We start from the raw sequence: 72,089 nt of genomic DNA on the forward strand, positions 1-72,089 counted from the left end.
GTGGTGATATTCGTACAACCCAACTTTTATGTTGTTTTTGAAAATTTTATGATTTTATTAATTTTAAATTTTAATTAAACAATAACAATATTTAATTTGTTTTCTTGTTTTGCATTTTTGTTAATTTTTTATTTATTTAATTAGTGTTTTTTTGTCACCACAACATTAAAACTGGTTCAATTTAATCAATAATTGTTAATAAATACAATAATTTATTTTAAGAATTATGAACGTCTCTTTTTTTATTATTATTTTTTTTTTTGTCTTTTAGCAAATTTTATTGTATATTAAATTGAAAAGTACACAAATTAGAGTTAAAATTTGTTTGTATTTTTGTTATTTGTTTTTGAAATTTTTAAAGATGATGCAACATTACATTAGGATTTCGCCAAAAGATTTCATTTCATTTTATGGCCAATAAATGTCATAATTTTGAAATTGTTGTTTTCTCAAAATCATGTTTTTCAAATTGTTTTCGAAAATATTCAAATAATATCGGAAGACATTCAACGTGGAAGTGTAATTTTACATACGAAAACAAACATTTCTCAATACAAAACAATTTGACAATATATTGTAATTAAATAAATTCTATCACTGCGCATTTTTATTGGGGATTTACAAGTTTAATCTTAAAATAACTTTTAGAAATTGCTGTGTTTATTAAAATGATTGTAACTCTTGATAAAAGTTTCTAATAAAAATAATCATTTAATATGTCAATCTAATTTATTTGAAAAATATCAAAAGTTCAGACTAAAGACAGTTAAAGCTCACTGCTTTACTTTTTTGAATTTTGAATATTTATAATACATGTTTTTCCTTTCTAAATTATTTATCTTCTAATTTTAGATTTATTTTGAAATTATTTTTTTTTAGCTCTAAACTTTTTCTTTTTTATTACATCTGCCTAAATGATGTTTTCCAAAATTTAAGATCATGTTAGCTTTCAAAAGTTTTTCCAACTCATACATTCGAATAATTTGTTAATATACAGTGGTGGCCAGGAATTTAAGACAAAAATTGCTAAATTCCACTTGATTGTCAATTATTTTTTCAAATATTTCCACAAAGGACTGTTTTAACACACAAGTTTGTTTTATTCGACTGTGTCAATTCATACATATTCACCACGAACACATACAATTTTTCTACAACTTGACCCAAACAATTTTTTTTTAAATAAACATATTTTCTCATATTTATATCATTATATTTTTATTATTATAAAATATTCGGACCAAATTTCGTATTTTTAGTTCCATTAGTTTCGGTCATATCATGTTATTAACAGCGGATGTTCGCTGAGGTGGGTCAACGTATTTCCGTATATCTTTGTCCATATATGTTTTACCGATTTTTCCAAACATTTTTGAGAAACTAGAAACATTAATAATAAATTTCATACCCTTAGAGGTCCTTTTATTTTGGCTATATCGCACTTAAAATTCAGTTGATGAAAAAAATTCAAGTATTTGTCTTAAATTGGTGGCCACCACTGTATTTGTTATCGTCCGACAGATGCTATAAAATAATCTTGGGAAGAGTTTCTGAAATGATCGATGTAATTTGTCACTGATCATTAAATTCCATTTTATTGTTGTTATTAATGTTAATATAGATTATATGTAAACTAAACATTTTTAAATCTTTTTTATAGTGCACTATGAACTGAGGTTATCATTCACCGGTATCCAGGGAATTCCCTCACAGATAAGAATTATTAAAAATTATATATTACAAATTACGTTTGATTTTGTTAATTTCCATACAAAATTTGTTTTATAAATCTTTGATAAATTTAAATATTGATTATGAATTAATTCATAGAGAATTATACATAGAGACGAGACACTACGATTTGTCAAACAAAAATACAACAAAAAATATGTTTAATACAACAACAAAATACATTGACTAGCATGTATTTTGTTGTTGCGAGAGATAGGTTTTTGACAACAGACTTAGGTTTTTGACAATTACGTCTCGTCTCTATCATAATAGAACAATAAAATGTAGAATCACTACAAAATATGTTCTCAATTCTACATTCCTTGAATTGTCAGACTAATATAAAATAAAAAATAAAAGTACAATTGAAAAAAAACATCAAAAATTAACTAAATTGAAAAATATTTTAAATTCAATTTAAATGTTCATTTGAACAAAATGTCGTAAGATTTATAAAATGTCCTGAAAATAAAAATAAAGAATGGAGTGCAGCCTGCGGTGTTGAGCTGAAGAAACACTCATGGATTTGCATGCATCATTTCAATGACTCCGATTATATTGAACTGTATTTCAAATATAAACAAAATATTTCTCAATTTTCATTTGTTATTATTCGTATTTTTGGATTTCTGTTTTTTATTTTTCTATCATTTGATGTAACAAGGCATAGCATTTTAAACTCTCTCCCTAGTGATTCTTATTGTTGTATCATGAGTTTTACTATATTTATTTGGCAACGATTTGTATATCAAAACAAAAGTCAAGTTGTCAAAAATCCTGAAAGTGTTTTCATTCAGAAATAAATGTTGTTTTTACTTTTTTGATGAAACCAAAAAAAAAAATGGAATTGTTTCAAATTTCGAATGGAATTTTATGATGTGGGGAGGTTGTTTTTTAACACATAAATCACAATTTAAAACCGTAAAGTCTGTGCAAAGTACAGTGGTACATTATTTTTAAAAATGTATCTTGTCTAATGACAATGACAAAATTATAAAAAAAAATACAAATTTTCTATTAAAATTGTTAAAACTATTAGAATATATTTAATTAAATTTGTATTGAATAATAATGGAGAAAGAAATTTAAAAATATATATCCAAAACTATATGTGGCAAATTTAAAAAGTCTGCTAAATTAGCTTTGAATGATCAAAAGGGCTAAAAAGATTCTTTGAAAACTTTGATCCCTAGAACAAGTGAGGTTTCAAAATCAAAAATGTACCCTAAAAATTATTAAATAAACCTATTTTACAGTAAATTGTCCAACGATTTCAAATATGGTACACTTCTGACAATCAGATTTTTGGTTCAGAAGATATAGCCCTTTAAAGTTAACTGATTTTCAGTTTTAAAAAAACACCATTTTCAGGTTTATTTTCCATCAAAGTTGAGAAATATTGAAAAAATGGATAGTTGGTAAGTATCGATTTACCTGGACAAATACAAAGCAAACAGTACAATTTTGTTTTATTCTTTTCCTAATAAATAGATCTATCAATAGAATCTAAAATAATAGTTTTCGATATATTGTATCAGATACAATATATCGAAAACTATTATTTTAGATTCTATTGATAGATCTATTTATTAGGAAAAGAATAAAACAAAATTGTACTGTTTGCTTTGTATTTGTCCAGGTAAATCGATACTTACCAACTATCCATTTTTTCAATATTTCTCAACTTTGATGGAAAATAAAAAAAAAACTATCAATTTCTATATTTGCCATATTTTCAAAATAAATTCTTTGATTATTCCTTTAATGCAAAAATTTCCAGCTGCCCGTTCTTGCCCCATTTTAAGCTAGAGGTAAAATTTTGAAAAAAAAAATGGTTTCAAAAATGACTTATAACCGCGAAAAACCAACCAAAAAAAATGTTTTCAAAAAAAATTTAGTTTAATAAACATAAAAAATCAAAATTTTAAAAAAATATTTTATTTTACTTCCCATAAAATTTATTTTTCCACAAATTTCAACTTTGCTAACCCATAAGTATGCACATGAAAGGCTTAGAACTATTTTCAAACACTCATTTCATAGGCTGATCAATTATGTATTATATGCCTTTTAAATTTTTTTATTATCACATTTGGTTCAAAAGTTATGATTTTTGCAACGAAAAAACTCAAATGGCGCCACTGCGACGTCACCAGCATCTAAACCGCACCAAACGATGAAATTTTTTGGATGTAATGAAGTCGTTGTGGATTGGTCTCACTTCAAACTCGATAAGCTTGTCAGATAGAAGATTATGTTAGCCATAAAGATCTCGAAGTTGTCTATAAGTTGCGCAAATCAAGTAAATTTGGATAATTTGATAGCGTTGTTCAAGAGCCAGTCTATTCTGATCTTAAATCAATGATGTTCATTTCATTGTGCTTTCGCGCTGAGTAACAACACACATATTCTTATTCTCTTTAAAAGAGCATAACAAATGTCACATTTTTTTCAGAAATTCATTAAGCATTGTTGTTGGTTGGTTTTTGGACGAAGCATAGCAAACACACGCGTTTCAATTACAATTGAACACAAAACAATAAATAAAAAATTTGAGAAAATTGAAAGAATATATGGCCGATTCTTTTATTTCCTTAAAATTTAAATTATATTCATTTAATAAATTGTTTATATCTGGCAAAAATTCTAAATCTAAACATTCTTTATTTTGTTCTTATTTTAAGTGTTTGACATTATGTTTGCTGGGTAGCTCTCTCAACAATACATCTTCATTTTTATTTTTGAATATCACTGTCTTAAATGTCATAAAGTGAGCGCCGTATGAGAGTTCGTTTGACAGTTGAACTTTTCATAAATAAAAAGACCCTTTAAAACTTCTTTTGATTTAATCGATTTTATGTGAAATTTTATTTATCTAGATGCTAAAACGATATATCGTTAAAAATGACTACCGACGCTGATACATCGATTTTTTTTAAAGTAACATTTTTTCATTTGTTCAAACCGATTTTGCAAATTTTCACTTGCACAAAATAGATTACATGCAGAACACGGTTTTAACCTATGAACATATATTTATCCAAAATTGTTAAACGGTTCAGCTGTATATTGTTCTGTTATGGCTACATTATTTGCGTATTACTAAAAAAAATATTTGTGCTAAAGTTCAACGGAAAATATGTTTGTAAAATTTCATCCCTTAGGTCCCTTCCTAAAGGCCCCTGTTGAACTTTTATCAGACAGATGGACGGAAAGCCATAGTTTAAGGCTCCAAAAAAAATGCTAGGTCTACGACCGATATTTCTATGTGCAACATACGATTTTGTTCCGCTATTAGCTAAAAACTGGGCCAGGATACAAAAAACGTATTAAATTTAAAATGACTAATGACTAAAATAAACCATATCTGTAAAAATGGACTAATTTGGGACATTGAAGAGTCGCCCATGCTAAAAATTAAACCAAAAAATTCAAATCGTTTATATCAAAAACCAGTCAAGCTACAAAAAATCAAAAATTGAGTTATTGTACAATTAATGTTTTGTAAAGGTAAATGCATCGTTTAATGCAAAAAACAATTAAATATTAAGGTGAAGCAAAGCCGAGAAATCCGTGTTTAGTGCAGAAAAAAGTCAAGTGACAGAGCTTAACTCTTTGTAGACCGACGGTACTTATAAGTACCATAACAATAATAAGCTTAAAAATGAAAACAAAACAGTACACTATCATCTTTGGAATAATATATTTTTTTGCAAACTCGCTTACCCAGAATAAGAGTGAAGTATTTCATGTTCTCATTGTGGTGTTTATTGAAGTTGTAATGACAAAAAGTACTGTTTCGTAAAATACCATGAAATAGACTTGTAATAGAAAATGTTACAAAAGTTACAAAACTAATCAATAAATTAGTGAAGTGAACACGCCTACTTCCTAAAGGCCCCTATAAAGTGAACTTTAGTTTTTTTGCAAAAAAAATTTAAAATCAAAAGTTTTTATTTGTTATTTGTTGTCTACAGGCAGTTTTGACTCTCATTAGTATTTTTATACCACTGAAACTAAGTTTAATTATTTTTTTATACACTATTTTTATTGCTATATAAACCCAAAAAAATCTTTCTATAAAAGTTTATCAAGAAATAATTAAAGATATGGGCAATGGAGTGGGAGTTACAGTTCTAACAAATAAAGTTGGTGTAGCAAAATCCACAATATGTGGCATTAATAAAATACAAAGTGGAATTATATGCCACAATAAAAGTGCTATAAATAAATAAAAAAACTTTGCAAAAAGCGGAATGTCCCAGCGTCGAAAAAATACTCCATAATTGACTTTTAAAGCAGCGATGTAAAAATTAGCTTGTCAGTGGAGAAATGCTTAAGGCAAAATCAAAAAAAATACATGAGCAGTTACACGATCAGGAGGTTTCAATACAAGCGCAGGCTGGCTTCAAGGGTATAAATAAGCAAGTCTAGCTGTTAAAATTTTGGAAAAAGCCATTGACTGGGCTGAGAACAATACTAAAGATTATGAAAATATCTTAGTTTTACAAATTTCTTGATTTAGCAGTACAAAAAGCCAAAAGTACATGTACAAAACAAGCAACCATTAATGATTTATTTGTTCCTTTATAAAAATATAATAAAATGTACATTTTTTATATAAAATTTTATGATTTTTTCAGTCTCGATAAAGTGAATTTATTGGATAATGTGAACAGGCCTTGCATTAATTAGTTCACTCTATCCCGAATCCACTGTATGTTAATATAGATAAACAAAGTTTTGTGATTTATCAAACAGTTACACAAATGGATAACTTTCATAGAAACAAATTTCCTATTTTTCTTTGATTTACTTAAAATCAATAATTTGTTGCTTAACTGATTATTGCAATAAACGATTCAATTCTGCTATAACGAATCGGATTAGAATTTGGAAAATTATTTCCATTTTCCACAAACTGTATAAAAACATGAGTAATTTCAAGTAAAATTATTGTATTAAAAACCTTTCTATCCGAAAAATCTTCTTTGTTAAAATACCCACCCGACTTTTCGTTTAAAACGTTAATTTACCGCCGGCAATTAAATTGAATAAAAAGATGTTTGATTAAAATTTTTTTAATAATATTTATTTTGTTTTTTTTTTGTTTTGTTTTTGTATTTTTTTTTTGTTTTTGTTGTTTTTGTATAGAATGGTGGTGGTAAGAACCGATGACTTGTTTTGTTTCTTATTTATCATTTATTCCATTTAATTATTTTAAAGTTTTTTTTTTAATTTATTTTGTTGGTTTAAATATTATACAATTCTATTGAAGGAATGTTTTTTTTTTTGTTTTCAATTTTATAATAATTATAATAATTGTTTGTTTGTTTGTTTTTTTTATTATTTTAGCCATAATAATTTTACCATTAATAATAATAATATTTATTACATAATTTTCTTGTTTAAATTTCTTACAAATGTTCAACACTTAAAAATTTTCACAATTATAGATAAAATTTAGTTTAGGAATTTGTTTTTTGTTTGTTTGTTTATTTTTTTTAAAGAGAAATATTTATAAAATAATAAAAAATAAAACTAAACAGAAAATATATTATAAATTTAAAATGTTTTTACAGCGAGAGGAAATAAAAATGATTTATATTAGAAAATATTACACTCACAGAAATAAAAGGAATATGCAGTATTTATGTATATTTTCTTGATTTTTTATTTATTTATTTTTGTTCTTCTTTGTATGAAATAAACTAAAATTAAGTATAAAGTTTAAAACAAAAAAGGTTTGAGAGGGGCTTGGGGGGGAGTTTCTTTTATACAAAATTAAATTAAGTTTAACTTTTATTTATTTTAAATTTTTATATAAATTTCTATACACAACTTACAGACTAAAGAAAAATTTTGTTAAATTTTAACTAAGTTTTTTGTTTGTGGATTTTTTTTCATTCTTTCTTTCTTGTTATTTTAAGAGGCGTATAAATCTTGTTGATGTTGTGGTTTTTTGTTTAAATAACTATTATTATTTTATTTATTTATTAATTAATTATGATTTTAACCTACAACTTTTATTTGTTTTTCTTGTGTTTTTTGACTAAAATAACTAAAGAATTCTTAGTGATTTCTCTGGTTGTCTTTTCATTCAATTCAATTCATTCATCCATCCATCCATCGTTTTATTTATTTTTTTAAGTGTTTAAATATTATTTTTGTTGTTGTTGTTGTTTCTTGTAATATATTTAAAAATTATTAAGATAAAAATTCCTACCGACTAATGACTTAACTATTTACACAAGAGGAGTGGAGTGGAGAGGATTGGATTTATAGATTTACATTAAGATTTCATTTTGAAAAAAATAAACAAAAAACAAAAAAATTAAATAAAATTTTTAAAAAAAATTTTGAAATATATTTGTTAAAATTTTCAATGAATAAAAAAAGAAAGTGTTTTTGTTGTTTTAAGGGAGAAAAAGTGTTAAAAAGTGTTTGATTGTTTGGTTTTTGCCATAAAATTAATGAAATACCTTTTGGAAACATTTACCTGGTGGTTTTAACGCCGGCAGGTTAACAAGTCCTTACAAATTTGTTTACTTTTCAACACATTTTTCAACTTTTTCAATAGTTACACTTTTTTTCTTTGAATTTCCATTGATTTTGTTTCAACATTTTTTTTATAAATTTCATTTAATTTGTTTGCTTTTTGTTTATCTGGCTTAAAATTTAATTGTATTTTTTTAACAGAAAAAAAATAATAAAAATTATAATAAAATTATTAAAAAAAAAAGTATTTAATTTATAATTGTTTATAAAACATCACTTTGTAACTCGTTTGATTTGAATTGCCTTTTTTTCATTATTAAATTTATAAAAGTTTTTTAAAAACTTTGTTGTTTTATTTAAAAAAAAAATTGAGTTTCTTTAAGAATTCCATAAAATTCACTTAATTTTAACACAGACTAATGCACTGGTTTAGCTCGCTCCTTCCTGTCTTGGACGTTCTGTACGTACTTAGTCCCTTTATCCTGCTAAAAGCAGCTCAATTGGAGTAACGTCTTCTTTCGTTTAGAAAAAATAAATGTAGAATACTAACAACAGTCTAAAGAACTGAAAACTTTGCTTCCCTGAATATTTAGAAATTTCCTAAACGCTCTTCTAATTTTGTTTTCCTGACCTTCAAAGAAGTTTTAACATTGTGCAAATTCCAAAAATGTCTTGAGCATTTCTCATGATTGACTTATTTCACCACTTGTTCTAGCCCCAATTTTCTTGGAATATCAGCGAAAACATAAAAAAGAAGTTTCTCTTTTAGCGGCCTAATTTTCAAAAAAGACTTCATATCCGTTCTATTTCTAATCTTGCGAAAGTCTATTTATTTTAAGACGATTCATAACCAAACCATGCGGCTGAGGCTGCTGCTGCGGCAGCAGCTGACGTATGCTATTCACCGGAACCGCCAAACGTATTAAAATGTCTTACTGCTCCGGGAGCGGCGGCAGCGCCGAATTGCAAACTCCACTCGAAGAGACGACGGGCATGCAATTGCTGTTGCTGCTGCTGGTGGTGATGATGATGCTGCTGCTGGTGATGGTGCTGGTGCAACGAATGTGGATTCAAATTCAAGTGATGCATGCTGCTGGCTCCGCTCACGCCCAGGGCCGAAGACACCGAGGAAGGTGAGGCAGCCGATGAGGAGGCCTGCAGAACACCGCTCGTACTGTTGCCGCCCGGTGATGCTTGGGGCTGTTGGAGGTGATGGTGCTGGGTGGAGGAGTGTTGCAAGGCCTGATCGCTGGTGTGGAACAGATGCGGATGATGGGCGGGATTTAAGTGAGGATGCTGGTGGTGATGATGGTGAGCAGCGGCGGCATTGTGGTAACGCATGGGATCTATGTACATGGCAGCTGCTGCAGCGGCTGCTATGGAGGAGGCTTGTTGTTGCTGCTGTTGTTGTTGCTTAACCTGTGATAAATGCTCGTTATCATTGTTGTTGTTGTTGCTATTATTATTGTTGTTGTTGTTATTGTTAGCATTTGTTGATCCCAGCGGACTTTGAGGTGACATAACATTCGTGGTCATGGTGGCCGACGACCCTGCTGACGAGGAGGGTGTATTGGGGCCATGCTGCTGTTGTTGTTGCTGTTGGTGTTGGTTATGTTGATGTTGCTGCTGTTGTTGTTGCTGATGTAGGGAGGCAGGAGTGGACGCAGCTGCAGCTGAGTTCGACTCCTGGATTTCTGATTGCTAGTGAGCCGTCAACTGATGGCCCGCGGCCGATTGCATGTTTTGTGGACTCAGCATTGGCGGACTGTGGCTGTGACTGTGTGTGCCCATGGGACTGCCGTGCATGTCGTGGTGGGGATGATAGCCGCCATGGCCATGCATATGGCCGGGAGGCATACCGTCCATCATGTCTCCACCCATGGTATTGGGCGGCGTCATGCGCTTCTCTTTCTGTCTACGATTGCAGAACCACACTCGCACCACTTCCTTTTCCAGCTGCAGACTGTCGGCCAACGAGGAGATTTCTTGGGCAGAAGGCTTTGGCTGTTTGTGGAAATGTTGTTCAAGGGCTCCCTTAACACTGACCTCTATGCTGGTGCGCTTCTTGCGCTTTCTACCCTGAGCAGCGATCTTATCAATGCTGGTGGGTGAGCCTGTTGTGGAGTCGGCTTCTTCCAGCCATTTCTGCAGCAAAGGTTTCAGTTTGCACATGTTCTTAAAGCTCAGCTGCAAAGCCTCGAAACGACAGATGGTGGTTTGGGAGAAAACATTGCCATAGAGAGTGCCTAACGCCAGACCTACATCGGCCTGTGTGAATCCCAGCTTTATGCGGCGCTGTTTGAATTGTTTTGCGAAAGCCTCCAGATCGTCGGAGGTGGGTGTATCTTCCTCGCCGCCACTGACATCCCGGTCACCGTGCATGTGATGGGGATGTATGGGTAGCGAAGGCGATTCACCTCTTAAGGCATGATGTAGGGGAGCCACACTTTGGTGATGGGCTGGATGTGCGGGATGTAACATTCCGTTCATGGCATGATGGTATTGCAGCGGCGAACCACCAGTGGGAGCATAGTGAGCAGCTGCATGAACGGGTGCATGCCAGGCATGGGGCGAGGCCATGCCCTGTTGTACTCTGTGTTGTTGTGAGAGATGTGACATTTCTTGTTTAACGGCATCGGCGGGATGATGATGAGAGTGATGGGACTGCAGGGCCCAGGGGTCTGTGGGAGGTAATGAAGTCCAGGGATTTGAGCTTAAGCCACCAGTGGGTGTAACGGAGCTAAGGCTGGCTGAGACGCCGGAGCCGGAACCACCGCCTCCGCCACCGCCAGCGCCTATGGTGCTGGGACTGGGCGATGATGGTAGCTGGTGGTGAGCGGCTGCTGCAGCGGCGGCGGCATGATGGTGATGGTGGTGTTGCATGTATTTCATTTCGCCGGCATCGGTGGCCGAGCGAGGCGATGATGTGTGGTAACCGCCTCCTAAAGCCATATCGAGATCACCGCTGGACGGTGTCATGTATGAGGTGGCGGCCATCCCCACCGCTCTAGGGCTGTTCAAGCCCTCCACGCTGGCGGGGTAGGGCTCCAAGTTGGGGCTCAGTTTAACGACTTTGAAAACCGATCTATCAAAAGAAAGACCAGGGTCCCTATGCTCATTCCACTCAAACCGTGAGGCAACCGTCTTGAAGTCTTGCGTCGTAACGAAAACAAACGAGAATTTTATCCAGCAAAAGGTTGAGCGGCTTTTTCGAAAAAAAGCAGAGCTCAACTATATTGAGGGGGACGTGTTAAAAAATGATTTTCTCGCCCAAAGCAACAAGTTGTAAGTGCTTTTGGGGACTGCTATTAAATGTTGAGAGTTCAGAAAAAACCGACGGCTTTTGGCAATTTTTTATTTTGTTCAACAAATTTTATTTATTAGGCAGCTTTTTTTTGTGACTGGGTGGCAGGTGTTGAAGCGTTTTTAATTTTATTTTAATTAGCTTGTTTGTTTCTTAAACACTGAATGAACATGATTTACACTTTTCTCATTTATTTAAAACTTCTTTGCATTTAAATTTAATTTCAAACAAAACTTTGAATATTGGTGTTATTTTTTGCTTTAATTGTTTTAACAATTTATTGATTTTATTTATTTTTTGGTAGGTTTGTTAAACAATTTGTAATTTTTTAACCGTTTAATTTAAACAATTATTTTTTTTTTGTTTATATGGTGGTGAATTAAGCAACACTCGCGGTATTTTTTTTTAAAAAAACCCGATTTTTCTTTTACGTCTTGAATTAAAAAATCGTAGGAGTTTTATGCTCAAGATCTAGTTTGGAAATGTTTGTTTAAATTAACTTTTTTGTGTTTTTACGAAACAACTTTGAATTTTGATGCAATTCGTATGTGTGTGTGTTTTTATAATTTCTTTCTAATTTATTTGAATTTCTTTCTTATTTTTTAACTTGAAAGAATATTTCAATTTTTTTTTATTTTTTGGTTTAATCTTGTGTGAGTTGTTTTTCTGCGGAGTCTTTAATAAATTCACGTGTAAACTCGTAGAGCTATCGAAGTGAACTAACGTCATGCATCGTCAAACGAAGGTACAGAGAGCAAGCACAAGGCAAGAAACTAATACAACTCTACACACAAACTCAACCAACAAACGCACACAGCCAACGACTTGGCCCATAGAAACAACAACGCAACACATATTTACAATAGGAAACACTCACATACAGACACACACACACCACCAACAATTCTCTACACGCATTGCGATGTTTAACGCGCTTACACGGGGCAATAACAACAACTCAGACTCAGCTACACACACACACGAACGTACGAGCAACAACGACAACCTCAACGAAGATGATAGCAAAGAGGAAGAAGAACAAGCAAAACATTCCAGTCCAACACGACAAAAAGAGCAAGTCAGAAGGGGAGAGCATTACTTAGAAATAACTGTATTTCAAGGCGAGAGTCAGACAAAGCCAGAAATATTTACTTGAAACTAACCACGAGAGCAAAAGAGACAGCATAGTTAGCTAAAAGCATTTGGTTAAACAAAGCCAGAGATAGATGGAAGAAAATTCATATTGGATTTTTATTTACCGTATTTTTTGGTGACTGGAAAGTGTAATGAGAGCTGTGACAAAGAGAGCGTGCAAAAAAATAAGCCAAGCAAGAGTATTCCATTACAAGAGTTCGTCTGTGGACTATGTATTTGTAATAGAAACGGAATGCTTCAAGTTGTATGAGTATCGGAGGTACTCGAGTGTAGAGTAATGCGGAAATATTGTTTTATCAACCATAGTTAAAAAATATAAATGTTTTAAGAGCGATACAATGTACTACACACAATATTTATGAGGGAGAGAGATAAAGAGTAAAGAAGATGTTGGCCAAAGACTGGCTATTCCAATGTTACGCCTATTTATTACATTTAAACAATTGTTAGAGTGTTGTTTTTTTTTTTTTTTTGCTATTGTGTGGTTGTACGTAGTGACATTTTTAATTACTGTTTACCTTTGAGTGCTAGAAAGAGAACAAAATTTTGTTGTTGTGTTTCCTTTTTTGTGCTGTCTTCTTAATGTGAAAACCACAAACATACAATATAACACCCTCTCTCTATCATTATCTAGCTATCCAAAGGTCTGTATATAACTATCCCCAACAGCCAGTTGTCCATTAATCCAGCGAATACAACTAAAACTGTAATTTTAGCGATATTTTGGTTGTTATTATAATAAACTATTTTAAATAAAATATTGTCTAAATTTTCCTAAGAAAATAATTAAAAGTTGGTTTCATTCTAATCTTGGCTCTCTTTTTATTGCTTAAAATATTCATAAAACAGCAGCAGCAACACAACCACTATAATAAACATGCTCATTTTATGCCGCCAACTCTTCTTTGGAAAGGAAGTGTTTGCTTTTTTCAGTTGCTTCCACATTTTATTGCTCATACGCACATACATCCATCCATTTTATTGTACATATTTTGGGCTTTGTTACTCTATTTAGCCAAGCATTAGCTGCAGTTGGACTCTGTCTGTTGTTCCTTAAATAGTCGCGTGAAAATCTAAATACCAACAAAAGCAAAATTTGTTTAAAATTTCCCGCAAAAAAACAAGAAGAAAATTCATCATCTTTAAGAGTCAAACAGGCAACTTTTGCTTTCGTTTTAGTTCATTAAGTTATGGTGGGGTTTGCTGCTGTTGTTTTCTTTCTATTTCCATTTCTGTCATTTGCCACCAGAGTGGGTGGTGTCACTTACGCTTGACTTGGGTTGCTGTCATTAAACATTTTATTTTGTTAAAATGTTATTTATTTCTTGTACTCAGAGAGTGTGTTAAAGTGTTGTGTCTCCGTGTGTCATGGTAATGACAGAAAACAACAACAACAAAAATATAATGAAAAAATCATCAGTGTTGTACATAATTATAAATTACTAAATTATATTAACTAAAATCAATAGTTTGTTTTGTTTTTTTGCTTTAAATATGGTTATATATTTGTTTTAATTTGATAAACAAATTATAATCATATTAGTTGTAGTGATTTTGGTCGAAAGTAGCTTTGTTCCAGTACTTGCAGAAAATCGTTCCAATACTCATGCCCGTAATTTCAACAAATGGATATCTACGGTGTAAAATACTCAGCAGTTAAGTTTGCCTAAAAGGCAACTTCATATCAATTTCAAATCAATATTTGTTGAAATTACTAGCATCAGTTCAAATATTATTGTTGCTGTAGTGTAGAATAAAAATATTTATAAAATAAATAAGAGATTCCTGATTATTGTTAACAAAACAGTTTCTACATGTGGACATTTTTTTAGTGATTATTTCAATTTAATAGCAAACGTAGGATTGCTACAGTGAAATTAATTTTCTTAAGAATTTAAATATGTATATTGTTTCTTCCGGTATTTTTTTTGGAAATTATTTTAACAGTTATTAACAGTTATTTTTGTGACCAAATCTGTTGCAGGTTTCAGGCAAACAATTTTTTAATACAAAATGTAATTTATTTAACTGTTACAGGAATAATTCTAAATACAAATATTTGTTTAAAAAACATAATAATTAGAAATATAGCGTCGGAATTTAAAATATATGTAGCTCATTTGCTGCAGCAACGTCATAACTAGGGTATTCAAATAATCGGGTTCCTGGTTTAATCGGTTAATCGAGCAAATAATTAATCGGGGTTTAGATTTAATCGGTTAATTTTAAATTATTCGATTAACCGAATAATTTGTATTTTAATTTTATATTGAAAGGAAAAACACGAATTTTGTGTACTTTTATAAGCATTTTGTTAATAAAAAAACAAAAACATAAAAACCAAACAATTCAATAAAACAATAAATAGGAAATATTCTGAAAAAAACTTTTAAAAAAAGAATATAATTCAAATGCTTTCCTTTGAAACGATTTTTTTTACTTTTTAATAAAACTTGACTTGACAAAACTCTCTCACTGATTGTATAAATCGAAAGTAAGGCATGATAAAGAATATCCAATTTCTCAGTTATGTTTTAAGTTTTCTCTAAGCATATAAAATCCTCCATCATTCCATTGGAGTTCTTTTTGGATTTTTTTAGATTTTGAATACTTTATTAGTTACGTCAAGTTCTGATAAAAGACTCGTTTCAGTAATGTCTTCAGTTTCGTCTAATACCATGTCGCCCTCGGACTCATTAGGACAAAGTTCATCATAGAAACATTCTAGAAAAAAGGTCATTTCCAAATTCCTTAGTTTCAGTTTTCGTACAATACTTCAAAAAAAACTATTGCTAGAAGGAAATGTTCGAGTTCAGAAATAAAATGTGTGTGTTTTAAACTATATTTCTATATAAAGTGACAAAAAAAATAAATTTCGGTTAATCGGTTAATCGACACAAATTAATCGGTTTATTTGTTATTTGAAAATCGTCAATTTTAAATTATTCGAACAGTTAACCGACCAAAATTAATCGGTTAACCGATTAACGGTTAATCGATTGAATACCCTAGTCATCAACTCAAAATCCGGGTGTTTTGAACTGAGTAATACAAAATATGCGCCGTTCTTTAGTCTTTCATATAGTTTTATCAGTTTTAAAAAAAGTCAATTATTTTTTGTAGGAGAGTGATTTTTCGTTGTGAACGTCAAAATTATGATTCATGTTTTCTCGTATATTTGACAAGTAAACATTTGGGTTAAATACAGTTTAGAAAGATATTAATATCTACTATTTAAATCAGATTTTATTTCTGAAATCGCATGATTTGTTGAACATTTATTTAAGAAATATTAAAATGTCATAAAACATTCAAAGCCGTGTTTCTCGAAACGACTTTATTTGAATTATGACGTTGTTGCAGCAAATGAGCAATATGTATGTCGTTAGCTTAGGGTCTAAAGGTGTTAAGTCCATTTCGATCGACTTTTTTTATGTGGTTCTTATGCAGAGGCATGCTATGCTTGCACGTTTTAATTTAATTTTTTAATTTAATAAAAAATTTCAAATTTATATTTTGAATCAAATATCAATATAATATCGCGCAAAGGGCGATATTATCGTATGTTACATTTTTACATAGTAAAATATTATACCGATATTGGCTATTTTTATGGAAATATTACAAAGTTAATTTTATCGAATGTGAAATTTATTTTATTAAATCGGTTATTGTATCGAATTTAAAATTTGGTATTGATGATACCAGCCAATGCAAAGAAATTTATTAATAATAAAGCTCTCCTGTAAAATTTGGTTTTTGTAACATACGATAATTTCGAGCAAAGGGGTCGATATGTTCTTGGAAGTCATATTAGAAAATTTATCCGAAAATTTAAAATGTAAGTCAACATTCTAAATCCAATATAAAAAAATCGGATGAATTTTTTAATATGAAAATATTATGATAGATAGATTTCTAACAATTCATTGGTTTTTTTTGTCACAATTGGACATGTTAAGTAAAATGTAGTATTTTTATAAGTCACAGGACTAGTGCGCTTAAAATAATCAATCTAGGTAATGCTAAAAGTAGCCGCATATTCAGTTGTGTTAGGTAGATACAAGTTCCTTTTGATGGTCTGGCCATATTTCAGCAGCTCATAATAGATAGGAACCTTTTGCTCCCACCAAATACAGAGCATTACCTTAGCGCCATGAATATTTGACTTTGGTGTCAATTCAGATGGTTGTCCGGGTTTCACATACGATCTCTTACGCTTTGGGTTATCATAGTGGAATAATTTTTAATCGCAAGTAATGATTCGGCGCAAAAATGATTTTCTTTTATATCGTTCAAGCATTATTTCGGAAATGCAAAATGGTCTTTCAAGGTCTCTCTTATGGTACCCAATTTCCCTGCTTTTGGATGTATCCTGCTGTTTTGAAATTACTGATTGAATGCTCCTGTTGAGTTTGACAATAATCTTTATGGAGTAATGCCTCCAATTCTTGGTCTTCAAAAAGAAGTAAAGCAAAACTTCTCGCATTTGACGCTTTGTTGGAATCAAATTCGACATTTTCGAAGCAAAAATAAACTTTGTTGTTTACACTATAATGCTCAATAACCAGGTGAGAATAATGATAGATTTGTACCCTTCAAAATGACATATAAGTTATTAAAAACAAAAACCACGTTTAAAAGATACGCATTCTATTGTAAATCCCGCAAGTCATACAGCCAAAATGAAATTTTATTCTCTCCGTAGCTTTTTGAGGACAATTATGTGACAGAAAAGCCTTTAAATCAATTGATAAAAATAATGTGGCTTGAGGGCAACCCTCATTCGATTCCCTCCAGAGACTCTAAGTTTATCTGCAGATACATTTTAGAAGCACTGCATTTTTGGGCATCATTTACTTTCGAAGACTCTGCGAAGCTGTAATACTAGTCACAATACCAATTCTCTTAAAATTAAACGGTAACGGTTGTCAACCTTGATTCAAGTTGAAACAGGCTACAACATTATTTATAGAATAATGATTACTACGGTAACAGTAGCTTAACGGTAACGGTTGTCAAACTTGATGCACATAGAACATCTATCTTTCTGGTTTTTCCACAAAACTTTCACTGACATAAATACGTATTTTAAAAAAAAATATTTCAAATTTGCATGGGATCTGTCATCACAACTACTACCAGACCGATCACAAAGATGGACAAGAGAGCTGATTTACTGAAAATATTAAAATTTTGAGGAAACAATTTTTGGAGCTTTCTAAAATCCTTTCATATTGCATGAATATGTATATAAAAATACTAGGCGAATTCTTGCTATTTTTAAATTTTTACCAAGATTTCCAAACGCTAATTTGGATTATTTTAGTAAAGCATTTTAATTATTAATAAAATTTACAAACATTAAAAATAAGTTGACAAAGGTGTTATTTATTATATTTTTATTATTGTAGATTTCAATGAACTCAATTATTGAAATCAAAAATTTGGTTTTTTTTTCAATAATTTAAATTATTTATAGAATATCGGTAAAGGTATTTACTACATCGGTATTATATCGCAAAAAGGTATTTTAGTGAAAATGAATTTTAGGAGTAACGGTATCCAACCTTGATTTTTACGTATTTTATGTATTTTATAATGAAAGTATTTATACGTTTTCGCCGTTAAATAAAAATATATGATTATATTTTCTTTCCCATTGTTCCAGAAATCTGCAGATCGAAAAAGTCAATAGATTTTTTCACTTTTTTTATACTTATCAAATTCGAGAAATTGTTTAACTATGTATATTAAACCATTTACAGTCCAACCATTTAATGTGTAAAGTATATGTATAATTACATTTCTCAAACCCTGCTATTTAAAAACACAAATATTTTAATTTAAATCAAATTTATATTCAAAATAGCAAAAACAGACAAATCGAAAAAAAAAACCCACAGAGACAGGTCAAAACTAACAAAAAATGCAAAATATTCTTGAACTTGTACTTGTGTACTAAATACTTAAACTATGAACAGACCTGACTGAGTAGCAAACAAATAAAATAAAAATAAAACAAGTGGCAAAATATTTAGCAAATGAATATGTAAAAGAAGCGAAATTAACAAATTACAAATCATCAAAACGCTTTAATGTTTGCCGGCCAATGAATAATAATTTTAATGCAATTACAATAGATTTGAATTACAAATTAAAGAAGAACAGAAGAGACAAAACAAAAATGAAACAATTGCAATGAAAATAACAAATAATTTCTAGGTCAAATAATTAATTTTTGTAACAAATTCGTCCTTTTTGTTAAAATAAATAAATAATTCATATACATATGTATAAACAACATCCTAAACAAAAGTTAAAAAAAAAAGATAAAATTTCAGGGGTTCTTTTGTTAAGTGAAAGAAAACCACTTGAATTAAAGTTGAAAATTATTGAAATTTTAAATCAAGCCGGTGAATATTAAACGGATAATCAGACACACTCTCTCTCTCACTCACAGACACTTGCATCTAAACAAATTGTTTTGGGTAATGCTTTGGTTTACTAGGAGCTTGTTGATATGTTGTTGTTTGTCAAGAATATTTAAATACATAATTATAAAAACAAAAATCCTGTTTGCGTAATAACCAACCAACATTTATTTCATATTCTGCATAAAATTATGCTAAATACGCACGCGCCAATGCAGCCTTAAAAACAAATTTATAAAAAAAATTTAAATAATTTGATGTTTTTTTATATTATTTGTGGCTGCTTTCAAAAGAGCAACCATTATAAACAATAAGGACTTGTTGCATAGAGAGATAGCAGTTGTAGTGTAAAAGAGGAAGAAGCCACTAAAAAATAAAAGAGTGACAAAAATTTACACTGTTACCTCCTGCTCTTACAAAAATATTAAATTTGCATACGAACAAACAGACAGACAGACATACAGACAAACGTATGCTAATCAGTTTAAACCCGATTAAAAGGGACAATTCGTGTACTCTTGCACACACATCCACAAATATACTCACTCGTTTTTAACAGTAACATCAGCAACAACAGCAAACACTTTAAAGAAATTTATGCTGCTCTGTTTTATTTTGCATATTTCTGTTGTTGTTGTTTATTAGTGTAAATCTTCTTCCTTTTGTTATGTTTATTACTTTTTTTGTAGTTGTTGTCTGTCCATTTCTAATTTTTTTGTTTTAATCTGTCCTTGTGTCTCTCGTTCCTATATTAGATTTCATTAAATATTTGATGAATTTATGAATGAATGGAAAAGACAAATTTAGTCATCATTAACATATTTTTTTTGTTCATTTAAATTGTTTGACGCCTTAGACAACAACAGTTAGATTGAGAGTATGTACAGTGAGTGAGTGGTATTTAATATGCAAGTACTCTTATGTATGAATGTGTTTGAGAGAGTTTGTATTTGTTTTGTTTATAATTTTTACACGGGCCTACAATAATAAACACACTACGATTAGGACACATTTATGATGATAATTATGACGAAGTCAACGACGATCACGATGTTCATGATGACAATGTTAATGTGGTTAAGTAAACATTTAAACAAATTAGCATTTTTTTTTTGTTGTTTTTGTATGCATTTGTAAGTAAATTTTGTTGCTCTTACTTCACTTTTCTTATTGTATGTAGTCTTGTGTCTGTCTGTCTGGCTTTATAAATAATTGATTTGCATTGACTTAAAGTTAAATTTAACAAAGAAAAAAAAATAACGCAAAACATCTACTACAAAAATTTGCATAATATTTGTTAACTATTTTAAGTATTTGCTATAGGTATTTATGTATTTAATAATAAATATTGTTTGTTAACACATACCTGATTTTTAAAGATTTCTGTTTTTCATTTTTTTTTTTGTACCAGCAAAACTAAAATTAATAAATCAACATCAAATTAAATAAGGAGCGTTTTTGGTAAATATCAATATTTATAAGACAATATACATATGAGTGTTGTACTGTGTAATTTCTTGTCATATATTCAATTGAGTAGAACTTTGTTTTATATAAATATTTAAATACTTAACGGCTAAATCAATAAAAATTTTGTGAATGGAAAAAAAAATATTTTTAAAACATAATTATTTCATTTAAAGCTAATTTTAGTCGCCAAAAAATATACATAATTTGTGGTTTAATTTAAGGAATTTATAGTCAAATAAAAAATTAGCTTGGATTTGGAAAAATATTGTTTTTATAAAAATTACCATGGGAAATATATACTGAAAAATTTACTAAAATCATAGGTCCAAAATCAATTTTTTGGTTATTTAAATTTTTTTATAAAAAAAAGTAACTAATTACACAGGTCAACAGCAAAAAAAAAGGCTCACTACCTACTATAGAGATTTAATGCATATGGTTAGATTTTTCTTAAATTTTTTTTTTCTAAAATTGTGAATTTTTTTTTAGACGTTTCTCCACTTAATTTATGATGACTCAAAAAGGGTTAGTCCGATATTATTGAAGTAAACTTAGAAAAGTTCAAATTTACATAACCTTTAATCCGTTTATATATTGCGTTTCAATCGGCTCAGTAGTTTCGGAGTAATAATAACAAATGGAAGAAAAAAATATATCTTTTATATAAAAATATGAAAAATCGAAAACCGCAGAAATTGTTTAGATTTATTGCTTTATCGCAAAGCCACATATAATAGAAACAAAATGAGATATCGATCATGATTGATTATTTTCGAATTTATATACAATTAAGTGAATTCGCTCATTTTCACAAAATTGTGTAAAAGTGTGTAAAAGTAAGTTTTTATACCCTTCACCTTCGTGAGAAGGGTATATATAAGTTTGTCATTCCGTTTGTAATTTCTACATTTTTCATTACCGACCCTATAAAGTATATATATTATGGATCCTTATAGATAGTGAAGTCGATTAAGCCATGTCCGTCTGTCTGTCTGTTGAAATCAATTTTCTGAAGACCCCAGATATCTTCGGGATCCAAATCATCAATAATTCTGTCAGACATGCTTTCGAGAATTTTGCTATTTAAAATCAGCAAAATCGGTCCACAAATGGCTGAGATATGAGGAAAAAACCAAGACAACATCGATTTTTGACCCATATCTGGATTACTAAGACATTAATATAGACAATATGGATATCTAATGATAGATATTTCAAAGACATTTGCAACGACGTATATAAGACCATAGTAAGTTGGACCTACAATGGGTCAAAATCGGAAAAAAAAAAAATGAAAAAACAAAAAAAAAATTTTAAAATTTAAAAAAAAAAAAAAAATTAAAATAAAAATCGAAAAAAAAATTTGTTCCAAAAAAATAAAAAAACAACTGGAAAAAAATTACATTTTGTTTACCTAAAAATATTTAAAATTTTGAAGTATAATTTGGTGAATAGCATAGCACTCTTACTTGTTGTTAAAATTTTTGTCACAATAAGATATTTTTGCTATTCATTATATGTGGGTTTGCGATAAAATAATAAATCTAAACAATTTTTGCAGTTTTCGATTTTTCATGAGTTTTTTAAAACACAAAAATATATTTTTTGCTTCAATTTGTTATTAAAACTCCGTAACTAGTGAGCCGATTAAAACACAATTTATAAACGTATTAAAGGCTATGTAAATCTAAACTTTTCTAAATTTATTTTAATAATATAATGAAATCATACGGTTTCATGTCTGACGGATCTGTTGTGTTCGGTACAGGTTCCCAGTGATGGTCTGGCCAGATTTCAGCAGCTCATAATAGATAGGACCCTTTTGCTTCCACCAAATACAAAGAATTACCTTAGCGCAATTGGTATTTGGCTTTGGTGTCGATTCGGCTGGTTGACCGGGCTTCACATACGATCTCTTAAACTTCGGGTTATCGTAATCGATAAATTTTTTATAGCAAATAATGAGTCGGTGCAAAAACGATTATCTTTTGTAGCGTTCAAACATCATTTCCGACATGCAAAATTGTCTTTCAAGGCTAATTTTTTGCTTAAAGTTTATTAATAAACAATATTTTAAGTTTCATCGAGCTTAAAGAAACACCCTTTATTGCCTAATGGATTTAAATTCAAGAAAATTTTAATGATTCAATAATAAATTAATTATTTAACGAATAAACTCTCAAAGGATTGAATTCAATACGTTTGAAGTACTAAAGAATTAAGAGAATAAATTAATTTGTACTGAATGCTTAAGAGAATATATTTATACCCTTCACCATGAGTGGACCCCACAAAGTATATATATTTTGAATCGTTATAGATAGCAGAGTCGATATAGCCATGTCCGTCTGTCCGTCTGTGTGTTGAAATCAACTTTCTGAAGCCCCCAAATAACTTACATACACGAATGATACATCAATATCTCCGAAATTCTTCCGGCTCGGTTGCTATTTAAAATCGAGAAAATCGGTCCACAAATGGCTGAGATATAAGGAAAAAACCAGGACAACCTCGATTTTTGAGCTATTTTTGACCCATATCTGGATTACTAAATCATTATTATAGACAATATGGATATCTAATGATAGATATTTCAAAGACCTGTGCAAATGGGTCAAAATCGGAAATATTAAAAAAAAAATTTAAAAACTAAAAAAAAAAAATTTTTAAATTAACAAAAAAAAATAAAACAATATTTAAAAAACCATTTCGAAAAAACAACTGGAAAAAAAATTAAATTTTGTTTATTTAAAATAATTAAAATTTTTATTTTAAAGTATATTTTGGTGAAGGGTATATAAAATTCGGCACAAATATAGCTCTCTTACTTGTTTTTATTTGATTTTGAAAATTAAATTAGGAACGTTTGACAGTGAGTAACATGATTTGTTTTAATATGTAAACTGTAAATCCTTGCAAAAAAAATGCAATTAAATATTGGTGTCTGTTAAAGTATCCCTTTAAAGAAAATCAAAATACATACATACATACATCGTATGCAAAAAAGTTTGACATGCAAATTAAGTAACATTAAAAAACTCACACCTTTAGGTAGGAATTTGGCATTAAATGAACTACTTCCCAATTTAAGAAAAGAAAAAGTAACCGTTTTCTTATGATTCTAAACATTTTTAATTTGGCACATTTATTACCCTTCACCCCTTTTAAAAAAACCTAAAAATAAATAAACAACATAAAAGCAACATTTTAAAACGGCGTAACATCAAAATATGCAAATCGCCATGAATCTTGAAAATAAATTTTGCACACAATTCCGCAATTGTCTGTAAAGTAAAAAAAAAGAAGAAAATTTGCGTACGGCTGCTGTCTTAAAGAGGGATATACAGGAAATAATATTTGCGCGCCAAAATAAGAGATAATGAATTTGTGTGTGTGTAAAAATGATTACAGCTTATAAATATTCAAAAAATTAAAAACTAAAGAGGTAAGCCAGCCAGCCAACCTTTGCAACCCCTTCTTTTCTAATTGTAACTATCTATTAATTTTAAGCAAAAGGTCAGCGGCCGTCAAAGAAGAAGTCTTAAAGACAGCAAACACACACAGGCAGAGGAGACACAGGAGATACAAATGCAAAACTATCCCTCATTACGCATGCACGCAAATTACCCTACAAGAAAGCAGAGATAGATACCAAACTCTTGAACTGTTTTGAATACAAACAAATAAATGAAAATAAAAGGATGACAGCCAGGATGAGTTTGATGTCCTTTATCTGTTTTTGTTTATCATTTTTCTATTTTCTTTTTTTTTTTTATTAACCAACAGCTGAGCAATATTTTCAATTTTTATATACATATTTGCAAAAATCATTTAATCAAAGGGTTTTTCGAAATTATAGAAAGAAGCATGCAAAAATTGAACACCAACAAAGAAAATCCTTTAATATCTGTTTTCGCGTATCCTTTAATATAATGATGATATAGGGTTGAGAAGAGAGAATCCTTTCACTTTTCATTAATTTACCTAAAGGCCCAACTTTTCGGGGTCTAACTCAAACCAACAACAACAACAAAATAGAGAAAACTCCTGCTATGCAAAATAAAAAAAATTAACATAAATTTAACTCACACATAGAAACTTGAATACATATGTACACTTAAATATCCATATATACACATACTTATACCACCTTAATATGCAAATTAGTTGGCAAAAAAAAATATTGTTAAATACGCGCCAAAAGAATAAAGGAAACTGTTTTTCTAGTGTTGGTGCCTGCTCCTGGCTCGGCACCACCATGAAAATGTAACATTCATTGATTCATGTGTGGCTGTGTGTTGTTGTTGTTTTGTTGCGAAATTTTATGTTGCATGTTGCTCGTCACACTGGTAAATGGGTGAACTTTTCAATTTAGGCCTCATTGCTGGTGATATGACATTTTTTAGGGAAGTTTTTTTTGGTTTGTTGTATTATTTAACTAAATATGCAAATTAGTTTTTTTTTTCTATTTTTTTATTATTGATAGATGTTCAATAATTTATCATTTTTTTCTGGCTGCAGCGAGTTGTGTTAAAGCGATACTTGCTGAAATTATTTGTTTTATTCAGGTATCACCTGGTTAAATTTCATTGTATTTTATTTATTTATAGAATTTTTATTTGGCTGCATATACAAATGTATGTATTTCTGCTTATGTGTTTGAGTTTTTTGTCTAAAATTGTTTTTAATTAGATGCACGTTTTTTTTCTTTAATAAAAAAAATGAACATTCATTATCGGTTTGAAGTTTACAATGAAATTAACTAATCAAATTAAATGGTTTGGAAATTGAGAAACAATTTTCATTTTATATGCTGCAGTAATTTGCTGTTTTGAATGGTTCTTTTAGAATTTGAAATTTAATTCAGGAATTTACATATACATATAGAAGTTTTGTTATGTTCAGTAACAAAAAACTAACTACTACGAATTATCATCATAAATTGTTTAAAAATTTCCCAATTTTTCCATAGCTTCTATTTTGTATTGAACATTAATTTTCTTAAAAAAAAGATGATTTTAAGCAAAAATCGTGACAAGATACCCAGCTAAACTCAACAAGAGCTTGCCAAATTGTTGAGAGCTACTCAAGCATCAATTTCAAAATGTTTGCGAGCAGCAGGATTCATCCAAAAACAGAAAAACTGAGTACCATAGGATTTCAAGCCGAGAGACCTTGAATGACGATTTTGTATGTCCGAAATGACTCTTGAACACTATGAAAGACTATCATTTCATATGTCCGAAATGATGCTTGAAAGCTATAAGAGAAAATTATTCGTTACTTGCGAGGAAAAATGGGTCCATTATGATCCCGAATCGTAAGAGATCGTACGTCAAGCCCGACCAACCAGCCGAAACGACACCAAAGTCAAATATACATGGCGGTAAGATAATGCTCTGTATTTGGTGGGAGGAAAAGCGTCCTATCTATTATGAGCTGCTAAAATCTGAGCAGACCATCACAGGGTACCTGTACGGAACGCAACTGATTCGTTTGAAGCGAGCATTTGCCGAAAACGCCCAGAATATGCGGGCAGACATGAAACCGTAATATCAGGACAAAGCTGGGCCACATGTAGCAAAACCTGTTAAAAAGTATTTAGAATAAAGTGGTTAGAAAGTTTTGCCTCATCTTACTTAGAGGCCAGACCTTGCCCCGTTCGACTGCTATTTTTTTCGATGGATGCAGAATGCTCTCTGGAATAGAGTACCCCAAATTGGCTTTCTTGGAATCCATATGTTGCCAGAAAGATGGGAAAAAGGTCATAGCTAACAATGGCCAATACTTTGAATCGATCGATTCTTTTCGAATTTATTCACAATTAAGTGAATTAGATAATTTTAACTAAATTGTAGGTGCTTACAAGTGTTTTGTTATTGTAATAAAAACACATGTAAAATTTTAACAAAAACACGTGTAAAATTTGCATTCAAAGTACAACTTTGTGAAAATGAGCGAATTCACTTAATTGTCAATAAATTCGAAAAGACTCCACCGATTTTTATGATCGATATCTCATTTTATTCCTATTACATGTGGCTTTGCGATAAAGCAATAAATCTAAACAATTTCTGCCGTATTCGTTTTTTCATGATTTTTTTAAAACAAAAAAATTTTATTTTCATGTAAAAAATATATTTTTTGCTTCAATTTGTTATTATAACTCCGAAACTATTGAGCAGATTTAAACGCAATATATATGTGAAAATTTGTACATAGCATGGGGAAAATGTTTTCAAAATTCAATCATTCGAAAGAAGAACATTAACTACTCAATTTTATGTATATCAAACAAAAAACTAAAATTTTGTGAAAATGAGCGAATTCACTTAATTGTGTATAAATTCGAAAAAAAATAATCAATTTTTATGATCGATATCTTATTTTGTTGCAATTATTTGTGGCTTTGCGATAAAGCAATAAACTTCAACAATTTCTGACGTTTTCGATTTTACATGAGTTTTTTTAAAACAAATAAATTTGCTATTTTCACGTAAAAAATGTATTTTTTGCTTCAATTTGTTATTATAACTCCGAAACTTCTGAGCCGATTAAAATGCAATATATAAACGGAGTAAAGGTTATGTAAATCTCAACTTTTCTAAGTTTATTTTAATAATATCGGACTAACCGTTTTTGAGTTATCATTAATTATGTAGAGAAACGTCTAAAAAAATTTGGACCATATTTATACTACTGGAACCACAATACATCAAAATTATGCAGTGGTTTAAAAAGCCTTTAAAATTCTTTCGATTTTATTGCCCTGTGTTATAATTGTTTCGTTGATTTCAACAATATTTAAAACCAACATTTTTTGTGTCTCCTGTAAAATTTGTGAAAATGGACTTACATTTGCTTACTAAGCTAACGAAATAGAATTTTGTAATGCTAGCTTCTTTATTAATTTGAACGATTTTATTTCGTCTATAAATCTTAATAGCCCCAATAAATATACATGAATAATGCCGCTCATTTGAAACAAAAACCCCTTAAGAATATTTAAAATAGTAAATATGTACTTATATTATGAGAATTTCTTTTGTCCATACAATAACAAGGTCACTAAGTTACTTTCAACTTCCTCAATAATTTCTTTCAAGACCTTTTAACCTTAAAACGTAAACAACTCTTAAAACTACTATGTAGCCACAAAAAAAGAAACCATAACGAACAAAACTATCAACAGCCATAAAACCTGTACAAAAACAGAAACACTTTCAATAAAAGAAATTTAAATAAAAAAACGAAACCATATGTTTGTCTCTTTGACTCCTAGTTAACAACATAAAATTAAACTAAAAGTTAAAAAACAAACACTGCTTCCTAAAAAAAACTAAAAAAAGAACTAAAACACCAAATGTAAAAACCTTAAGTAACAAAATCCATTTCAGTAAAGGCCTAGGGGTCATAAAATTAAAAAAAGTCCTACAGAAAAAGGGTGCATATCATTAACGCAACCGCGATTTTCCCTAAACTAGAGAAATGAGCCAAACATTTGAACAGCTAAACACATATTCACGTCTACATACACAATTGATTACAGCAATATGCAAAATACTTTTTTGAATTTGAACACTTTGGAAATAAAAAAGAAAACAAATTAAAACATTAAACATGAAATGTTACAATTGTTTATTTAAAAGAACAAAAAGAACAAATGCAGTTGAGATCAAGAATTTGTAATTTACAAATGTGCATAAAACATTATTTGGGTTACTCCCCGTTTTTTTTTAAATTTTGGGACAATTTTATGAGACTTTTATTAAGTGACTTTAGGGAATAATAAATTAAACATATTTCTTTCTTATTTATATATTGTATTTTTTCAAAATGAGATTATTGCAACAATTACTTTTCAAAATGAAGCTGGCTTGCTGGCTGTTCTCATTTGTTACTTACTTACTCTCTTATTTCTGTTTATAAATAAGTGTTTACCAAAGAACCGGAAGTAACGGCAATTATTAGTTGTTGCTTGTTGGGGTATATTTTGCATTTAGCTAAGACATAAACCACTCATTTATTCATTTCAATTCCCAGAATTACGCGAGTGGTGAGTTTATTAAAAGAAAAACCTCCCCTTTAACAAAAAAACAACCCTTTCACAGGATTGTGGAATATAAAACGGAAGTGTTTAATGCGCAGCATCAATTTGCAATTCAGTTAGGCAAAAAATTTTGAAAATTAAAATCAAATAAGAATTTTAATGCGTTTTATTTGAATTACAAAATTAAATTATTATTGGGATGGAAAAAAAAATTTCGAAAAAAAAGTAATTTTTGATTTCGATAATAAATATATGGTATACATTAAGGTGGGTGCCAAATTAAAACAAGTAAGAAAGTATGGTCGGTCAAGCCCGAACATATAATACCCTACACCAAGTAAATGAGTAAAAATATTTTTCTTTTAAAATATCAATAATTTATATTCGTGAGTGATTTTCGGAAGTGGGCCTTATATGGGAGCTATGATCAATTATGGACCGATCACCATAAAATTAGGTCGTGTGATTTATGTCTATATGAAAGTTATTTATGTTGATTTTTGTGTATATACCAACATTTTTAAGTGATTTAAGCACGTTAAAGTGATTTTCGAAAGCGGGTCTATATGGGAGCTATGACTAATTATGGACCGATGGTAACAAAATTTGGTAACATGAATTTTGTATATATAAAACTTATTTGGAGCGAAATTTGTGTAGATACATAGATAAATTAATCATTTATGACCGATAAAGTCCAATTTCGAAAGGACATTTGTATGGGGCTAGGTGAAATAATGGACCGATTTCAGCCAGTTTCAATAGGCTTCGTCCTTGGGCCGAAAAAATTATATATTCCAAATTTTATCGAAATATCTTCAAAATTGCGACCTGTACTCTGCACACAAGGTTTACATGGACAGCCAGCCAGACGGACGGACATCGTTTAATCGACTCAGAAAGGTCGATCGGTATACTTTAAGGTGGGTGTAAGACCAATATTTTTGAACGTTACACACATCTGCACAAACGCATTATACCCTCCCCACTATGGTGGTGTAGGGTATAAATATTTTCATGTTACTAAGTTTGGTAGCAAACGAAATTAATTTTCTGCCTCCGGTTTCTTGTTGAATCTTTCAAAAATGTATTTAAAATTGACAATAGAGCATGATATGCACTGTTATTCTAGGTATTTATTTGTAAAATTTAGAAATCAATTGTAATTACATACATACATATAACATGAAATTTATAGAGAAAAAAGTATTACAAAAATGTTTACAGAAGTGAAAGAAAAGATAAGAAAAGATAGGGCATCAAAAACGGAAAAAATTTAGAGGCTTTTTAAACCACTACACAATTTTGATGTATTGTGGTTCCAGTAGTACAAATATAGCCCAAATTTTAAATTCTATGGAAAGGTTTTTTTAAAAAAAAAGTAAGAAAAAAATGTGAATTTTTTTAGACGTAATTTATGATTACTCAAATTTTATTCTTTATTTTATTTTTTTATTTATCCAATATTATTAAAATAAAATTAAAAACAAATTCATTTTCATATCCTTTAATCCATATAGCAAATTGAAATTGAAGCAAAAAATATATTTTTACGTGGAAATGGCAAATTTTTTTGTTTTAAAAAACTCATGAAAAATCGAAAAGGGCAGAAATTGTTAGGGTTTATTGCTTTAACGCAAAGCCACATATAATAGCAACAACATGAGATATCGATCGTAAAAATCTATGAATTCTTTTCGTATTAATTCACAATTAAGTGAATTCGATCATTTTCACAAAACTTTAGGTTTTTGTTTGATATACAGTTAATGTATAGTAGTTAATGTTCTTCTTTTGAATGATTCAATTTTAAAAAGATTTTCCCCATGCTATGTACAAATTTTCACATACATATATATTGCGTTTTAATCGGCTTAGTATTTTCGGAGTTATAATAACAAATTTAAGCAACAAATATAGTTTTTAAGTGAAAATATCTATTTTTTTATTTAAAAAAAATCATGAAAAATCGAAAACGGCAGACATTTTTCAGATTTATTGCTTTATAGCAAATTCACATGTAATTGGAACAAAATGAGATATCTATCATAATAATCGATGGATTCTTTTCGAATTTATTCACAATTAAGTGAATTCGCTCATTTTCAGAAACTTTTATGAGCATTAGGGCTATAACTTTTTGACATTTTTTGCAAATATCAAAATGGCCCTCTAGCATAGTCGAATAGACCATTGGAAGTTATTTTTTTTGCAATAAAAAAAAATTTAATTTAAAAATATTAAATTTTTAGAAAAAAAATTTTGCTATAAAATTTTTTCAATTTTGTTTACCCAAAAATATTTACAATTTTTATTTGAAAGTATAATTTGGTGAAGAGTATATAAGGGAATATATAGCTCTCTTACTAATTTATTTGACCTTGTTGATCTAATTTTTAAAATTCAATGGGCAGCTAATTCACGATTATGTTGCTGGGGATCTGTTAATATTACAATTAATAAGTTTTCTGGGTCGACAAAGGCCTTTAAAGTTGTTGGTAAACATCTGCTAAGTTTGATTAGTTCAAAGAGGTGTCGATGTCCGTCTTTACAGCTGGAAAGAGTTTTTATAGAAAACCACACTAGAGCGTAAACCTTTACAATATATATTGCAAGAGTTTTCAGATTTGTTGTGCGAACATCTAACAGATCCTGTAGGTGTTGATGATTTCTCCTATATTTCCATACATTTTTCAATAACGATTGCTTATATTTCTTTATATGTTGGCTCATTTTTAGTTTTCCTCTCATATTTCAATTCATGAAATTTCATCAGATTTGCATAAGTTGGCAATATATTATATTCCAAATCACGCAAAACACCAAATAAAAGCTCTTCCAACTATTCCATTTCACAGATTATGAAAAAGACTTCGTGTTGTAAGAAACAAAGAAGTTGTACGGGGATTACACTGTTTCTATAATTGTCTTTCCATGTTTTTTTAATTTATAACGAGCTAAATTTTATTTTATTTTTCCCTTTAATGTAATGTTAATTTTTGTTTTCCACGGCCATAAGTTTTTTTAAGTTTTCTAGAATTTCAAATTTCAAATATTTTTATAATAACTTCAGCCAGTATTTGAATCTGTGACAAGCGATATTTGTTTGTTTCCAATCACGAAATTCTTTCAACTCAACAAACTAAACCAAGAGGCTTTCCAACTATTGTAAAAACATTGGAATTTCTCTGACGTTCAAAATTCAATTGCGTCATATTTATACGACTTTAAAGCACATGCTTTCAAACCCAAACGAAATCAAGCAACCAACCAACCAACCATTCCATTCAATTTCATACAGCCAACCCACCTGTTTACAATTTGTATCAGTAACAAAATCTTATTTCGTAAATCTTCTTCATATAAATAAAACTATAAATAAAAACTAAAGCTAAAGTTAAAGTTAAATAAAGAAAAACTAGTTTCGTAGCTAATTACGTTTTTAAGGTTTTTCGTATATTTTTTTTATGAAACCCCAATTTTGTAACAAAAAAGTCATAAAATTTTATCCCACCGTGCGTTTAGTATTTGGTTGTTTGTTGTGTTGTTTCTTTCTATATTTGTTAAAATGTTTATTATCGCTAAAGTTCAATCATTCTCATCGTCATCTTTATTAGCAGCAGGTATTTTAAATTCAAACAAAAATGTTGCTGCCTATTGGTATTGGACTGTAGATAACTTTTTTTTTTTTTCATTTTTTTGTTGGAGGTTTAAGGTGGCCTGTAAAGCTTTGTTATTGGGTTCCTATTTTTTTATTTTAATTAAAAGTCCAATAAAATATATAATAAATTGATAAACCAACAGAAGATTATCATTGAGGCAGCATGTGAAGCTTCTTAAGTTACGGAGTAGTAGTGGACAAAATAGAAATTGTTGGGAAGTTATAAAAATGTTGCCTTAACATTATTGATTAATATTTATTGTATTGTGTATCAATTACCGCCTTCATTACTGAGAAGTAGTTGGGTAATCACTTGAAATATCCTTCATCTGTAAAATATGCTGAAGCTATTTTGTTTCTGACAACTTGCCGGTGGTTAAACTTTACTTAAAGCAATATTTCACCATAACATTCCTACGCAAATCTTAGAATTCGTATTTTGACTAAATTTAGATTTCATCTAATAAATGCAAAAATGTATATCAAATCGAACGGTAGATTATAGATTACTCGTTTAAAATTAAATTAAAATATGTAAATTTTCCGAATAATTTTTAGGTGAAGCATAAACTAAATTTGCATTCTTAGTTAGTTTTAATAGCACTGAGGAATAATATTAAATAAATTTATATCGAAATGACAGTAATTTGATAAGAAACTAACGTTAAAAACTATAAACATACATTAAAATAACTGTAAAATGTTAAAAACTAAAAAAACATCGTTAAACAAGTCGTTACCATTATATGGGTTAAATTATTAATAATTATAGCTGTTAATTTTGATATTGGTAATACATATCCATTTATATCTTTAAGAATCTACAAAATTGTAAATAAATTTCTTTAATCATTTACATTTTGCAGAGTTTAATAGCCTTTTTAGAGAACTGCGAATTATAACACTTTTTTTATTTAGTTTGATTTAATTAATTTTCCCCTGTAAACTTTCAAATTTATGAGGTTTTGCCAACTTATTTATGCCCTAAAACTTGCTCCAAAAAAATGCTCCAAAACTGTTTAAATAAACAACTTTAATGTTTTTATAGCATTTATATTTTAACTGTTTTATTTTCGTATTTCTGTCTTTTTTTTGTAATTTAATGTTGGGAATTTATAAATAAATTCATGCATATTTTTTTTTATTTTTTTTAAGCAATCATAAAAAAACTTGTTAATTTTTTTGTTAATCAACAATAAAAACAAACGAACAAACAAATTAGCTTAAACAAAACTAAAATTTCAACAAATTCAAGACATTTTTTTTTTTGATTCATTTAGGCTGTTTTGTGTGAATTTTATTTTGTCATAAAGTATTTTATCTCTTCCTCTACTGCTTTATCCAGCCTAGTTAAAACAAGTAAGAGTGCTATATTCGGCTGTGCCGAATCTTATATACCCTTCACCAAATTATACTTCAAAATTTTAAATATTTTTAGGTAAACAAAATTTAATTTTTTTTCCAGTTGTTTTTTGAATTATTTGAAAAAAAAAATTTTTCGATTGTTATTTTAAATTTAATTATTTTTTTTTTTTAAATTTAAAATTTTTTTTTTTTTAAATTTAAAAATTTTTTTTTTTTAAAATTTAAAAAATTTTTTTTTTGTTTTTTCAATTTTTTTTTTAAAAAAAAAATTCGGGTTCAAAATTTTTTCCCGATTTTGACCCATTGTAGGTCCAACTTACTATATTATTATATACGTCGTTGCAAATGTCTTTGAAATATCTATCATTAGATATCCATATTGTCTATATTAATGTCTTAGTAATCCAGATATAGGTAAAAAATAGGTCAAAAATAGAGGTTGTCTTGGTTTTTTCCTCATATCTCAGCCATTTGTGATCCCGAAGATATCTGGGGTCTTCAGAAAACTGATTTCAACAGACAGACAGACAGACAGACGGACAGACAGACAGACAGACAGACAGACAGACAGACAGACAGACAGACAGACAGACAGACAGACAGACAGACAGACAGACAGACAGACAGACAGACAGACAGACAGACAGACAGACAGACAGACAGACAGACAGACAGACAGACAGACAGACAGACAGACAGACAGACAGACAGACAGACAGACAGACAGACAGACAGACAGACAGACAGACAGACAGACAGACAGACAGACAGACAGACAGACAGACAGACAGACAGACAGACAGACAGACAGACAGACAGACGGACATGGCTTAATCGACTCCGCTATCTATAAGGATCCAGAATATATATACTTTATAGGGTCGGAAATGAAAAATGTAGAAATTACAAACGGAATGACAAACTTATATATACCCTTCTCACGAAGCTGAAGGGTATAATTAAAGTTTTTTTATCTGATCTCAAATTAAGAGCTTATTTAAGTTGGCTTAATACTCGCTGTGTGTGAAGTTTGTATTTATTTGGATTTAAGTTGTTTCTAATACGACCACAATTTTAAGAAAAAATATTCTTCAAAAAAAAGTTTGTCAATTGTTTAATAAGAGTATGTTTGTATGTTTTCTAAATATCATCGTTTAAGATTATGGTGTTTGCCTGTGTAGTAGAGAGAAAGAATTATTTGTAGTGATTTTTTTGGGGTTTTCTTTAGAGTTTTAGATCCGCTTTAATTAAGTTGTTTTATGGCTGGGATTTAATTAAGATTTAACCATATTTATACCCTACACCACCATAGTGGGGAGGGTATAATGCGTTTGTGCAGATATTAAAAAATATTAGTCTAACACCCATCTTAAAGTATACCAATCGACTTAGTATCACTTTCTGAGTCGATTAAGCGATGTCCGTCCGTCCGTCTGGTTGGCTGGCTGGCTGTCCATGTAAACCTTGTGCGCAGAGTACAGGTCGCAATTTTTAAGATATTTCGATCAAATTTGGTACATATTATTTTTTCGGCTCAAGGACGAAGCCTATTGAAACTGGCTGAAATCGGTCCATTATTTCACCTAGCCCCCATACAAAGTCCTTCCGAAATTGGACTTTATCCGCCATAAATGTTTAATTTATATATGTATCTCCACAAATTCCGCTCCAAATAAGTTTTATATATACAAAATTCATGTCACCAAATTTTGTTACGATCGGTCCATAATTAGTCATAGCTCCCATATAGACCCGCTTCCGAAAATCACTTTAACGTGCATAAATCGCTTAAAAATTTTGGTATACTTACAAAATTCAGCATAGTTACCTTTAATATAGATATAAATCACTCGACCTAATTTCATGGTGATCGGTCCATAATTGGTCATAGCTCCCATATTAGGCCCACTTCCGAAATTCACTCAAAAATATAAATTATTGAAATTTTAAAAGAAAAATGTTTTTGCTCTTTTACTTACTGTAGGGTATTATATGGTTGGGCTTGACCGACCATACTTTCTTATTTATTTTTTGTTGTGTTCAAGTTATGTCTTTAGTTACAAGTTGTTAATTAGAATGTTCAGAAGATGAATGGACTTTAATTTGTGTGATAATGATCAAAACTAGGCTCGATAATCTTCATAACTTCTTAATGTCCATCAAATATAACAATTGAGTCAGCTGAAGATAGTCCCGCACATATATGGGGCATTTCATGTCAAGTGAACCAAATTTTGAAATCGATGTCTTCCGATCGGGATGAAATTTGCACCAAGGTTAGCTCTATTGGATAGTAACTCAGACACAATTTTTCAACAACATCGGTCGAGAACTCTCTGAGTTATAGGGGGTAAAATTTTGACAATTTGGTCAAACAGGGGTTTTTTCTTATCCATGTAACTTATTACCTATTGTTCTTAGCAAAATGTGTCCCAAATAGTATAGATAGCTATTTCTTCGATCTTTTTTTAAAATGGGTCCTTTTTTTTTTTTTTTTTTTTTTCTTAAAATAAAGTTTAGATATTTTCCTTGAACACCTACTTGGTCGCTTAGTGGGATGCGAGTGGGATATCTATCAAAATAAATATTTTGTAACTCAAAACATAAAATTTTTGACTTTTTTTGCAAAATCAAAAACTTTGTTGACTTTTTTTTTTCAAAATGGACCCTTTTTTAATCTTTTTTTTTAGGTCAAACAAAAGCTTAGATATTATCCTTGAAGACCCTTTTGGTCGCTTAGTGGGATGCGAGTGGGATATCTATCAAAATAAATATTTTTTAACTCAAGACTTACAATTTTTGACTTTTTTTTTGCAAATACGATTTTTTTTCCAAATGGGCCCTTTTTTTAAAATTTTTTTTGTAGTCAAAAGAAAGCTTAGGTCCATTCCTTTAAGATATTTTTAGTCCCTTAGTGGGATGCGAGTGGGATATCTATCAAAATAAATATTTTGTAACGCAAGACATACAATTTTTTAATTTTTTTTTGCAAAATCAAAATTTTTTCCAATATGGGCCCTTTTTTAATTTTTTTTTTTGCTCAAAAGAAAGCCTAGGTCCATTCCTTTAAGATATTTTTAGTCCCTTAGTGGGATGCGAGTGGGATATCTATCAAAATAAATGTTTTAACACAAAAATTGTATGTCTTGAGTTACAAAACATTTATTTTGATATATATCCCACTCGCATCCCACTAAGCGATCAAAACCATCTTAAAGGAATAGGCCTAAGCTTTCTTTATAGCAAAAAAAAAAAATTACAAAAAGGGCCCATTTTAAAAAAAAGTCAAAAAAGTTTTTGATTTTGCCAAAAAATCAAAAATTGTATATCTTGAGTTACAAAATATTTATTTTGATAGATATCCCACTCGTATCCCACTAAGGGACCTAAAATATCTTAAAGGAATGGACCTAAGCTTTCTTTTGACTAAAAAAAAATTTTAAAAAAGGGCCCATTTTGAAAAAAAAATTCGAATTTGCAAAAAAAAAAAAGTCAATAATTGAATGTCTTGAGTTACAACATTTTTATTTTAATAGATATCCTACTCACATCTTCCTAAGTGACAAAATAGGTCTTAAAGGAAAAGACCTAAGCTTTCTTTTGAGCAAAAAAAAATTTTTAAAAAAAGTCCCATATTGGAAAAAAATTTCGATTTTGCAAAAAAAAATTAAAAAATTGTTACAAAATATTTATTTTGATAGATATCCCACTCGCATCCCACTAAGGGACTAAAAATATCTTAAAGGAATGGACCTAAGCTTTCTTTTGACTACAAAAAAAATTTTAAAAAAAGGGCCCATTTGGAAAAAAATCGTATTTGCAAAAAAAAAAGTCAAAAATTGTAAGTCTTGAGTTAAAAAATATTTATTTTGATAGGGTCTTCAAGGATAATATCTAAGCTTTTGTTTGACCTAAAAAAAAAGATTAAAAAAGGGTCCATTTTGAAAAAAAAAGTCAACAAAGTTTTTGATTTTGCAAAAAAAGTCAAAAATTTTATGTTTTGAGTACAAAATATTTATTTTGATAGATATCCCACTCGCATCCCACTAAGCGACCAAGTAGGTGTTCAAGGAAAATATCTAAACTTTATTTTAAGAAAAAAAAAAAAGACCCATTTTAAAAAAAAGTCAAAACAGTTTTTGATTTCGGAAAAAAAATATTAAAAATTTTTTATTTTTTTTTTTAAATATTTTTTTTCGAAAGATCGAAGAAATAGCTATCTATACTATTTGGGACACATTTTGCTAAGAACAATAGGTAATAAGTTACATGGATAAGAAAAAACCCCTGTTTGACCAAATTGTCAAAATTTTACCCCCTATAACTCAGAGAGTTCTCGACCGATGTTGTTGAAAAATTGTGTCTGAGTTACTATCCAATAGAGCTAACCTTGGTGCAAATTTCATCCCGATCGGAAGACATCGATTTCAAAAGTTGGTTCACTTGACATGAAATCCCCCATATGTATAAATTCTTATCCCTCTCTTCTGTGATATTCATATAAAAAATTTGAGCTTTTTTAATTTCTCATAAATTTTTTAAAAAAAATTTCCTATAAAACTAAGTAATGTTTTAAGAAATTTGCTCTGAAGATCCTACTAAGTACGGCATAATTTCAAGTAACATAATTCAGACAAACAGGCTGAGAAAAGTCATGTTTACGACATGATTGCGGCAACAATGCATCATAAATGATTGTGGCAAACAACTTTATGGTTAAATACATTTCATTTCAACAATAACTTGTTTTATACAGCAATGTTTTGGTTCATATTTTATGATTCATTATAATGATTGTAGGTTGAAAATATCATTGAATTTCAACCATGCTTTTTTTGTGGAAATAACTACAACTAAATTATAATAACTTTATAAAACTGTACTTATATTTATAATTATGACACGATCACAAATACTCCATAATATGATCATGCGTATACAACCATATAATGATTATGTCTCCTAATAATTTTAAAAATAATTATGTTATGATTGAGCTGGAATCAAATTATGGTTGAACCCAATCATATTATGGGTAGTCCAATCATATCAACCACATGATTATTTTTAAAATTTCTATGAGACATAATGATTGAGCTGGAATTAAAATATGGTTGAATCCAATCATATTCAACCATAACATGATTATTTTTAAAATTATTAAGAGACATAATCATTATGTATATGGTTGTATACACATTATGGAGTATTATATGATCATATCAGCTATCTGGTTTTCATGATCATATTATGCTTGACGAGGATTCATAATATGGTTGAAAATAATCATATTTTTTCTTTGCGTGTAGTATGAACAAATAACTTGATACATACTTTCATGATCGGCTACTTTAGTGACACAAAAATTAATATTAAGAATTTATGGACTCTTCAACAAGCTCTATTATTTTTATCGGCCCACAAAAGGCTAATTTTTTGGGAATTTCAAGGAGTGTGGGTTGGATTATTGTGACAATTGATTTAATAAATTTCCTGCTGCGAAATTTCAATATGTGCTTACAAGGAAAAAAAAAATTTGTTTAATTTTTGGCTAAAAATTTGTTAATTAGTATCAGTATTTCGCATATACATATAACGGAATCGTAGTAATCTACAATGAATTAACTTTAAAATAAACTTGTAAAGTAAAAATCGGTTAGAAAAATGTTATGTTATTTAAAATTATTTCGAATATTATGTCACAAAAAAATTAAAACGAATCTTGAATTTAAAAAAAAAAAAATTTTTTAAATTAAAAAAATAAATTTAAAAATTTTTTTTTTTTTTAAATTAAAAAAAATAAAAATTAAATTTTAAAAAAACAAAAATTTTTTTTCAATTTAAAATTCAAAAAAATTTAAATTTTGTGATTTTTATTATTATTTTTATTGAAATTATTAAAAACATTTTTTTTTAAATTTTAAAATGAAATTTTTATTTTAATTATCAAAAAATTTCATTTCAAAATTTAAAAAAAAAAATGTTTTTAATAATATTCAATAATAATAAAAAATCACAAAATTTAAATTTTTTTGAATTTTAATTGAAAAAAATTTTTTTTTTTTTAAATTTAATTTTTTTTTAATTTTAAAAAAACATTTTTTTAAATTTATTAGTAAATAAAATTGTATGCTAAAAATTATTTTTTTTTGTTTAAAAAAATTCGGGTTAAAAAATATTTTTTCCCAATTTTGATCCGACTTACTATGGCGTCATTGGTCTTTTAAATATCTATCTTTAGATATCCATATTGTATATATTAATGACTTTGTAATCCAGATATAGATCAAAAATAGGTAAAAAAAATCGAGTTAGTCCTGGTTTTTTCTTCAATCTCAACCATTAATGGGTTGAGATTTTCTCGATTTTAAATAGAAACAGAACCGGGTCGATAGCGGTTATATTGATGTATGAATGATGTATGTAGGTTATTTGGGGGCTACGGAAAGTTGATTACAACATATAGACGGACATGGCTATATCGACTCTGCTATCTATAACGATCCAGAATTTATATACTTTTTGGGGATGCAAATGAAAAATGTAGAAATTTCAAATGGAATGCCCGACGCGGATTTAGGTCAACCATTTGGGGTGTTGAAATGAAAATTTGTTTTACATTTTGATTTTTTTCCTTTTCGGGTTTGGGATAGGGAAAATAAAAATCGGTTGGAAAAATACTTTCAACAACAAAATAAGTAGTTATATAAAAAATTGTAAAGTTATATAAAAAATTGTAGGTAGTAGTCATTGAAAAGTTTTTGTCTAGTTAAATATAGTTTTTGCTGGATATTGTGATGACTAGAGAAACCGGAAATATGCTCTAAACGCTTTAAATATGCAGTAAAAACTTTAAAATATGCTCTTAAAATTTAAAAAATATGTTCTTAAAAAACAAACTTTTACATCATTTTTAACCAAAAAATATACTTTTATTTAAAAAAATCAATACAATTCATTTCTAAAAAAAATAAATACAACATAAAAACAATAGGAACTTAAGTTATGAAAAGTCCTCGAGACGTATTTTTTGATGATATTTTATATAAATATAAAGTCACTTCTTCAATTAAGGTTATTATTGCAATAAATTACAAAATGTTTACTTAGATTTTCAAATAAAAATCGTTGTCTATTGGATCTGAAAACATTTTTATACATAGAAAATGTTCTTTCGACATCAATTAATGTTATAGGAGCAAATTTAAAAGATAATATTTCTTTAACACTTAGAACGGTTGAGTTTGAATTAGAACTAAAATTTGATATTTAGATGGCGCTATTATTAAAATAGTGCTTATTTTATATTAAAAAAATATATTTTTCAATTTTGAATTTTAAGCAAAGGAAGTAAAAACCTGTAACACAACAGCGAAAAATAAGTAAGACAAAATTTGTTTTTGATAAAGTCAAAATATGCTATTAAACAGTAAAATATGCTCTAAAAACGCAATAATATGACATAACAAATATATGCAAAAATATGCATTTAAGGGTCAAATATGCAAAAATATGCACTAACAAATCGATGCCAAAATTCTTAAATAGTTCTGAGACGTGTAAATATATTATACATGTGCCCATTAGATTCACCAGAAAAAATATGCATTTGCATATTTTGGTTTCCCTGGTGATGACTAAACAATATCTTAAGGAAGTGTGTTAACGACTGGGATTCAAAAACAAAACTTTCATTTTATTTGCAAATCTTTCAAATTTAATGTGAACTAAAAAAAAACAGTTCCTTGTAACAATTACAGTGGTAACAACTAACGAATTATTAATTATTAATTACTAATTACTAATAATAATATAATATTTTTGTTATTAAAAAACATATTTTTACTTTCAGCCTTCAGCACGAAAAGCGGTGGATGGTGATGATGTTTCTTTTACGGGCGGCCATGTGAGTTCAGTGACTGAAACGTTTCTTTGGCAGTTTATTAATAATGGTTGAAGAGAGTAACACAAACACACATGAATAGTTTTACAACAAAGTTACATTTTTCTGTTTTTGTTAATAAAAAGCCAGGCAGGGCGTCGCGTCGGTGGCAATGATACAAAATAATAACAAATTTGTTTAGAAAATACTCAAACAACAAACAAACAAACAAGGCAATTGGCGTTTCAAAATAACGAGCATGATAATGATGACGATGTTGATCGTAGAGTTGGCGGTTACGGTAATGTTTATGGCAGCGGTGGTGGTGGTAAAGGTGTTTAACATAAATAGCAGGCTCAATGATGGTTTCGTTTTATTACATTAAACTATTACTACTACATATGTAGTTGGTTTTTTATTTTTATTTTAGCCACGGTCAGGCCAACAAACCAATTCAATATCGTGTACATAGTTTTATTTTATATATATAGATTGTACATATCTATGTATAAGTGTGGTTTAAACTCACACTATTTTGAATAAATTCTATACATATGTATATGAACATAATTGCACCTGTATCGCTGTGTATCCCATGTAAACATTGGATTGCTGTTTAATATCGCTGTGAGAAATTTATACAAATACATAGAGACTGTTTTTTCGTTACTGCAATTGTTGTTAGTGAATGTTTTTATTTCTAAATTTTGTTTTTCTTACTGCTGTTTGTGAATGTTGAACTTATTTGTTGGCTGCTCCTAACAACACGTTTTTCTAAAACAATAAAAAAGATATTCGGGCGTTTTCTAACCATCTAATACGCCCGTTAAAAAAACAAACTTTTTTTTTATAAATTTATAATTTTTTAAATAGTTTACGGCTTTTTGTGAGGGAGAAGTATGCTAAGGAGAGTGACTGTATCTACAAAAACTTAAGATTCAGTTTTTACATAGTCTACCAGTGGATATTGTAACCATGTGTAATACCAAAGTCGTCATAAAACAATCACATCTCCAAAGTTCCTTGGAAATAATGCTCCTGTAATGTGGAGTATGATTGCCGAGTTCTGATTCATTTGTTTGCACATAAAATCATCCATTATCATCAGAAAGTCGGAGAGTGTCATCTAGAAAAGAGAGTTCGATATACTTCATATTTGTAGGAATATTAGCATCAATATAAAGATATAATAATCCATAAGATAATGATAAAGATATCTTGTATATTGTGACGTGCAAACTAATTCAATACACATTGAATGTGTTATAATTCTCAAATAGTTTATGTGAATTTGAATATAAGAAGTCTTCTAGCTATAATTAATTAAAGTACCGAACTTTTCATAGTATTTTCTCGGATGACAAAGCATAACCAGGCTAAAATTCTTCCATTCTTGCAATTCTATAGTTAATTTTGTAAAGAAAGTTAACATACATTCAAAAATCCTTAACAAAAACAATCATAATTGGCATCATTCCCCCCATTACTATTATTTTAACAACTATCAACATCACCACAGTGTACATACTTACCATGCACGTGATTGAACTTGTATTTGCAATTAGAAATTCAAATCACAATTTGTGTATTTTTTTTAGTTTTTTCGAAAAAAATTACATTGAAGAAGCAGCATTTAAAGCAACCACAACAATGTACTGGCAAACAGATTAACACATTTGTGTAACTACTCGGTACTTTAGGCCATAAAAAAAATTGGTAGTCTCAGTCACAAAAAACGTTTGTTTATTTCAATTGTCTGTCTGTCCGTCCGTCCATCCACTCGTCAGCTTGTTTATTTGTTTATTTTTGAAAGGTTTTTCAACAATATTTAGGTGGTTTAAAAAGAGAAGCATACAATCATAACTGCTTTTGGAACGTACACAAGTACTTCTTCATATTTTTTTCACTCACGCACCAGAGTCTCTGAAACAATTAAAATACAACAACTTCAACTAGAAGAAAGAAAAAAACTATGAAAAGAAATGAAGACACAAACAATCACTTATTTAAAATAGTTCCAATACAACATTAAAAAAAATAATATATTTGTTAAGCTAAAAACAAAGACGTACAAAAAAAGAAATATAATAAAAAGAATGTGTGTAAAACAATTATTTTCTAAGACGTGCTTGGGGAGAGACTTAACTGGCTGAAAATAAAGGCCGCGCCAAAAAAAAAATATAAAATCTCATACTCATTTATTTATTTGTGTACAAATAATAAAACCAGGGAATTTGTTTTATGATTTCAACGAGTTTTGTTGGTAAAAAATAAAGAATTCTACAAAATTTTCAAAAAACAAAAGTCTTGAACAACAAACTTGATAAACAAATTATTAACAAGAAAGGTTTACATGCCACCATCCATCCACCACTAACAAAGAAAACCAAACAACAACAAATACATATTCAGAAAACACAAAACAAAAACAAACCATTGAAAATTTTCTAAGCAAAAATAAAACTATGGAGCTAAACAAAAGAGTGAAAACACAAACTTGCATTCATTCACCTGCATGCAGCAAAAAAGTAAAAGAAAGAATATGGAAAAATCGCACGTGTATGAGTATTTTAAGCAAAAGATTTGTTTAGTATTATTGATTTTTATTTGAAATTTTTGTCTTTCAACATAGAAACTTTAGTAAATGTCTTTCTCCTCCCCTTTGTTGTAAAGCAACTCTATTTTTGTCTGCATATTTTTCACTTTTTTTTGTAAGATCTGTCGCCCCTTATCGTATTCTGTGGACTGCTATAGCAGCATATTATTTATTGACAACATTGACACTTGTTCATGACCTTATCACTGCACATATTTGTCTTTGGGCCAAAATCGTAATTTAAGCTTTAAGAATATTGTGTTTTATTTGGAAAGGGTGATTCATTTAGAGGTGTTTTTCATTTGTTTTTTTTTCACCGATAACGAGTGACTGATGCCATATTTTCATCTTATGTGGCACCATATGTGGCAAGGGTATATATAAGTTTGTAATTTCTATATTTTTCATTTTCGACCCCACAAAGTATATATATTCTGGATCGTTATAGATAGCGGAGTCGATGTTGAAACCAACTTTCCGTAGCCCCCCAAATAACTTACATACTGGATTAATACACCAATATATCCGCTATAGACCCGATTCGGTTGCTATTAAAAATCTAGAAAATTGCCCCACAAATGGTTGAGATATAGGAAAAAAACTATTTTCTATCGATTTTTTACCTACTTATGATCTATATCTGGATTACTAAGTCATTAATAGAAAATATGGATATCTAATGATAGATAATTCAAAGACCTTTATAACGACATATATAAAGCCATAGTAAGTAATAGGTCAAAATCTGGAAAAATATTTTTTAACCCGAATTTTTTTTTAAAAAAATTAATTTTTTTTTTAACTAAAAATTAAATTTTTTTTATACCTTAAAATCAGCAAAATCGATCCATAAATAACGGAGATATGAGCAAAAAATCGGGACAACCTCGACTTTTGACCTATTTTTGATCTATATCTGGATTACTAGTCATTAATATAGACAATATGGATATCTAATGATAGATATTTCAAAGTCCATTGCAACGATGTAGATAAGGCTATAGTAAGTTGGACATACAATGGGTCAAAATCGGGAAAAATATTTTTTAATCCGAATTTTTTTTTCAGAAAAAAATTTTTTTTTGTCATACGTTTTTAAAAAATTAAAAACTAAAAAAAAAAATTGTTTGGAAAAAACTTTTTTTAAAAAAAATTAAAAAAAAATTTGAAAAACAATAAAAAAAAAATTTAATTTTGTTTACCTAAAAATATTTAAAAAAAATTATTTTAAAGTATAATTTGGTGAAGGGTATATAAGATTCGGCACAGCCGAATATAGCTCTCTTACTTGTTTGTGCTTACTGGTTTTTATTCAGTATTGTTTGACAATTCATCATGGAAAGATTCACAACTCAACAATCCCTCACATCACCCTGTGTGCAATGTTTTTCGTGTTTCGCAGCGTATCGGATCGTTCAATTGAGCCTCTAGTTCGTGAGATATCACAGCTCTGGATTTTATCTTTGCAGTTAAATGAAGTCACAAGTCGCAATTACCGAGATACCGATAGCAATGCTGGAAAGAGTGATTGAATTATATCTTCCGAATGGACCACACAAAGTGTAGTAGCGGCCAATATTTGAAAGAAGTTATTTTTAAAAGAGATTGTTTTTCAAGTCATAATAAAGATTCCTACATCCAATTATATTTGAAATATTTGATTAGGTTTATATGGCTTAAAAATGCGGGATTTTTTAAAGTTGTTAACTTTTATTTTTTAACATTTTAACATTTTTAACATTTCTGCATCGATCGAAACAGATAGTAGTCGGACCAGGAGCGGATCCAGAGGGGGTGAAATAGGAAATTTCCCTACCCAAAACCGAAAAGTTTTCATATAAAAAAAGGAATAAAAAGAAAAATGTAGAACAAATTTTAATTTTGTTTCCCCCCCAAATGGTTGACCTGGATCCGCGCCTGATTCGGACTGGGTACGGTCTGGACTATAAAGCGACTGAGGAAACCTTCCCAATCACTTCATTCTAAACTGTTTTTAACAGGTATTGCAACATGTGGCCGAGCATTGTCATGATGGAATATTACGGTTTCATGTCTGGGCACATATTCAGGGCGTTTTTCGGCCAATGCACCCTTCAAAGTCTGATCAGATTTCACCAGCCATAATAGATTGAATCCTTTTGCTCCTACCAAATACAGAAACTTACCCTATCCCCAAAACCGAAAAGTTTTAATATAAACAAGTAAGAGAGCTATATTCGGCTGTGCCGAATCTTATATACCCTTCACCAAATTATACTTTAAAATAATTTTTTTTTAAATATTTTTAGGTAAACAAAATTTAATTTTTTTTCCAAAATTTTTTTTTGAAAAAAAATTTACGACAAAAAAATTTTTTTTATAAAAAAAAATTCGGGTTAAAAAATATTGTTCCCGATTTTGACCCATTGTAGGTCCAACTTACTATGGTCTTATTACGTCGTTGCAAATGTCTTTGAAATATCTATCATTAGATATCCATATTGTCTATATTAATGACTTAGTAATCCAGATATATTTCAGAAATAGGTAAAAAATCGAGGTTGTCCCGGTTTTTTGCTCATATTTCCGTTATTTATGGACCAATTTTACTGATTTTAAATAGCAAACTTCTCGAAAGCATGTTTGACAGAATTATTGAAGATTTGGATCCCGAAGATGTCTGGGGTCTTCAGAAAATTGATTTCAACAGACAGACAGACAGACGGACGGACATGGCTTAATCGACTCCGCTATCTATAAGGATCCAGAATATATATACTTTATAGGGTCGGAAATGAAAAATGTAGAAATTACAAACGGAATGACAAACTTATATATACCCTTCTCACGAAGGTGAAGGGTATAAAAATGAAAAATATTATTTCACCCCCCAAATTGTTGACCTGAAACCGCGTCTGCCTTAGCGCCATGGATATTTCGGATATGCATCATTTCGGACATGCAAAATCTCCTTTCAAGGTCTCTCGGCTTTAATTCGTATGATTTTGCAATCTATTTGTTGAGGGACTAATGCTTCCAGTTTTTGGTCTTCGAACTTTTGGCTGGCCTGGGCGATCTTTGTCTTCCATGTCAAAATCACCACATCTGAATCGCACAAACCACCTCTCGCACATTGGAACCGATAGAACACTCGCACAAAGAACCATAAGCTTTGGTGAGGAATCGGAGTGCTTCAACGGCACTTTTTTCAAATTAAAGAAGTAAAGATAAACTTCCCGCATAAAATTCGACATTTTCGAAACATAGAAAAGCTTTGTGTTGTTTACACTATAATGTTCAATAACTAAGTGAGATTAAACGACAGTCATGTCAATAAATATCAAAATACCTCTAAATAAATCACCCTATAAGTGGTAGTTTTCTTGTTTCTCTTCTATAGTTTAGCTGCACTCGTATTCTTTTATGGCCACAATAATTTTGTTGGCCTGATCGTTTATGTTGTGTATAAATCAATTTATTTCAATTATAATTATAGGTTTTGTCATTATCCTTTAGTGGATTTTGTATTTAGCTGCAATATTTAGTTGGGGCTTGAGTAAATTCTAGAGTCCTCCTTATTTTTGCTTTTATATTTTGGGGAATGTAAATAGCTACAAAACTATAATAATATTTTGTGTAGAAGGCACAGAAAAGTGCTAAGATGTGGTAATATTTTATTAAGTTGTATTGTTTTGGCTTAATGGTAGGTTGCAAACTTTGAACAAGTGAGATTGTTTAGGTAGATTCAAACTGGGTTTTCCGGCTATCTCTTTATATAATAGTGGACTCTATGTTCGATCCTCTCGTCAACCGTCTGGACTATTTTCAAGACTTTAAAATGTGATTGGAAAATGACATACATATCAAAAATTATAACAAACTGATATTTTAAAGATAGAAGTAAAGTCCATAATAAAAATATTATTAAAAATGGAGCAAATATCTTAAGATATTTAAGAACGAAACAAAATCTTATGGTAAAGTGCATGATTTTGGGATCATTCCCTACCAATAATAGCACCGTATTATCGTACTACCCAAAGAAAGTTTTATATATTTACAATATTCCATGCACTGCCCAAAAGAGATTTCAAAACATTCAATCGAAAAACTGAAATTTGTCTCAAAATTTCTCTCTCTACAACACTTTCCTCGAGAATCAAAATTCTTACTGCACTCCCCTGTTATGTCAAATATTTCCTACCTTTGCTTCACTGTCAAAACAATTCTATTTGCACTTGTCTTCTTGCATAAATATGCGTTTCTTCTTGTTTCTTCATAACAAAACTAAATAAATAAATGTCGCCTTAAGGATACTATCGATTTCTTTTAATGTCTAGGGAGAAATATTCAAAAAAAAAAGAACCTCCCACTTTACTAGCATTGCTAGCATTCGTATAAACCACATTGTGGGGATCTAGAGGATACAACCACAAAGTTAATATGTAATTCATAAATATACTCGTACTAGCAATAAGAGATACACCTGAACATTCATTTATTTCTTGGAGTGTGGAAACACCTTAACCACCCTTTAACTTATATTTTCAGTATGAGTTTGTGAGTATGAGTTGGGCCAGTTCAAAAATTAATAATAATGATAAAAGAGTTTAAATAAAACTTATGTTAAGCTTAAGGGTACTGTCAATACAATTTTTTAGTAAGTTTTTTGTTTGCGGTGTGCAACAATGGTCATATGAAATGAAGGTGAAGATGTGGTTTATGGATTGGGTTCGGCCTAAAGGAAATTTGGATACTCTACATTCATCTTTTGCATTACTCTTTACAAAGCAGTATTAAAGTTGCAAAGATGTGATGAAAACAAGAGACCATTTTCCAGTTTTGGCTTTACTCTGAGTCTGTGGTATTTTTGTGATTTATATGTAAAACTATTTCAGGATAATGGTAGATCTTCCAAGCAGCTTATCAAAGCAGTGTCAGAATTTTCAACTCCGTCACAATTAATTTCGATGAAATTTGTTGCGTAAAATATCAATATCTGTGGCCAAACCCCGAATTATTAAAGATGACTAAGAACTTTGCGCGTATTTAGGATATACCAATGAACAGTACCCGAAAAAACTCCCACAAAATAATTAAATTTACTAATGTTAGAAAGGACAATGTTTCTACAAACTTCTGATATACATAGTTTCAAAAGTTTAAAAGGTCTGTGGAGAATCTTCCATAACATTTCCAAAATTGTATCCAACTGATGTCTTGGAAATTTATATAAACCAACAAAACAAAAAAGTTTTTTTTAATTGGAAAATGTCAAATTTTGTGCAAACAAAGCGTCATATGCGGGAAGTTTTGCTTTACTTCTTTAATTTTAAACAAGTAAGAAAGTATGGTCGGTCAAGCCCGACCATATAATACCCTACACTAAGTAAAAGAGCAAAAACATTTTTCTTTTAAAATTTCAATAATTTATATTTTTGAGTGATTATCGGAAGTGGGCCTTATATGAGGGCTATGACCAATTATGGACCGATCACCATGAAATTAGGTCGTGGGTTTTATGTCTATATGAAAGTTTACGAATTTTGTATATATAAAACTTATTTGGAGCGCAATTTGTGGAGATACATTTATAAATTAAACATTTATGACCGATAAAGTCCAATTTCGGAAGGACATTTGTATGGGGGCTGGGTGAAATAATGAACCGATTTCAGCCAGTTTCAATAGGCTTGGTCCTTGGGCCGAAAAAATAATATGTACCAAATTTTATCGAAATATCTTCAACCTGTACTCTGCGACCTGTACTCTGCGCACAAGGTTTACATCGTTTAATCGACTCAGAAAGTGATTCTAAGTCGATCGGATTGAAGCCAACAGATCTTGAAAGAAATAATGCTTGAAAATCATTTTTGCACCGAATCATTGAAAAATGGATCCATTACGATAAACCGAAGAGCAAGAGATCATATGTGAAGTCAGGCCAAACAGCCAAATCGACACCAATGCCAAATATTCATAGCGCTAAGATAATTCTCTTTCTATTTGGTGGGAGCAAAAGGTACGTATCTATTAAGAGCTGCTGAAATCTGACCAGACCATTACAGGGAATCCGTTCTGAACGTAACTGAGCTTTGAATGAAAAATGCCCAGAAAATGATGGCGGACATGAAACCGTAATATTCCATCATGGAAACTCTCGGCCATACCTGTTAAAAAGTACTTAGAATGAAGTGGTTGGGAAGTTTTGCCTCACCCACTATATAGTCCAGGCGTTGACCAGTCCAGACCAGTTTGATGACGGATCTAAATCGTGTAGACAGTACCTGTTTTGGAATGAAGGTATCATTCTAATTTGATCCGAGAATGCCGGGCATATCTAAATGTATCGAGTTATGAAAATATACTTGGCAATTACATTACAGACTCGATGGCGAAATGCCTCATTCACTGCCAGATGTGAAGATTAATTAACTCAGTGGAGTATCGCTTTCTCTCCATCTCTAATGATTAGGGTGATCGGTCCGGTTTTTAGTAACCGGTTATAACCAGTTTTTTTGGTTAAGTCGGTTTCGGTTTTTTTGAAAAGCTCAAATTTCGAATATCGAAGAAACCGGGTTTTTCTAAAAGTGTGTTTTTATGAGTTTTAGTGTATTAAAAACTTTAAAAAATATTCAAAATCCATAAAACTTTTTTTAAAACAAATACTCCAACTATTTTAGAAGACTTTTATATTTAGACAAACGTCACAAGCGATCTGGAAAGCTTGAAAACTTACTCAATGCTTTGTTAACTATATGTAATTTTCAATGTTTAGCTTTATAAAACCAAAAGAAAATAATCCATATACTCCAAAGCATTTAAAGTGTGTTTTATTCCTAAGAGATTATTTTAACCTTCATAAGGTTAACGATCTTCGGGTCAAATTTAACTCAAATAGAAAATATTTGTTTTTTTGCCAATTTTTTTTTTAGAAAAAACCTAACGTAGTGTTGACATTTGAAATTAAATAAAATTCATAAAATATCGAAAATATCAACTACTGACTTTGAGAAAAATTCAATTTAAATTTCAAAATGGGTCAAATTTGACTCGAAGACCTTGTGAACGTTAAAAGAAGTAATCAAAATTAGAATTAAAAAGTATTTAAGCGTTTTAAAAAGGCTTATTTTTTTATTAAAATACACGTATACTTTTTATCATAATTATATGATCTCTTTTTTGTTCTGTTAGGTTTTTTCATGAACTGTTTTTGTTTTAATAACTATTATTTTAAGAAATAAAACTTGTATTCTTCTTATTTTTAGGCGTTTTAATATTTTGCCAAAAAACCGGTTAACCGATTATTATTAAAAAATCGAAACCGAAACCGGTTTATATTAAATTACAATTTTTCGAAGAAACCGAAAACCGGTTTCTAAAATCCCTTCTAACCAATACTACAGGAATTAATACCATCAGAATAAGACAGCAACAACACCTCTTAAGTAATACAATACAGATCGGTATTCGGACCTAAGTGAGACAACTAATTCAAGTCTGTCTTTAGTCGGGTTAACCTAATTTTCAAAATATCCTCCAAAATTTTAATTATAAGTTTTTATGAATGTTATGATTCAGCCCCCAATCTTTGCAACAAACGCCTGCATTTTTAATTGTCGTGAATAATGGATTTGCTATGAGGTTTATTTCGATTTACAAGGCATATTGTCATTTTCATTATAAACAAATTTATAATACCTGTCTCTTAAAAGTAGGAGAGTCAAAAAAAGTTATTCCAGCTTCAAGATTAGTTGTACGGTGGAACGTTAAAAAATAATTAAAAGCTAAACTTTTGCGCCATAGCAAGAGCTGAGAAAACTAAACACTAAATTAAAACATAATCCCTTCTTAAATATTAAAACAACAAGAAACTGTAGCAGCATCTTGCAAGGGATCAAAGATTGTTAAAGATATCACGAATGCAAGAGAAAAACATTTGTTATGAAACCTAAAGGAATAATCTCGAGCGTAGCACTAATATAAATTTCAAAATAAAAATATTTATTTCTACAAAAACAAAATACTCGTAATAATAAAAATAAAAACAAAATGAAGTACTAAAATTTAATGCATTTGTAGCACGCGCGTGCACTTAACATTGCATTTGGTTTGCATTGCATTGTAATTATAAGGTGGTGGTCAGTCAATAATAATAGTCAGTTGTCGGTCTATAATAATAAAAAAAAAATAAAAAAAAAACCGCACAACACACCACAAAATTTACCTGTTTCCTTATAAATACAGACACACTCAAAACCAACCAAACAGATAAACGAGATACGTCTATACGAATTCAATATTATCAGAGGCAGAAACAGAAAAATAAATATTTCCACCTGAAGACATTTACATACCGACAAACATGCTCACTCGCACTCTCCCATATATACAAACAAGTAAGTAGACCCAGTATGCATCTGTGTCTGCCAGAATTAGCAAATATTCCACCACCACCACTTACTTGGAAGTAGTTTTGACTTCAAGTTTAACAGTGAATGAAAAATATTTAAATGAACTACCAAACAATTAACATAGACAAATATACTCTTGCTAGATCGATAAGTTGTACTATAAATTAATGTAACTTAATTAATAAATATTTGTACAGTATTTATGATGTAGTAAATATTTAAATTCATAATTGCAGTTGCAAATACTCGTATTTTAAATAAATTAGAAAACAATTATCATTTTTATACATAATGGTTAATGTTTTTAGCAAATAAATACATATTTATGCTTATATTAGACTTAATTTTACTTGATCTTAATACTGCAGCTATTTACTTCTACTTGTAATAAGTACTCAGTATTAATAGGAGTATTAGTCCTTATAGTTCATTTTACTAGTACTTGATCTAGTGCTGCACAGTGGGGCAGAATCGAAATTTTTTGGAAATAAATCTGGCATTTCTAAACGGCTGGTCCGATCGGGATAAAATTTGAATTGGGCGTAGCCAAGGAGTATTCGAGTTTAAGTTATTAAAATGGGCCCTACAAATAACACGTGCCATTTTTTTGTTTCCCATCCGATTTCAATAAATTTTATATTTTTAGCGCTCGGCTAGGGGTGTGCTATTTATCTCTTATAATTTTCTAGTTATAGGCATTTCAAAATTGAAATTTTAAAATTTTGCCATACCTTGGTCCGCTTTTTTAAAAATATAGGGCGCACTTTTGGACCTTCGGTGCTGGGAAAATACTTTAGGGATAAATAGGGAACATATCAGGGTTTTTTCAAGATCTAGCCGAGCGCTTTCCAAAAATATAAAATTCTTTGAAATCGGATGGGAAACAAAAAAATGGCACGTGTTTAAAAATTTTACATGTCGAAGGTACCCTACTTTGAGCCCCCATAGTGCCGCCCCTGGATTATTTGTAGGGCCCATTTTAATAACTCGAATACTCCTTGGCTACACCCAACTCAAATTTTATCCCGATCGGACTAGCCGTTTAGAAATGCCAGATTTATTTCCAAAAAATTTGGATTCTGCCCCACTGTGATGCTGGTACATATTCTTATTCTAAAGTTATTTTACACAGATTTCTCAGTTGATAAAGATGTAATACAAATGAACCACCAAATTTTTGTAGCCGTTACTACATCTGAAAATGCAATGTCAGATCACTTAAACTGAATAATTCGAATGGCAATATATTTGATAGCAACATCCCATCTGTTTTCTCTGTTTACACACTATTACTGATAATATTAAAGCTTCTCCAATATCAGGCGTGAAAAAAGGATATCTTATATACCCTCTACCAAATTATACTTTAAAATATAAATTCAATAATCAAGCTCGAGGTGTTTTTCATTAAATTTTCTTTTACTTATTTCTATATTTCGTTATCCATCGGATAACATAATCATCCAGGAAATATAATAATGAGTAACAATTTTCAAAATATTAAAAAACAACAATTTGTCTTTTTGGTATTTTGAAATGCAGTTAAATATTTATATGTAAACAAAATTTAAACATTTTTGTTTTTCAAAATAGTTTTTAATTTTTTTTTTTAAATTTTAAAAAAAAATTTTAATTTTTAAAATTTAACTTTTTTTAATATGACAAATGTATGACAAAAAATTTTTTGGGTGAAAAAAAATTCGGGTTACAAAATATTTTTTCCGATTTTGACCCATTGCAAGTCCAACTTACTATAATTCTATGTACATCGTTGCATTGGACATTGAAATATCTATCATTAGATATCCATATTGTCTATATAAATGACTTAATAATTCAAATATATGTAGATAAAAAAAAATAGGCCAAAAATCTAGGTTGCCCATATCTCAACCATTTGTGGGTCGACTGACTGACCTGAATCCGCGCCTGTCCTATATACATACTTATACAATTGTACATATTTTTCGATTTGACATTCCCTTTATCGATCTCTTATGTGCCAACATGGATATCTAATAATAATACCTAACTTGAGAATGCCGAACAAATCTTAATGTGCTATCATGCAAACATAACTAACAATTGCATTGTATACTTGCTGGTGAAAAGTCTCTCTCTTCTGCACGAAATGAAGTTTGACCAACTCACTGAGGTAATGCTTTCTTTCTGTCTGTAATGACCGTACAGTGAGCCTGAATTCTCCTTACATCTAGCACGATTCTCAATTGCTGTGCTAAACATCTCATCTAGGTGCCGAGTCATGCAAACACACCTGGAAATTTCATTGCTGAGTCGATGGGGATAAATCTCTCTCTTCTTCCCAAATTTGAGAAAAATTAATCACTTATGTATATCCAATGCTCTGATTTCCAAAGTATCTAATAATGACCGATACATTGTGCCTCTGGAAATCACGCAAGATATTTTTTAATAAAGAGTACTGCAGGAGATACTGTGGCAGTGAGACTCATGCAAGACTAAATACTTTCTAAGGGTACTGCTTGCTACACGTTCAATATATGTATATTGTGATATTTGGATCGCGATCCTTTGTAATGGATCACGCAAAATTAGGTTATTCTGCGACTTTGATCGCGATCCATCAATACTACATGCTACACGTTCAATAAATATCGAGATACTGGATGGCTGTCAATATATATTGAACGTAGCAGTGCCCTAACATAACTTATTAAAAGAGTTCTTACAATATGATGGTGAATGGTACAGCATCTCGCCGGTAATACAAAGCAATCGGATTTGCTCTTTAATTTAACTTTATTGTAGTAAATATCTGCCCGGATTTAAATTTCTAGTTAATTTTTGGAGTAAATGTTGCCAAAAATAATTTCTCGTTACGGTGAATCCGCTCGAAGTCACTAGTATCGCGTATAAAAGCTTTAAGATACTAGAGGATCGTCTAGAATCAGGAGTCTGTGTACTTCCACAATTATTAAGATCTACTTAAGAGAAAATTAAGGCTGTACTAGTATGTGTTTAAAACGCAGAGCATAATTCTGTTTAATAATGGACAAATATTTAATATCACGAAGAATAACTTTAAGATACTGAAGGATCGTCTAGGATCATGGGCTTGTGATCATCCACAATGATCAATATCATGGAAAATCTACTTAATAGAAAATCTGCGTTTAAAACGCAGAGTATCATTCCGTTTAATAATACAAAACAAGTAAGAAAGTATGGTCGGTCAAGTCCGACCATATAATACCCTACACCAAGTAAATGAGTAAAAATATTTTTCTTTTAAAATATCAATAATTTATATTTTTGAGTGATTTTCGGAAGTGGGCCTTATATGGGAGCTATGACCAATTATGGACCGATCACCATGAAATTAGGTCGTGTGATTTATGTCTCTATGAAAGTTAACTATGTTGAATTTTGTGTGTATACCAACATTTTTAAGCGATTTATGCACGTTAAAGTGATTTTCGGAAGCGGGTCTAATTGGGAGCTATGACTTATTATGGACCGATCGTAACAAAAATTGGTGACATGAATTTTGTATATATACAACTTATTTGGAGCGAAATTTGTGGAGATACATATATAAATTAAACATTTATGACCGATAAAGTCCAATTTCGAGGGGTCATTTGTATGGGGGCTAGGTGAAATAATGGACCGATTTCAGCCAGTTTCAATAGGCTTGGTCGTTGCGCGGAAAAAGTAATATGTACCAAATTTGTTCGAAATATCTTCAAAATTGCGACCTGTACTCTGCGCAGCCAACCAGACGGACGGACGGACATCGTTGAATCGACTCAGAAAGTGATTCTAAGTAGATCGGTATACTTTAAGGTGGGTGTTAGACTAATATTTTTGGGCGTTACAAACATCTGCACAAACGCATTATACCCTCCCCACTATGGTGGTGTAGGGTATAAAAAATATTTAATGCATCATCAAGCCTGTACTCCATCTCTACAAAATTCATCATTAGTAGGAACTATCTCACGATTATGTTTCAAAACTTCATTTATGTAATTTCAATCCAAAAGATGTTTAATGAATAAAAAACAATTAAGAGCTATATTCGGCTGTAACATAGGGCATAGATCCCCTTCACCAAATTATACTTTAAAATTAAAATTTTAAAGGTAAACTAAATTTCAAAAAAATCAAATTTTTTTCACAATTTTATGGAAAAATAAAAATTTTTTTTTTCTTTTATAATTTTTTTTTAAATATAAAAAAAATTGACCCATTGTAGGTCCGACTTACTATATAGAAGTTGTGAATATTTCTCGTATAGCTTGAATGATCTTGAACTACGACTTTCATCCAGAACAATATTTGGCGGATAAAACCCAATAACATAACTTGATAGAACGTAAATTATATAAGCGGTCGTCCGGCGATGTTGTATTTTAGGAAACCTTCATCATCACTTCCGTAGATATATGTTCAAATATGTATTTAAACTAATTTTTTAAATAAAATGTGTCCATTCCAAAAAACTATGCTTTTATCTGTCAAAATAAATATTCGACTATTAATTGTTTAGGTATTTAACAAAAATTCAACGATATTTTTAAAATTTTCGTCAAATTTAACCCTAGTTAGATAAGGTACGTCTGCTTTTTCTCTTTAAGATTACTTTTATTATTATATTGAGCTTAAAGATACTTTTATTATAAAAGAAATTGAACAAATAAATGATTCGGTGATATCCTTAACCCTCTAACCGTCCAATTTTATATCGAGGTAAAATAATATACCAGGTTATTGTTTGAAAACAAAAAAGAAATACTTTGGAATAAAAACAAACAAAAGAACAGTGCACGTTCTTGATTATCACAATAAGTAAATTGTTAGTCTCTTTACACATATTTACCGTTATAACGGGAAAAATAACCAAATAAAGCAGCATTACATACATTTAACATACCCGCCTAAAGGCAGCCTTGCTGGTTAGAGGGTTAAAAGGTTATAAACTAGCATACGTATTTCAGACGTATCGTTCGTTATCTTTTGAGGCTTAAGAAATAGTAATAGAAAATAATTAGATCATACATAATTGTAAAGTTAACCATTCTTTTTGCAAATTATAATAATTTTAAGAATAACCCCAGAATATTAATTAAACTAAATTAAATAATTTTCAAATCATTTTGTAAAACGTAACAAGTTCAAGTAAAAAAATTATTTTACATATAGAGAAATAAAGACAATGACTTATGAACAAATTGATGAAAATAAAACCACATTCGTATCTAGATGGCAGTGGTGTTGTAGTTAATAAACTATTATTATCATTAAATAAAATATAAAAAAAATAAACAAAACAAAAACATTGTCTGCTGCCAATGCTACTACTGCCAATTTTAACAACTCAAGATGTTGAAGATGTTTAAAATGTTTATAATGTTTAGAATGTAGTGGTATAAACTGTTGTAATATTTGCTGTAGTTGGCTACTGTTAAATTATAAACTTTGATCAGGAACAGGGAAAATTAAAAATAAAAAAACATGGACTCGATTATATCACATCATTGTAGCCAAACATTCAAGGTATAATAACTAATGAATGTAAAGAACGTTGGATGTAGTATGTGTGTATGTAAGGATAGATGGACGGATGGATGGATGGATGGACTAGTCCGGTTATGAATGGCTATTAAATTAAAGTTTGGTTTTTCTTCTTTATTCTTAGGTTTGTGTTGTTTTTGCTGCTGAAGAAATCAAATGTATTTAATCATGGTGTTGTGGGTAAGCGAAGGTATAGAATTCTTGTGGAAATTCTTCTCACGTACGGCAGTTTATTAAAATAACTTTAGGAGGAACAACCAAACACAACACGTAACGCTGCTCTGCAAGTGAAAATAATGTTAACGACAATATTTTCATACAGGCTGGTTGGTGGTGGTGTTGGTTTTAAAAAACAACAACAGCAGCAGCAAAAAAGAAAGAAATTAGTTTAATCAGGAACAACCACAAAATAGCCATTGCCATAACAACAGCAACAACAAAACATTAACATAAACAACATCAGGTGTTTGATCATTTCGAGGATCCCTTGAATCAAACAACAACAAAAAAGAACACAGACAACAAAAGCTGCAAGATTTAGATGAAGCTCTGCAAAAGATTTTTACAGCTCAAAAATATTTATAAAAAAATAAAGCGATACATGTGTTGGCTGTTGTATGAAATTTTTGCTACCAGTTTTGAGCATTTTTTGTGTCTAAATGTTTCTCATCTTTATTTGATCATCTTCAGCATGTGATTCATACTGTGGAGTAAATAGTTTCATTCATACAACGAGACATCCGTCTCGCTTGTGGTTTAAACTCGTACATACATACATTAATTTTAATTTTTTTTTTTTTGGTTATATATACGAAACATTTTCATATCGTATCTTATGGGTAACGTAAGTGTGTGTAGTATAGTATGAGTATGTATAACTTAAAATGAATTGAGAGACTTCAATTAAAACCTTTTAACAATATCACGTACTAAAGATCGCTTTAAATGCTTTTAAAAGCACTGATGATATCTTTTCAAGATGAAGAACAACAGCAGCAGCAACAGCACAAGTTATGTATAAAATGATGAAGTTGAATTGCAAGCGGAACGATGAATTCTTTTCATAAACAAAACTAAATAAAGCAAAAGTGAGTTATTCTAAAGTGAGCGAATTTTTAGTACCCTTCGAATGTGAAAGTGATAATTAGCATAATTATATAAGCTGTTTCTTGTAATACTACTTGGATACTCCTACTCGTGCTTAGTATTTTTTAAAATTTTAGTTTCCACTATGTCTAGCTCTACAAAATCGAAGGAAAATTAAGGTAAAACGAAGAGTTTGTAGTTTTTTCACACTAACTATGATTAAAGCTGTCATTAAAACGACCAAGTCATCCAAGGCTTTAAATCTGACAATGTGAAGCACTTTGATACTCAATGGCTGGAAAATGGATCGAGTGATCTCGCTGTTGTACCTCCAGAATGAAGCTCGATCAGCTGATGTTCCTGCTGTCATTGTATTTCATCTACTTCCAGCAGCTGGAACCCGTCATTAAAGCAATAAGATATCCAGCTTCAAACTTCACAGCCACTTTGCTTTCTCATAGCTTGATTGAACCAATGGAAATGTTATGAAAATTCCTTATGGTGCCACTATCTTCCAAAACGACATTGATACTCAATGACTGGAATATGGATCGAGTGATCTCGCTGTTGCAACTCGAGAATGATGCTCGATCAGGGCGAATCTTACCAGCTGATATTACTGCTGTCATTGTACTTCATCTACTACCAGCACCAATATTAGAGCAATAAGATGCCCAGCTTGAAACGTCATAGCCACTCTGATTTCACACAGCTATCTTCGAAAACAGCATTTAGTCGATAAAGCCCAACAACTCAAAATAATTGAATTTAAATTATGTAAGCGATCCTTGGTATATTTCAGGAACGCTCAATTAAATGCTAGTAACTCATCAAGGAAGGGTCCCATCACCACTTCTGTTTAACTTTTACTTCTTAGACTCACTGTAACTTCATAAGGAAGTGATTTCTATTACGACATGCTAGAAAGTTAGCTAGTAGAGAAATACGTTGATTTTTTAAAATACAGTCTAAAATATCATCACGTATGATTCCCACAAATTCCACCTACACGAGGAAATTAAAGTTCTGGTCAAATAATATAACTGTTTCTCGGTGGATATTCAATCCATAATATCAAAGAGTTCGACTTGCTTGATAAATATTGCAAAAATATTGCATGTCCAAGGAGAACTTAAAAGTGAAGCGTCTACATTCAAAATATTCTATCCTGAGAACACGAGCTTCCACATGTTTTTTCAGGACTTCATACCGTACCGTCTTATGGTAAACTAACATCTGTTTAAATATTTGGAGTCAATCAATTTACTTAACGACCGCTAATATGGCTTTCGTATACAACGCTCAACGGGAGACTAGCTAGCTTTCCTATCGGAAAAATGCTGTCGTTCAATTAACCGATTTGGCGAACGTAAAGTGGTGGCTCTAGATATTTCCAAAGTGTTGGATAGAGTGTGACATGTTGCACTTTTATCAAAACTTAATGCTTTCGGTGTCGGGGTTCAAGATAAATGCAGGGGTACTGCAAAGTTTCATTCATGCTCCTACTCTATACCATATTTTTCTAAACGACATTCTACGTTAAACTTTCAACCCTATCTATTCTTTTAGAATCAGACGCTCTAGATGTTCTGGGAATGAGAATACAGTGTCTAAACACATTTTTCATGTGTCGAAATAAGCACTCAAGTGCCGTGGTTTTCTAAAACAGTGAAGGAATTACTTCCCTTCATCTGATTTCCTCACTATTTATACCACCTACATTCGACCGAAAATGGAATACAACTCCCATATATGGGCCGGTGTTTCGAAGTCTATTTTGGAGCTTCTCGACCGCGCACAGGCAAGAGCGGCAGTGACAGTAGGTTATCCAACTTTATTGATTCGCTGGAACACTGACACAATGTGGGCTGTGTATCACTATTCTATCGGTACTACAATGGAATGAGTTCTGATGAAATTAGAATACAGGAAAAAATCGTACTTTAGCCGTACTGTCCGCATGTGTAAAAAACTTCCCGCTGAAGTATTTCCTGTCATTTACCCTCATTCCTCCATATATTACTAGTTCCAACACAATGCTTTGCAAGAGTAGTGGTAATCCCCTGAGTGCTGGTCCAAGAAGAAAAAATATGTTCAAGCTGATTAAATACAGTAATGCAGAATCTACTTTTCCAAACCTCATAGATAGCAGCTATGATAAAGAAACCACTTAATGTCGCAGTATTCATTCACCGCCATATTAGATACGTTTGATAGAACGACATTCAAAATAAGAGTCGTTGTGACACAGCTACAGTTTCTTCGAGGATATGCCAGTCTAACACCAAGAAAATATATTGCTTCTGGGAAATCTCACAAAAAATCCTCACATATACAAAGAATCCCTTGAAATCCCTTCCCTTCTTCATTACCCCTCTTGGGAGCATATGGCTTCCAAAAAGTATCTCCATCTTATACGGTTTGTTGAAGTTCTTATCGCATCTTCTCATGTAAGATGGCACTGTCCAATGTTCTTAGAGTCTCATGTATTCTTTGGCCGACCACAGCTTTTTGAGCCTTGAAAATTCCACTCTAGTGCAATCCTTGTTATACTGTCAGGATTCTTTGTGATAGTAGGCCGATCCACCTCATTTTCCTATGTTTTATTTGTGTTGGGAGTATATGGCTTCCATAAAGCATCTCCGTCTTATACGATTTGTTGAAGTTCTTTTCGCATCTTCCCATGTAAGATTACACTATCCTAGTTCTTGGGAGTATCGTGCATCTCCATGTATTCTTTGGAAAACCACGGTTTTTTGAGCCTTCAGGATTCGACTCTAATGCCATCCTTGTCATACTATCAGAATTCTTTCGAATAGTATTTCCGATCCATCTCCATTTTCTACGTTTCATTTGTGTTGGTACGGGTTGCTCGTTGGAAAAGTTCCAGAGATCCGCATTGCTGATGTTGTTAGGCCAGAATATTCTGCATATGATTCTGAGGCAGTTGTTGATGAATACCTGTAGCTTTTGCGTGAACTGAAACAGAGTAGACTTTACCACAGAGAATACTTTAAACATGCGTTGAGTAATCTAAACTTGGTTCCGAACAGTACGGCGAGCTTCCGAATGCCGCTCTTGCTTTATTGAGCCTGTTATTTACGTCTGTTTCAGCGCCGCCATTCGTTGACACTGTACTGCCTAGATAGCAGAAGCTTTCTAGGTATTCAACTGGTTGGCCTTCTCATAGCTTTGGTATTCTTGATATTTATCTCAAGTCCAACATTGCGTGCTAATCTTTCCAAATCTTCTACTTTTGCTTGCATGTTAGAGATCTTGTGCGAGTTTAGACAAATATCATCTGCATAATCCAAATACTGGAATTGGTGTGAGATACTCCTTGTGATTTCTCTTCTCTCTGATGTCATCATGCCCTATAATCAAGGTTACATTTGTCATAGAGACGCTATTAAATTTGCTGCTTGAAGATACCACACGAATGTTGTACGTGGAGACCGCTCACCGCAATGACAAGCGAAATAATGAATCTGATTTCAATGAAAAAGTGTTGTGACACAACTGCTATAGAGTTGGTGTAACTGGTTAGATGTCTTATGGTCCTACATAAACTGTGCTATCACCACCATGTTATGGGATCCTCTTGACTAGATTCAAAAGTCCGGAAAATTCTGCTGAATTTCATCTAGAAAACCTACAGAGCTCACGGATTGCAAGTTCTATTAAGAGATTTGCCAACAATGTTAATGGCTTTGCTTCTTCACTAAACTGTATGATAATTAACCATTAAAGTCTGACATAACAAAAAATGTTGATTTCCCCACTTAGTTTGGGAAACGGTTATACCATACATATAATTAAGTTGAATGATCTAATATATTAATTTAATATATAAATTTAAACTCATAAAATGGGCGGTTGCTGGAAATGCTGCCTTTCTCTCAGCAGTCTAAGGGGAGGAGTAGACAACTGCAATATTAGAAAACATATCAAGTGCAGTGTATCTTTTATATTTATGCAGAATATAAAAGTTTTGCCTTTTAAAACAAAGATTTTCTAACATTAATTCACCACGTCTGAGCTGTAAAGCTAGCAATGCCAATATCAAAGAACTGCAATATGAGGGAAAACTTGACACGTTGCATTTCATATTATTTTCTTTGTTCTAAATAAAAGAAAAGCCGCTCAAAATATATTATTATCGGAATTTTAACAGCTTTTGTTTTTGTTTTTTTTTAGAAAAGTTTTCAAAACTAACTAGCGCCATTTAAGGCCAGAATTTATGCGACAATATTTCAAGTAAAATTTAAACAATTTCTTAAACTATAAAGAGTTTCTAAACTTTTTCTTTGTATTATTTAGAGTTTTATTATTTGTTTTTGTTAAATTCACTATTTTTGCTATAAAATATGCACAAACGGGTACTCATAAACGTTTAGTATTTTTGCAAAAATAAAATATATAAATATGTACTGGTATATGTATAAGTTTAGCTGTTTAGCTGTTTGTAGTTTATAGTTTCTTTTATTTGCAACTTCTTTAGGCTTTTGTTCGAATGCAATCAACAAAACAATATCGGCAACACGTTCAAAGTGCACGCAGGAAAACAAACTCTCGTACATACACTGCACTGCACTGCCGCACACAACAAAATGTGCCGCAAAGTCACGTTGTTTGGAAACTCAACAAAAAAAGTACAAAAAGATATGTATTTAAAAGTATGACAGTTAAAATAATATAAAAAAAAAGAAATATTTAAACTGGACATTTTTTGCCAAGACATAAACTCATCAACCTTTCAAGCCATACTTCATTCATTCATACATTCTATATAACCGACAAATAGTGTCAACTCAAACTTCATGGAAAAGAAAGCAAAAATCACAAAACCTTTTTTTTCACTATACTACAATATAAATAAATACATTTATGTATAAAAAAAACATTTTGATTTTAGTTTATTTTATTTAAAAAAAATTTAGATTGTTCTTTCATTCGTTCTCAAATAAATTGCTTTTAATTCCTTGAACTTCTAGACATTACTTCCGTTTTGTATATGTCTCTGGAGACAATCTTAAACGAAACCCTCAACCATTTAAGGCCACCTTAAATTAAAAAGGAACTATTAAAGTGTTTAAAGATTTTTATTGATTGTAATCAAAATTAAAAAAGGAAGTGTTACCGTATGCATTTTAATTAGTTTGAAAATCTTTTCCAAATTGATTTCAACCACCAAAAAACCAAAATAATTAACACTTCAGGTTACACAACAGAACTCACGTGGTGGAAGGAAAGGAACACGAGATTAATGTCAGCAGGTAAAAATTTCAGTTCAGTTTTTTCAATGTTTGAAATTATTTTTAAATTTATATATGAATGTATGTGACTTTAGGAACTAAATATTCAGTAGTGGAAACAGTATCGTTTACATTTACATAAAATTAATTTGATTTATTCCTGTACAGTAGTTTCATGCTCGAGAACTAGAACTCTAATATGCTTGTGATATCGGTATATATAACTCCAGTTAGTTAATAATGCAAACCAAATACCCAATAAAAACATACATGTCATCTACCGAGAACGATGTTTTCTAAAAGTTTATCAGTTTTAAAAGTTCATTCCTATCAAACACCATAGGCTTTCTGATTTCAGCATATCCACTTCTACTCATTTCAGCAGCTTGAAATCGGCGAGAATGGCATAATAGGCACAGCTTCAGAGTTCACAAGGCTTGAACCAAAAGAGAATTTTTGAAAAGACTTCGTGGTTCTTGTAACAAATAACACAAAATAATAGAATGTAATTCATAAATGCTTTTATAAGGTTAAAGTAAAAAATTGCCTAAAGGATGTATCCTTGACACTATTCAAAGACCGGTAGTTTGTGTATTTTGTGAACCCTTAATCAATGAATTCATCATGGACAGGATAGGTCTTTTCTGCACTTTTTATACCTTTAACCTTCGCAAGAAGGGTGTATATAAGTTTGTCATACCGTTTGTTTCCACATTATAATTTTCCGACCCTATAAAGTATATATATTCTGGATCTTTATAGATAGCGGAATCGATTAAGCCATGTCCGTCTATCTGTCCGTCTGTCTGTTGAAATCAATTTTCTGAAGACCCCAGATATCTTCGGGATCCAAATCTTCAACAATTCTGTCAGACATCCTTTCGAGAAGTTTTCTATTCAAAATCAGCAAAATCGGTCCACAAATGGCTGAGATATGAGGAAAAAACCAGAACAACCTCGATTTTTGACCTATATTTGGATTACTAAGTCAATAATACAGACAATATGGATATCTAATGATAGATATTTCAAAGACCTTTGTAACGACGTATATAATACCATAGTAAGTTGGACCTACAATGGGTCAAAATCGGAAAAAATATTTTTCACCAAAAAAAATTTTTAAAATCAAAAAAAATAACAAATTTTTTACCTAAAAATATTTAAAATTTTTAGTTTGAAGTATAATTTGGTGAAGGGTATATAAGATTCGGCTCAGCTGAATTTAGCTCTATTACTTGTTTACTTTTATCTCATCAAAGTTATATTTTATAATATCGAGTACTTTAGAAATGATACTGCTTCAAAGTGGTCTAATTCGGTAAGTGAAACAAAGAGGATATATTTTTTAAAAAGAAGTGCAAATGATCGTCATTTATATACTTGGAAATTAAGATATTTTCGGTCAAACAATGCAATCTGATGTATTTAGTATATTATCGCCAGATTTTAATTACAGTGGCTCCATCGCATAATTGGAGAAGAGTTTGTCTGATATAAATACGCTTCAAACATAAAAATATGTACCAAAACAATTGTTTTTTTTATCGCTCAACACATAATCGGACAAAGTAAAATAGGTATTCCAAACTGTGCGATCAGTATTTAGCTGCATATCCTTTGTTGTCTAGAATGGCCTGTAATCGCTTTGGAATCGATTTTACCAAGTTTTGGCATACTTCCGACACTATTGAGTTCCATGCTTCTAGTAAGGACTCTTTCTCCTAGCTAATTCCTCTCAATGATACTCAATAACATTAGAGTCTCGGCTCTGTGCAGGCGTTTCTATATTTAAAAAAAAAAAAAAAAAACACAAACTGCGAAGCTTTTGCAGATACACCCAGAGTCTCTGGCGAGAATCGAACCCGCAACTCTCAGAGTAATAGTTCAGCACACTATAGACTGGTGCACAGATACCCAGATAAGAAACCATTGACAGCTGTCAAAATAGTAATTTCGAACCGTATGGTTTTGTTTACATTTTTTTACCATTTTTTCAATTCCGCCATTAAGGGAGATCTTAGAGCGAGAGAAAAAATAAAATATAGTAAAAAATCGATGAGTGTGTGAGACGAGATATAGAAAGATAAATTTATATGTTTGTCCCTCTTTTAAATCTACCGTGGTTTATTATACATTTTCTTTTGTTAATTTTTCGTAAATTTTTTTTGTTTGCTTCCGCCATATTGCTAAAAACAGCGGGTCTATGTTAGTCTATGGACTGGTGTATCGGGTCACCCTATGTTTGGGATAGTTATGAATAAATCAAAGCTTTGCAACACCTGAGTGTGTTTGTGATCGATGTCTTGATAAAAGGCAAAGACATCGATCAAAACATTGAGATAGAAAAATTTGTCCATTTTGCCTTCAATAAAATGTAAATTAGATACTCCGGCACTCGACATCCATTGGAGTGTCATAAAGTACAAATGAATTCAACGAATTTGCTCCAATGATGGTACCAGCCTCAAATTTACACCAAACTGTGATACGTAGTTCATGGATTTGTTTTTCCACAATCTATGTGGTTCCTTTGAACCCCAAATGTATAAGGTGTATGACTTTAAAAATGTGGGATTTACAATAGATGGCGTATCTTTAGAACCCGGTTATTGTTTTTCATAACTTATATGTCATTTTGAATGGAACATATCTGTCATTTATTCTCTCTTAGGTTTGACACGGAAGACAAAGATCGCCCAAGACAGCCATAAATGTTTCAAAACTAAGAATTGGAAGATTTTTGTAAAACTCAACAAGAGCTGGCAAAATCATGAGGAGCTACTCAAGCAGCAATTTCAAAATGTTTGCATGGATTCATTCAAAAGCAGGGAAACTGGGTACCATACGAATTGAAGCTGAGAGACCTTGAAATTTTATATGTCTGAAATGCTGCTAGAACGCTATAAAAAAAAATCATTTTGGACGGAATCATTACTTGCGATAAAAAATGGATTAATTACTATAACCCGAAGCGTACGATATCGTTTGTGAAGCCCTGCCAATCAGCTGAATCGACACCAAAGCCAAATATTCAAGGCGCTAAAGTAATTGTCTGTATTTGGTGGTAGCAAAATGGTTTTATTTATTATGAGCTGCTGAAATTTGAGCAGACAGGACAGTGCTCGCTTCAAACGAGCACTGAAAAATGCCAGACATGAAACCCTAATATTCCATCATGAACACCTGTTAAGAAATATTTGGAATGAAGTGGTTGGAAAGTTTTGCAACACCCGCTTTATAGTCCAGACTGTGCCCCGTCCGACTATAATTTGTTTCGATCGATGCAGAACGCTCTTTCTGTTATACATTTCACTTGGGAACAGAATATCCGATATTGGCTTGATTCGTTCTTGGCCTCAAAAGATGAGCAGTTCTTTTGGCTTGGAATCCATATGTTTTCAGAAAGATGGGAAAAGGTCATAGCTAATAATGGCCAATACTTTGGATAAATTTATATTGTACAAATGTTTCAAAACAACAGGAATTTTTAAGTCATACACCCAATACTTAACCGATTTTGCCCATTTTCAATATCAAAGCTAATTAATATATTATGAAATGTGTACAAAAAGTGAATAGTTTCATGAAAATATATTATTTTCAAAAACAGTTCTTATTTTTTTTGGTCAAAAATACTCCAACGTTTTTAGAATAAAAACGAATTGAGGCATTTTGGATGTATTTAAATAGACTATAATAAACAGATTATTTGTAATTAAAAACCGAGAACAATAAAACTATCAAATATAAATAAGAGCTCCAAAAAGTGTGAACATTGATATTTTAAACATCTGTAAATAAAACACTTCACCCATTTGATAACTACTTGTCTACAACAACAAACTACAAACAAACACTTAATTTCCTACCATCAAAACAAACAACTTAAGTAACAAACCTGTTGAGAGTACTCTCCTTGGCACATCTCTTTTCCATATAAAACAAAAGACTGAAGAAACAAACTGCAATAAACAAATACGTCACTTATTGAGAGTCCTCGTGCAATTGTTTTGCAGCAAAATATTTCAATTAAAACTGATTTGTCTTACAGTTTTTATACTAATCTGATGACAAATTAATTAAGCAAAGCAAATACATTGTCATTCCTAATGTTAATATAGATTAAAAAGCCATTTTTATCTAAACAATTCATCAATGGTGGCTTATTTTATGTAGATTTAGGATAGATAAACCATAATAAACAACATAAAAATAAAAATTCAACATAAAATATGCAACAAATGTCACCCGAAAAACCAAAAAACCAAAAAAAAATAAAAATAAAAATAAAACATCAACACAAGCAGCCGATATGGTAAATAGTTGTGTACGAGCATGACTTTAACAATTTACTACTGGCTTTTAAACAAATTTATTTATGGCCGCAATTATTTTATTTTTATTGTCATTTGCTTGATATTGTCTTGTTGTTATTGTTGTTTTAGCTGCTGTGGTTTTGATTATTAAAATGTTTTAAAGCTTAACAATTTCAGCTTAAACGAACGACAATTGCTTTAACGCATATGCGAGTAAGCAAGTGAGGGAGTGAAAAAACAAACAAACCCATTTCAAAAAAACCCCTTGCATTTCCCTAAATAATCGCCACAATACGACCAGTAATTTACGAGAATTTGTAGCCAAAATATTAACAAAATATAAGTGGATTTATTATGACTTTGAGCAGCAATGAATGGTGGGGTTTTTGTTTGCTACTGTTTTGCAGCCACAGCAACAAGAAGACATTACGACTACAAGCAGGGAATAAATGAGTAGTAGTTTGGGGAGACTCTGGGACTGTAGCAAGAAGTGTGCACAATAAGACTTAAGTGAATATGTTTTTATTGTTATTTCTACTCTTTTTTCGTATAATTTTATTATTGTTATTTGTTTTTATGATGATTATTTTGTGGGTACGAGAGTGTTTATTTGTTTAGTCCAAACACGCACATAGATTGATCAGTATGAAATGAAGAAGCAACTGCAACAACAACAAATTAAATTTAGCAAACTACAATAGCAACAACTACAAATTTATTAAAAAGCTCTAAAAAATCAAAAATCACACAAATAAATAAACAAATTTTTTGTTATGTTTTTTTTTTTTTGCTTAATTTCTGTTGTTTTTTTGGTTGGGTCTTTCAACAAAAATAAAACACAGAAATATCACCAAAATTGTTAAGAAAAAACCAAAACGTCTTTATATTGTTTCTTTATTTAGTTGTTTCTTAGGTGAAATGGGAAATATATTCAATTGGTCAGTTCATTTGTTACTTAGTTCGAAAATGATTCTGAATATTGCCAAAACAGTCGATAACTTGCTTTATAGACTTTTTTGGAAGAATGAGTTCTTATATGTAGAAGCTTTCTCAACAAGAGAGTTAGGCTGAGTATCATTTCAAATGTTTAAGTATATTTTTGCTTGGTATATAACTAAATTTCATATATAGAAGCGAACCGACATAACACTTGCTCCTTGATAGGTTTAATAAAAGCGGATATCCGGCGAGTGTTATTACGCTAAAAAAAGTATGTGCTTTATTATTGTACATAAAAAATATTTTTATGTTGTAGTATTTCACTGCTTTTCTAAAATACACAGTAGTATTTTTACTACTGTTTAAAAAACTACTACTACTATTTTAAAAAAATAGTATTTATACTACTTTTTATAATAGTAGTACGTATTTCTACTTTTTATTTACTTTTTTTAAAAAAAAAAAGTATTTTTACTACTTTTTTAAAAAAAGTAGTATTTCTACTCCTTTTTTAAAAAAAGTAGTATTTCTACTCCTTTTTTAAAAAAAGTAGTATTTCTACTCCTTTTTTAAAAAAAAGTAGTATTTCTACTCCTTTTTTAAAAAAGTAGTATTTCTACTCCTTTTTTTTTAAAAGTAGTATTTTTACTCCTTTTTTTAAATAAAGTAGCATTTTTACTACTTTTTTAAAAAAAGTAGTATTTCTACTCCTTTTTAAAAAAGTAGTATTTCTACTCCTTGCTTAAAAATTAATATATCTACTCCTTTTTTAAAATACTAGTATTTCTACGCCTTATTTTAAAAAAGTAGTATTCCTACTCCTTTTTAAAAAAAAAGTAGTATTTCTACACCTTTTAAAAAAAGATATATAAAAAAGGAGTAGAAATACTCCTTTTTTAAAAAATAGTAGTATTTCTACTCCTTTTTATTAAAAATAGTACTCCTTTTTTAAGAAAAAGTATTTCTACTCATTTTTAAAAAAGTAGTATTTCTACTCCTTTTTATTAAAAATAGTAGTATTTCTACTCCTTTTTTAAAAAAAGTAGTATTTCTACTCCTTTTTTAAAAAAGTTGTATTTCTACTCCTTTTTTAAAAAAAAGTAGTATTTTTACTCCTTTTTTTAAAAAAAGGAGCATTGTTACTCCTTTTTTAAAAAAAGTAGTATTTCTACTCCTTTTTTTTAAAAAAAGTAGTATTTTTACACCTTTTTTTTAAAAAGTAGTATTTCTACTCCTTTTTTAGAAAAAGTAGTATCTATACTAATTTTTGAAAAAAGTTCTATTTCTACTCCTTTTTTGAAAAAAATAGTATTTCCATTCCTTTTTTAAAAAAAGTAGTATTTCTACTACTATTTTTAAAAAAGTAGTAATTCTACTACTATTTTTAAAAAAGTAGAATTTCTACTCCTTTTTTGAAAAAATAGTATTTCTACTCCTTTTTTAAAAAAGTAATATATCTACTATTATTTTTAAAAAAGTAGTATTTCTACTCCTTTTTTTAAAAAAAAAGTAGCATTTTTACTTTATTTTTTAAAAAAGTAGTATTTCTACTGCTATTTTATTTCTACTACTCTTTTTTTAAAAAAAAGTAGTATTTCTACTCCTTTTTTTAAAAAAAAGTAGAATTTTTACCTTCTTTTTTAAAAAAGTAGTATTTCATATTACGGATTTTTGGTGTAGATGTAGAGATACCGATTTTACCTGTTTTGATCCATTTGTATCCCCTTAAAATTCGAACTGCCAAAAATCCCATCTTAGTTGGTCTACACATCGGGAGAGGTTCCGACATATAAAATTTTATGACATACACATTTTAAATGTTCAAAATTGGGAAAAATTGCTGTATGGGAAAATTCGAAAATCGGCTTTACGAATGAACCGCTTGGACCTAATGTAGTGTTTTAGGTGTCTAAAACCATCTCCACAAATTTGCGCAAACAAAATTTTCTATAAAAAATTTGTGCAAACCATATTTACTATAGAACATTTTTGCACAAATTTGCGATATCTTATTTATTATAAAAAATTATCCACACATTTCTGTAAACAGTGTTTTTTAAAGAAAATTTGTTTATACAAATTTGTGCAAACCATATTTACTCTAGAACATTTCTGTATAAATTTGTGAAAACCACATTTCCTATAAATATATTTTCTATAAAAAAAATGTTTCCACACATTTCTGTTAACTATACTTTCTGAAGAACCTTTTTTGTACAAATTTGTGCAAATCATATCTTCTGTAGAACATTTTTACAAAATTGTGCAACCATATTTCCTATGAAACATTTTTCGTACAAATTTGTGCAAACCATATTTTCAATACAACCATTTTTGAACAAATTTATGCAAACAAATACCAAATCGTACTTGTATATCCAAATTTTCTGTA

General features: G+C 30.3%; 2 protein-coding genes across 2 annotated transcripts; one reads left to right on the forward strand and one right to left on the reverse strand.

Moving 5' to 3' along the window:
- Positions 1–6,796: 6,796 nt before the first annotated feature.
- vvl (ventral veins lacking) lies at positions 6,797–12,405 on the reverse strand. The gene is given in 1 exon segment (XM_065503508.1): positions 6,797–12,405. A coding segment is annotated over 1 exon segment (2,100 nt). The 5' UTR covers positions 11,227–12,405; the 3' UTR covers positions 6,797–9,126.
- Positions 12,261–41,892, forward strand: LOC135953883 (putative uncharacterized protein DDB_G0292330). The gene is made up of 3 exons (XM_065503909.1): positions 12,261–12,611; positions 41,521–41,574; positions 41,809–41,892. The coding sequence occupies exons 1-3, from the start codon at positions 12,261–12,263 to the stop codon at positions 41,890–41,892; spliced, it is 489 nt and encodes a 162-aa protein (XP_065359981.1).
- The last annotated feature ends 30,197 nt before the right edge of the window (positions 41,893–72,089 follow it).

Source organism: Calliphora vicina, chromosome 3 (genome assembly GCF_958450345.1).
Source record: "Calliphora vicina chromosome 3, idCalVici1.1, whole genome shotgun sequence".
Lineage (NCBI taxonomy): Eukaryota > Metazoa > Arthropoda > Insecta > Diptera > Calliphoridae > Calliphora > Calliphora vicina.

Excerpts from the sequence above, each read along its gene's own strand:
- LOC135953883 (XM_065503909.1), top strand. The coding sequence starts at position 12,261 with ATGCATCGTCAAACGAAGGTACAGAGAGCAAGCACAAGGCAAGAAACT. Across the intron at positions 12,612-41,520 it reads CAACACGACAAAAAGAGCAA|CCTTCAGCACGAAAAGCGGT; the intron begins GTCAGAAGGGGA and ends TTTTACTTTCAG. Across the intron at positions 41,575-41,808 it reads TTTCTTTTACGGGCGGCCAT|CATGATAATGATGACGATGT; the intron begins GTGAGTTCAGTG and ends CAAAATAACGAG.